At 55.1% G+C, this 68,258-nt stretch overlaps 2 protein-coding genes across 2 annotated transcripts; one reads left to right on the forward strand and one right to left on the reverse strand.

Annotated features, from left to right (window-relative positions):
• Positions 1–15,543: 15,543 nt before the first annotated feature.
• Positions 15,544–25,340, forward strand: CCND1 (cyclin D1). The gene is made up of 5 exons (XM_065937958.1): positions 15,544–15,961; positions 17,549–17,764; positions 18,298–18,457; positions 22,313–22,461; positions 24,778–25,340. Exons 1-5 carry the CDS (start codon positions 15,764–15,766, stop codon positions 24,940–24,942), a joined length of 888 nt encoding a protein of 295 aa, XP_065794030.1. The 5' UTR covers positions 15,544–15,763; the 3' UTR covers positions 24,943–25,340.
• Positions 25,341–36,499: 11,159 nt separating this feature from the next.
• Positions 36,500–44,022, reverse strand: LTO1 (LTO1 maturation factor of ABCE1). The gene is made up of 5 exons (XM_065937959.1): positions 43,838–44,022; positions 42,389–42,494; positions 41,245–41,315; positions 38,427–38,544; positions 36,500–38,169 (listed from the first exon to the last, which is right to left on the reverse strand). Exons 1-5 carry the CDS (start codon positions 43,885–43,887, stop codon positions 38,101–38,103), a joined length of 414 nt encoding a protein of 137 aa, XP_065794031.1. The 5' UTR covers positions 43,888–44,022; the 3' UTR covers positions 36,500–38,100.
• Between the last annotated feature and the right edge of the window lie 24,236 nt (positions 44,023–68,258).

Here is a 68,258-nt window from a genome sequence, read left to right on the forward strand (position 1 = left end):
TGATGAATGCAGCCCACGTGACCCTGCACGGACAGAGAGGCTGGGGACCCACAGCTGCGGACAGCATTCCCCCCACCCCAGCCCTCACCTCTTTCAACCACTTGTATCCCATGCCTCCCACAACGTTTCACACACACACACACACACACACACACACACAGAGATTGTCTGTTTCTAAGGAGCCTGATCTTAGTAACTCAGGAAGCAAGAGAAAGTACCAAAGTGGTCACTAGCCAGAGAGAACCCATGTGTTCCCAGCAACATTCAAGTGACCCTGGCCACCAGGAAGACCTCTTGGGGCAGACCCCGACCTGGGATGACCCCCAAAGGCCATCACTCTTAAAACCAAAGACAGACCTGTTCCCCTTCAGACCATTCACTCCTCATTCCTTGCCCCAACACATCAGTGCAGAGCCCCTCAATGTGCATGACCCCAGGACAGGGTGAGTTTTCTGTCTCCCCTCCTGCCTGTAAATATATATTGTCTAGGATATGGAGAATCTCAAAGACCCATGTCCAGCAAAAATGAAGCCGGCCAGCTGCGTGCATTTAGGACGAGAAGGCAAATGAGACTTGCATTTCCAGGTTTCCAAAAGCAGCCATTGAAAAGGCCGGTCTCCACGGCCTAGGAAGGCTCAGCCTTACCGGCCTGTCACAGCTGCAGGAGAAGGGGCTTTGATGGCTGCTCCTGGGGGCCGTACTCCTTGCCTGGTCACCAGCGGAGGTTTGCGAGTTTATCACATTAACTGTGTCTGATCCCCGAATCCAAATTACAGGCCAAAGCCACAAAATTGTCTCCCAATCAGAGGCCTCTTGCTCAAGGCCCCCACAAACACCAGTCCCCCTTAATCAGGACCCAGGGGACGGGCCAGGCACTCTGCAATGGGGAGCACACTCATTTTTTTCCCAATTTTGCAAAGCTCCTCTGCAGTCTCCCTCTAATTTTCCCACTCGGGCTCTTTTGAGGAGGTTTTGTGCCTTGTGAGCGGGAGTCCTACGGCAAGCAGAACAACGGCAGCAACAGCAAACGGCCAAGCCAGAGCCCTGGTGGGCCGCCAGGCCAGCCTCCACCCCTCCAGGTCTCCTGCGAGCTGGGCGTTCATGTGGTCCTGATGCTTTAGTCCGGGCATCTGATCACGAGACGCTCAAAAGCGATGAGCTCCGTGCGTCTGCGTGATTTCCAAAGAGCTACCTTTGCGGGCAGAACCCCACCTCCCTGCATCCCAGCCCTGCATCCAAATTCAGAGGGAGACAGCTTCCCTGGAGGACAACCTGGGTTTCTTTTTCCCTTGAGCTCCTGGCAAGGCCAGGATGGTGGTGGGAGGGGGTGAGTGGTCACAGATTCTAAAGGAAGCAACCTGGGCACAGCCACGTGGGCGGCCCCCGCAGGGTGAGCGGCAGACGGCAGGGCAGCCTTTGTGCACAGCCCCGGGGTCTCGCGTGAAGGCCAAGCGGTCATGCACTTGGGCCCGGAGGACCACTGCAAAGGGAGGCTGAACACCAAGGGCAGAAATAGAGGACACAGGGCCTCAGGTGTGGCTCGCAAGGAGAGTGGGGAAGAGGAACAGTTACACCCAGAGCAGTGGAACAGTCCTAACGTCAAGGCAGGCGATCATTACGGTAACGACGCACACCTTACTCTCAGTGGTGGCTCTACTTGTCGGCACAGCTTTACATTAAGTCCTAAGGTCAGTAGTATCAGTCCTCAGACTTGGTTATTTATACCATGCTGGCTTCTGCCTGTCCATATAAACTTTAGAATCGGTCTGTTGATATCCACAAAAGAACTTGCTGGAATTTTGATTAGATAGCCTTGACTCTCTAGACCAAGTTGGGAAGAACTGATATCTTGAGAAGTTTTTTTTTTCCTAAACATGGAATTTGTTTATTTTGTTCTCTGATTCTTTTCATCAGAGTGCTGTAGTTCTCCTCACATAGATCTCATACAAATTTTGTTAGATTTATTACCTGAGTATTTTATTGGGGAGGGGGTATGCGAATGTAAGGGCTTCCCATGTGGGAACTAGTGGTAAAGAACCCATCTACCAATGCAGCAGATGTAAGAGATGTGGGTTTGATTCCTGGGTCGGAAGATGCCCCTGGAGGAGGGCATAGCAACCCACTCTAGTAGTCTTGCCTGGAGAGTTCCATGGACAAAGGAACCTGGTGAGCTATGGTCCATAGGGTCACACAGAGTCAGGCATGACTGGCGTGACTTAGCACGCATGCTAATATAAACAATATTGTGTTTCCAGTCTCAAATTCTACTTGTTCGTTGCTGGTATTTGGTAATCAGGACTGATTTGTATGTTAACCTTATATACTGCAACGTTACTACACGCCTTTGCTTTTTAATGACTCAACCCAAAATTTTATCATCACTCTTACACATAATTTATTGGCTAGGACAAGTCACACGGCCATACCAGCAGCAAGGGTGACTGGGAAGTGTAGTCTTTCAGTGAATAACAGGGGCCGAGGAAAAATCTCATTTTCGTAGGGAATGAATATCAGAGGACGCAGTGATACCTGCCCCCTAGCCTCCTCCCCGGGCAGCCTCTCCTTGCATGATTCTGTCTACACAATGTCCTTGTTAGGATTCCAGCCCCCTTCAAGATGTCTTTATTTGTCCTAGTAGACATCAGGTAACCTCTGGGTCAGCACACACGTGCCTCCCAAGTTCAGTTCAGTTGCTCAGTTGTGTCCGACTCTTTGTGACCCCTTGGATTGCAGCTCTCCAGGCCTCCCTGTCCATCATCAATCCCTGGAGCTTGCTCAAACTCGTGTCCATTGAGTCGGTGATGCCATCACCAGCTCCCAAGGACCACTTGAATTCTTAGAGATAATGCGGCCCATGCCCACATCAAGGAGAGGACAGCCGCCCCTGCTTCTCATTCATACTCTCAGCAGCAGCCCGGCTGTCCTCAGAGGGAAGAGCATTTTACACGTTAGGCTCTATGTGCAGGTTCCTCTTTGCATCTCCTGCTGCCTTCAGCCAACACCCTGCATCTTAGGAGGCAGAGTCTGTACCTCCTTTGCTCTGAAGTAGTCACGACCCAGTGATGATCATACTGGCTATTTGTTTAGAGCGTCGTCTACCCTGGGACCCATCAAACTTTACCTAAGGCACCAGCTTCCCACCCCTTTGTCTGCTGGAGTGATGAATTCAGGCTCCTCCTGACCTGCTACCTGGGATGCTCCTTGGTGACAGAGAGAACCCCCTGAGGCCGCTTCCTGATGAACCACAGGGAGTCTGGCTCAGGTATCCCAAGGGCAGACAGAGGGCCCAAGGCTCTGCAAAATGCCTGGGTATCCTTTGGAGTTGTTTCAGCTTTGATTCTTTTTTCTGGTTTTACTATAAATATTTGTTCATAACAGGACAGAGTATATGGAAAAGACGTGATAGAACATAGAAGGAAGGGGGAAAAAATCAACCTCATCAACCCCTCAAGGCTCAGATCCTTCCATCCCGTATGATTGGACATGAGATCATTTCTAGGATGACTCTTGTAAGTTTCTTGTTTGTCAGTGAAGTCATAGGTCTTCGTGCAAGCTGCAAATATGCTCAATCATAGCGTCCTTCTCATCCAAGTGTTTGGTTGCAAGCAACTGAAACTAATGCTGATGGGTTTAAGCAAAAAAGGAAAACCAGATGGAGAAAACGGGCAGGGACAGGGGAGGTAAGGCAGTATGAATTCCAACCAGACCGTACCCCGATCCTCTCTCAGGAGGAGCCTGCACCGTCCCCAGCACTGGACCTGCCCCGGCCCAGACCCTGTCAACAGACCCTGTGACCTCAGCCATCGCTATGCCTGAGCCTGGATGCCCTCCAGCCCGACAGTAGGGATTTCCTGCCTCTTCTGATCCTGTCCATCACCAGTTCCCATTCAGCACAACCTCCGCTGGGGCTAAGGGGACAAAGCAGAGGGCCACTGCGTGTACACACCCCAAACCTCTCCCCACAAGAGGTGCGGTGGTAAGCCTCTGCTCTGAGATGAGTTCTGTGTCCTGAGGGCTCTGCAGGCTGACATCTACAAGCCGAAAGAGAGGATAATCTTGGACCTGCTTCCAGATTCTTCCCCTTCCTCCCTCCCAAGTCTGGGACTGTATTTAGGAAAGTCTGGAAGTGTGTTTAGGATTTTACTCTCCTTTTACAGGTTGAACCCTCTGGGTTACTCCTGGGATGCTAAAGGTGTGGGTTTATTTGGTAAGAGTCAGAGCTGATATACCCCAGATGACTGTCAGGGTCTCACCCTGACATGCCTGGGGAATGCCTCACCCTCACCCCCCGTCTTCACAGTGCATGGGCCTATGCATCGCTAATTAGGACAGGTGCCCATCCTATCAAGTTTCTTAATGTATCACACACACACACACACACACACACACAAAATCTCTGATGCATTCTTACTCATGGTTCTAGACCTTAGAACCTCCCTGAAGAGGGAAGAGAAAAGAGGAAAGAGAGAGGACAAGAGATAGAAGGGCCAGGCAGGAGGTTTGAAACCTCTGAGAAATCCTCTTTGGATGTGTCTAGATCTCTACTAAGGCCCAGAGAATAACACTCCACCCCACCAAAGACTGACCCCTCACTTGATTGTATAGAAAAGATGACCCCGAATACACAGAGAAATGAAAACATGAATGTTGAGACTAGCATTATGCTCACAGTCCAAACACAGAAGTAACCCAGATGAATACATAAAATGTGGTACATCCATACAGTGGAATATTACTCAGCTGTAAAAAGGAATTAAGTACTGAAATGTGCTACAAAACATTGGTGAACCTTGGAAACATTATGCTAAATGAAAGAAAGCACAAAGCCCCCTTATCAGAGGACTCCATTTATGGGAAACAGTCAAATTAGGTAAATCCATAGCAATAGAGAACAGATTACTGGTTTCCTGGGGCTTGATAGGGTGAGGGACAGAGGAAAAGGGTGTGTCTATTGATGGGTTCATGGCTTCTTTAGGAGTGATGAAAATGTTCTAAAATTAAATAGTGGCAATGGTTGCACAGTTCTGCAAATATACTGAAAATCACTGACTTATACACTTTAAATGGGTGAACTTTATGGTCTATAAATTATATATCGATAAAGCTGTTTTTAAAACGGTGAACACTGCAGTTTCTGCTACTGCTAAGTCACTGTTTCTAGGGACTTCATAATTTGCCGTTCCCTCCCCTGGGTTTTAGAGTCCGACAAAGCCAGAGGCACCCCAGCTTTGTCATATCTGATGACCCTGTGGGCCTCGACTTCCTAGTCTGTAAAATGGGGCTGAAGTGACTGTCCTCAGAGGCTGATGTGAAGATGAGTTAGCTGCTCTCTGTAAAGATGCTGTGTGGGTATAGAGGACTGTATGTGTGTGTGTGGAGGGAGGGGGTTCCTAACTTTCCTTCCTGCTCCCCCCTTCCTGATCTCTGGACTCCCCGCTCCTCCCCGCCACCTCCAGGCATCGCAGTCACACCTTCTTTGCCACCATCCTTATCTTTCCTCTCGTCTTTCCAAACAGCCTCTTTCTATGACTTTGAAACTTGCACGGGAACTTGCTGGTGGATGGACTCCAAGCTTGGACTCATCGGCCAGGAAGGGCAGGAAGAAGGGATGGGTGAGGCCTGGGAGGGGGCCGAGAAGAGCCTCCCAGGTCTCCCTCCAGGAAAGCCCAGATCCCCCTTCCCGGAGAGCTGCTCTGATGTCACCCCCGCGGCCCCCGACCCGGCCCTCCGCCCTCCGTGACCCTCAGTGGCTCCCTTCCCGCTGCTGTAATCCCAACCTGGGAAGCCACAAGGAATTCTGAGACCTATTGCTTCCAATCCATCCAAAAGCACAGAGCAAAGAGTGCGTTCAGCCAGGGGAAGGCAACAAAACCCAACTCCTGGCTATTTCCTCCATGTCTGGAGGCTACCGACTTGGCCTAACACTCTGCTGCGGCCCTGCGCAGAGCGGGGTACTCTCCCGCTGCGGTGCGTGGGCTTCTCATTGCGGTGGCTTCTATTGTTGCAGCGTGGGCTCCTGGTGCGCACGCTGACTGACGTTATTGGCAGTTACAGAAGCTTCCGATTGAAAAAATGGGGAGATGAGTTGGTTGTGACGTAATGAAGGGGCAGTTTTTCACACCTATAATTTTCAGATTTATTGTGAGTCTCAGGGCTTCCCTAAAGAATCTGTCTGCAATGCAGGAGACTCAGGTTCCATCCCTGGGTCAGGAAGATCCCCTGGAGAAGGGAAGGGCAACCCAGTCCAGTATTCTTGCCTGGAGAATGCCATGGACAGAGGAGCCTGGTGGGCTACAGTCCACGGGGTCGCAAAGAGTCAGACACGACGGAGCGACTGCACTTTCAGAGGTGATAACAGCTGCCTCCCCGTGCCATCTGGATTCACCCGCCCAAACTCATTTAGTCTCTGTGAGAACCCTGTGAGGTCAACACTGTCCTTATAGCGGACCCTCACATCCACGGGTTCCCCATCGTGGATTCAATCAACCATGGGTCAAAAAATATGCCAAAAAAATGAAAATTCCAGAAAGCTCCAAAAAGCAAAGCTTGAATTTGCCGCACAGTGGCAACTCTAACAAAGCATCGACAGCATTGTCGGTATTACCCGTGATCAAGCGACGACTTCAAGTGTATGGGAGAGGGGCTTCCCCGGTGGTCCAGCGGTTCAGAATCCGCCTTCCAGTGCAGGGGACTCAGGTTTGAGCCCTGGTTGGGGAACTAAGATCCCACTTCCAGTGGGGCAACTAAGCCCGAGTCTCCACTAGAAAGCCGCATTTGGCAACCAGAGAAAGCCTGCGTGCTACAGAGAAGACCTGGCACAACAACAACAACAAAAAGAAACAGAAAAAATTTAAAAATGAAGTATGGTGGGAAGCTGTGCGTGGGTTATATGCAGGCACCACACCTTTATAAATAAAGGTCACAAGTACTGGTGGCTAGAATCGGCCCTCTGTGGATAATGACAGCGATTTATCTCTGTTTCCCGCCCCCTCTCAATCTGCTTTAAAGCGTTCAGAGACTCTGATTTCAGCCAAGTGTGGGCTCTGCAACTTCTCCTTGCAGGGTTTCCTTTATGCTGTTCAAACATCTAGGACACTGTCTCCTCTCTCTTAGCCTTTCTCATTCTTAGATAAAGCCTTTCTCTCTCCTCCTCCCTACAACTCTAACTGTGGGACTTCCCTGGTGGTCCAGGGGTTAAGAAGATGCCTGCCTTCCAGGGCAGGCGACGTGGGTTCGATCTCCGGTCAAGGAACTAAGAGTCCACATGCTGCGGGGCAATGAAGCCCACTCACTTCGACTCAAGATCCTGGAGACCACAATCCAGGTCAAACCCAAGTCTCCCACACTGCAGGCAGATTCTTCACTGTCTGAGCCACAAGGGAAGCCCAACTAAGATCCTATGCAGCTAAAAATAAATAATATTTCTAAAAGAAAATTTTAATCACAACCATGCCACTCATGACTTTTCCCTGTCTACCTCTGCAAAGGAGTGAACAGGACACGGATAGTGGTTGCCTATAGAAGGCATCTGCCTATTTGGCCACAAACTCGCATTTAAAAATAATATTTCCATGTACCATTTCTCAGGCCCCCAGTGGAAAGCCCTGGAAGACACACACCATAACTCAGTTATGTTTGGGCCCTGTCCCCCTGTCCCTAAATATCTACCAAAGTCTGACACAAACCAAGACCTTATCAAGCACAAAGATTTGATGGCAGAGTTTAAGCTTTAAGACCTGTCCCATCTTTGCTCTTCTTCCCACCTATAGTGGACTGAACGTGGCCCCCAAGAGTCATGTTCACCTCTTGATCACCAGAGCCTGTGAATTGGACTGTATTTGGAAATAAGGTCTTTGCAGAAGTAATCAAGTTCAGGATCTTCTTGGATTATCCAGGTGGCCCCTAAATCCGATGACAGATGTCCTTATAAGAGACGGGAGAGGACAAGATGCACAGAAAAGAGAAGGTCCCGTGAAGACGGAGGCAGACACTGGGCTGATGTGGCCACAAGTCAAGGGACACGGGAGCCCCAGAAGCTGGAAGAAGCGAGCACTGTTCTCCCCAGGATTCTGCAGAGGGGGCAAAGCCCTGCCAACGTCCTGATTTGGGACTCTAGCCTTCAGAACTGTGAGAGAATCAGCTGCTGTTGTCCGAAGGCCCCCAGTTTCTGGTCCTCTGTTACCGCAGCCTGGGGAACCCATACACCGCCTGACCCACCAGGGCCAAAGTGGGGCTGAGGCTGACGTGGGAGGGAGGAGCATGACCAGCCGTCTCACCTCACAAGAGCTCAAGGAGCGTGTATTTGCCTGTTGGCCAAGCTGCTGGCACTAAGGTTGCATTCTGCTCAGAAACTTCCCAGCTGCTGTAGCCAGTTTCCTGTTTGGGTTAGCAAGGTGATTAAAACTTTCTAATCACCAAGAAAGAAAAGAAAGAAAGTGAAGTCGCTTAGCCGTGTCTGACTCTTTGCGACCCCATGCACTGTAACCTATCAGGCTCCTCTGACCGTGGGATTTTCCAGGCAAGAATACTGGAGTGGGTTGCCATTTCCTTCTCCAGGGGAATCTCCCCAACCCAGGGATTGAACCCAGGTCTCCTGAATTGCAGAAAGATGCTTTACCATCTGAGCCACCAGGGAAGCTCCATTCTAAAGGCTATGGCAAACTCAGACAGCAACATATTAAAAAGCAGAGACACTTTGCCAACAAAGGTCTTTATAGTCAAAGCTATGGTTTTTCCAAAAGGCATGTATGGATGTGAGAGTTGGACTATAAAGAAGGCTGAGCACTGAAGATCTGATGCTTTTGAACTGTGGTGCTGGAGAAAACTCTTGAGAGTCCCTTGGACTGCAAGGAGATCCAACCAGTCAACTCTAAAGGAAAAATCAACCCTGAATATTCATGGGAAGGACTGATACTGAAGCTGAAACTCCAGTTCTTTGGTCACCTGATGTGAAGGGCCAACTCATTGGAAAAGACCCTGATGCTGGGGAAGGGTGAAGGCAGGAGGAGAAGGGGGTGACAGAGAATGAGATGATTGGAGGCATCACTGACTCAATGGACATGAGTTTGCGCAAACTCAGGGAGATAATGAAGGACAGGGGAGCCTGGCGTGCTGCTGTTCGTGGGGTCACAGAGTCGGACACCACTGAGCGACTGAGCAACAACCACCGAAGGAGCAAAGGAGAAGGGCTGACCAGAGTCCTTCGGGCACCGGGATGCCCTCCGGACTGGCGGTCCAGGAGTCCTCTCCCCAGTAGGCCCAAGCAGCAGCTACGTGTGTAAACCAGCCTCCTCTCTCCTTCTCCCCTTCAGGGACCCTGTGGCAGCCTGCGCCCTGGCCGGGCTGATGCTGTCAGCAGCTTCCAGTTCGAGGGCTTCCTGACACTTCTGCCTCTGTGCTTCCGCCAGTGTCAGTGACCTGCACGTTTGGTCAGTTTCACTTCTGATCACCTCTCCCCCACCCCACCCTCTTTTTTTAATGACTCTGGGCCCCACCTATCCAAAGACCTGGGTAGGGTCTCAGACTGTCCACCGGCTTTGACCACTCAGAAATCCCGCTTTTGGTTTCTGACCCTCAGCCCTTGCCTTGACATTTTAACCCTTAACTAACGTGCTTCCTTTTTTAATCATTGGGGTTTCCCTGATGGGCTCAGTGGTAAAGAAACTGCCTGCAATGAAGGAGACAAAGGAGACGTGGGTTCAATCCCTTGGTCAGGAAGATCCCCTGGACAAGGAAATAGCAACCCACTCCAGTACTCTTCCTGGAGAATCCCATGGACAGAGGAGCCTGGTGGGATATAGTCTGTGGGGTCACAGAGAGTTGGACATGACTTAGTGACTGAATGACAATTTTTTTAAATTAACTTTTTTACTTCTTTTGCATGTTGAGAAGTAAGAAGGGAAGATTGTCGTGGTTAAACTTTTTTTTTTAATGCGTGCTCTAGGATTTAAATCTCATGTCCACAGATAGCTCAGGAGAAGTCAGCAAATAAAAGTGACTTTATAGACTATAAAGCCATTTTGTAATCCTCTTTCTGAATATAAACTGAAATGTTTAATTAATTCCACATACAGCATGCATCACATGGCCTTCATTCTGCACAAGAACAAATACATGAATGAATAAATCCAACAGGCCTTGACATATGCCAGGCCCCACGCTAACGCCCAACACGTGTTACCATAATGACTCGTCTCCACAGCCTTCCAGACACACAGTCATACTCCCTTTTACAGACGGAGAGAGATTTGCCTGATTGCACAGCTACTGGCTGATACAGGTTTGTGTGTGATACTCTTCTGCAACCTCACAGATATGCTTTCAAACTTCCTGGCATCCTGAAAAGGTGGTTTGGTTTTGCATGAATTTTTGAAAAGTAGATCATTATCCTGGTTCTCAGAAAAAGAACCCTCAGGATTTTTTTTTTTTTTTAAATAATATAGGGAGCAACCCACTCCAGCACTCTTGCCTGGAGAATCCCATGGACAGAGGAGCCTGGCGGGCTACAGTCCATGGGGTCCCACAGAGTCAGACACGCCTGAAATGACTGAGCACGCAGGCACTGACGGTGCAGCGGGTAAAGAATCAGCCTGCAATGCAGGAGATAAGGGAAATGAGGGTTTGACCCCTGGGTCGGGAAGATCCCCTAGAAGAGGAAATGGCAACCCATTCTAGCATTCTTGCCTGGAGAATCCCATGGACCCAGGAGCCTGACAGGCTACGGTCCATGGGGTCACAAAGAGTCTGACACTACTGAGCAGCTAAGTACAGGCAGCTTTATGGACGTTCTCTATGCGCTAAGGACGTCATAGGTTCGGTCTCCCAGCCTCACTGGGATATTGGGTTGAGCCACCAACTGAATTGAAATAGTCAGAAAAAGAAGAAAACCCTCCTCCGCCTGCTGCAAGTCCTCCACTAAGCTCTCACCGCTGTGAAAGCAGAATGGTCATCGGTCCGGTTCGGTGACGTTCCTGAGACGGAGAGTCATTCTCCTGACATACCAGTGGGACCTACCAACGGATGTGTCACAACTTCAGCTGTACGCTCCTTGTTATGTAAAAAGGAGCAACGTCTGGCTATTCACCCGGACAAACTGGGCAGGTCGGGATTCACCCTGGGAGGTCCGCAGGCGCGCCCAATCTGGGGGTGGTGTGCGCCTCTCTTCTGAACCTTACGGTAAGCACGGCGCGCGCCGCGACCACGTGGCGGCGGAGCCGAGGCCGGGCGGGAATGCGCGGAATGCGCGGCGCGGCCCTGGAGCTCCGGCCGGGGTTCCCGCGGCGCGCGCTCTTCCCCCCACTCTCTCTCTCTCACTCCCCGGCGGGGCCGCACCGCAGTCCCCAGCTTCGTTTTCCCGGACTCCCAGGGCAGGCAATTCTAGCGCAAGCAGGCAGGCGGGGCGTGGGGACAGGGCGCGGCCTTTCGAGCCCCCTAGAGCCCCGAACCCCAGAATTCCCCAAAGCCGTGTCCCGCCACTAGCCCCGACGGCGCGAGGCCAAGGGACCCTAGGAAATGTGTGCAGCGCGCTAAGTACGCAAACCCTCTCTCCGCACTTGGAACCCTGCCCCTGCCCCCACCCCCGAAGCAAGAGTTGGGAGCCCTGGAATGTCTAGACGACCCTTAACTAAGACCCCCCCCACCCCCCCACCCCCCAGCCCTTCCCCAGCGCCAATTCGAAGGATGGGAACGTTTGCAGAGCGTTTCCAAGGCACAAAGAAGCAGGCTGGAAGGCTCGAGTACAGGGGGTCCTCCACGCTGACACTCTTCGGAAAAGACGAGGACGGGGGCGCTCGTGACAAGTCCTGAAGGAGGCGGAAGGGGTGCCGCGGGAGCCCACGGGGGTCTTAGAGAGGCTCCTTCCAGCGGAGGTTTTCCGACGCCTCGTGGGTCTCTCTCTGGGCGGAGGTTGGGCGTCCAGGACGCGGGGCGGAGGGGGCGTGGGGTGGTGTCCTGATCAGCCGCGGGTAGGCTTGGCCGAGGGAGACGGGGCGAGGTATGGCCTCCTAGGTCGTTATCCCCACCTGCCGCCCAATTCCTTACCCTTGGCGGGAGGTGGTTACCTGTCTAAATCAGCCGGGGTGCCCGCCCCGCGGCCATTGGTTAGAGACCGGCCAGGGGGCCTGAGGCTAGAGGCCAGGCAATTCCTGGTGAATTTGGGGGGTTCGTATTGCTCAGGGCAGCAGGCGGTGCGTTTTGAGGGGCAGAGGTCAAGGAGTTCGAATCTCCTTTCATCTCCGAGCGTGCACCTTCTCCCTTGGGATCCCAGAGGCTTTGAGGGAACCGGGCCCCGCCCCCCAACCTGTTGAGGTTTGCTTTTAACTCCCTTAATAAGCCCTTAAGGGCTGAGGGCCGGTGGTCCCGTCCCCCGCTACCTGCCCGATAGCTTGGGGCGGTGGGAGGCGAGGCTGCCCCAGTTCCCAGCCTGTGATTGTCCCGGTGGGCCCTGGGGCAGGAGTTGGCTCCGGCTTGTTCCGCAGCTTTGGGGCGCAGGGGATCCGCACGGCGTATCCCTGGCGGAGCTGTCTCAGCACGTGGACCGCCGTACGCGCCCCCCAAAGGCGAGCACTTTGTGGGGGAAGTGAAGCCCCCGGAACCCCGCGGCCCGCACTCGGAAGCGTTTTCCAGAACGACTTAAGGGCTTAACAATGGAAAACTCGCAGACCTGGAGCCAAGTCCTTTCAAGTCGCCGCCAGGTATGCGGCTGCAGGTGACCCCACCTGCACGCGCCCGCCCTCCAACCAGTCCTCTCCGGGGAGGGCGGGGGCCGGAGTTCTACGGCCGGGGGAAGGTCTCCGCTGGGCCCTGCACCCCCTCCCCAGAGCCCCCCGGCCCGGCGGCGCGCAGCCGCGGTGCGTCCCGGAGTCGGCGCAGAGGCGCGCTGGCTCCTGAATGAACGCGCTCCCTTCCCCCGCCGTGAATGAAGGTTCCCACAGCCAGGGACGGTGGCAAAGGCGCCCGCCGCGGAATTGGCCCTCTCGGGGCCGGCGTCCCTCCCGGCTTGCGGTCATTTCGGCGAGAGGGCCAGGGGGCGAGGAAAGCGAGAAGGTGACCTGAGTGACTTTTGCATTTTCTTCCCAACCAACTTGGTTTCCCGTTGAGCCACTGGCCCTTTGTTTCAAAGGGTCCCCAAGAAATAGCACAGAGCACTCTCAATAAGCCCACTTGTAGTTCCTGCTTCGTGGTGGGTTTTATCAAGGCCGTGCAAAATTAAACCTTAAGCAGTGAAGTTTTTTAAAGTTGCTTTTCTCTCTCAAAGAAAAAAAATTAAAATAAAACGCGTCCCCTGCTCTTCTATAAGCAGAGCCTTTCTTAAAGGCCCGAAGCTGTTGCCACCACCACCACCACCCCCACCCCGGTTCTCCAGGGAACGCGGATCCAGGCTCCCCGGGGTGGGGGCTGGGCGGCGGGCTCTCCCCACCGGGCACCAAATTCCAGCGCCTCCCCCCGCGGGTTCCTGGACGGCTCTTCACGCTCGGCAGCCGGGCTTGCACTTTTGCGCCCGTCCCTGAGCGGGGAAATCAACGAAGTTCCTCGTCTAGATCTGCCCGGCCCGCCTAGTAACAGCGCCGCGCCCCCATTGGCTCATGCTAATTCCAGTTTCCTCCGTCTTTCTCCGGGGTTAGGGGGAAGCTCCCTCCTGGACCTGGAGTCCGTCCCGCCGGAGTGGGCGATTCTCTTTACGACCCGCTGCCCCTCGCCGTGGCCAGCCCGCCTCGGCCCGGGTCCGGGCACACGCGGGGCTCGGGCCCCTTCGCCTCCCGCCCTCCGGGACAGAAGCAACCCGGTGGTAGCGCGCAGCCCCATAAATCATCCTGGCGGCCGCCAGGTCGGGATTTTATGAATGAAAAGCAACCCCGCCGCCCTCGTGCTAGGGCTGATGCTCCGAGGCTCCCGCGTGCCGGGGGCCAACGCGAGCCTGGGTGCCCAGGGAGGGGGACACGGCGGTGGGCGCTCCCTTGCCGTGCCATCCGCTCCTCCCGAGGCGTGAGCCCAGGGTAATTACCCTCCTGGACCCGGAATATTAGTAACCCTGATTCTCGGCGGGGGAGGGGCGCGGGAAGAATCAGCTCTGAAAAGTGAGGGGGTCTTGTCCTGTTGTGTGCGCCCTTGCAAAGGGGAGGGGGGCTTTTTAATCCGTTTTCTTTGAGCCTTTAACGTTAGGGTATCAGATGGTTTGATGACACTAGACTATATTCAGAGGGAAGTTAATGAACAGTTTTCTTAATTTGGGGCAGGTAGTGTAAAAATTAAAAAAAATGTTAAGACTGGGTAAGATGTCCTTTTATTTTAAAAAATAAGCACCAAAGAGACTGACTCTTCATTTTTAAAAACTATATTCTTTTATATGTCTTATAAGTTTGCGATTAATATTGGGGACTCGCGTGTAGCCACGAACATATATAGGTTTTGTTTAAATCATCAGATCAATACACCTATTTCTTTAACTTGTAATTGTTCTGATTGTTGCCAGACCCCCGCCAACAGCCTCAGGCTCACGAATGCAGCCCGTGGGCAAATTCTAAAGGTGAAGAGCAGTCCACACCCCCAACAAAGCCAATTAGGAAGTTTCCGGTGGTCTTGTCCCAGGCGGGGAGGCGACTAATATTTCCAGCGATTTAGCTTAATTTTTAATTAAAAACATGAGACAGGACAGAGACCACTATTTTGCAGCCTTCCTTTCAGAGTGTTTTTCTAGCTGTTAAAATTGCCGGCACAGGGCGGGGGCGGGGGGGAAGGGTTGGGGGCCCCCCCGCAAGAATGGAGTAGCTAAGGTAGGAAGACAGCGCGCCGATCCCCCAGGCGAGGAGGACAGGGCAAAGGAAATGCTGGCCACCATCTTGGGCTGCTGCTGGAATTTTCGGGCATTTATTTTATTTTATTTTTTGAGCGAGCGCATGTTAGGCTGAAAGCCCTTTAACTTTTGGGGTTACCCCTCCGGCATTTGCACAGACCCCCCTCGGTGCGGGAATGAAACCTCCACCGGGGTTGTCGGCTCTTCCCTGAGTCCCTGAATGGTAAATGGTTCCTGAAATTTACACGTGTTAATGAAAATGAAAGAAGATGTAGACGCTAAGATTCCTTGGCTGCCTCCGCCCGTGGGTGCCCTCGTGGCGTTCTCGGAAATGCGCCCATTCTCCCGGCTCACAGTGTCACCGAACCCCAGCGTCCCCCCTCCACGCGGTCTCCCCCAGCTGCGTGTGGCCTGCCCGCCCTCCTAGCTGTCCCCCTCTGCAGAGCCACCTTCACCCAACCCCCCAAATCCTGCGGGACCCACTCGGAGCGGACAGACACCCCCCCAACCCCCGCTCCTGCACCCCTCTTCCCCGGAGGCGATAAAGGCAGCCTTAGGACGGTTTGCATTTCTATGAAAACCCGGCTTCGGGGGCAACACCGCGCGGTGCAGGCGCGGCGCCTCCGGGATGGCTTTTGGGCTCTGCCCCTCGCCGCTCCCCGGCGCTCGGCGCCCGCGCCCCCTCCCCCTGCGCCCGGCCCCCCTCCTTCCCGCTCCCATTCTCTGCCCGGCTTTGATCTCTGCTTAACAACAGTAACGTCACACGGGCTACAGGGGAGTTTTGTTGGAAGTTGCAAAGTCCTAGAGCCTCCAGAGGGCTGTCGGCGCAGGAGCAGAGAGCAGCAGCGTCCGCGCGCTCCGGCGAGGGGCAGACGAGCTCGAGGGAGCGCGGGGCAGCAGGAGCCCGAGCCGAGCGCCGACCCAGCCCCGGACCCACCGCCGCCCCCAGGCCACCTAGCCGAGCCCCCAGCCATGGCACACCAGCTCCTGTGCTGCGAGATGGAGACCATCCGCCGGGCGTACCCCGATGCCAACCTCCTCAACGACCGAGTGCTGCGGGCCATGCTCAAGGCGGAGGAGACCTGCGCGCCCTCGGTGTCCTACTTCAAGTGTGTGCAGAAGGAGATCCTGCCGTCCATGCGGAAGATCGTGGCCACCTGGATGCTAGAGGTGCGGGGCTCCGGGCGGCTCTCTTAGCACTTCCCTGCGACTTGTTGCGCAAACCCACTTTTCTTTGCCACTCATCTCCCTCCCTTCTCTCCCACCCGAACTTTGAAGTTTGCCAGAGTGTTGCTAGGAATCGCAGTTCCAAAATATATAGATATTCAGGGTATTTTTTTGAATAAGGAGGGGGTGGGGGTGGGGTCGTTAGATAATTCCTTTCGTGGCAGGGGGAGGGAGGCGGCGGCGGTCGAGGAGGGGTACCCTGGGGGAAAGCCACTGCCGGGGCACCCCAGGTGGCTTCAGGGTGCGGGCCCGCAGGCTGGGCGTCCTTTGTGGCCCCCGCCGGCACCGCCACCGCGCAGCCCCGCTGCGCCTCCTCTTGTGGCCGCGCGGCTGCTGAGCCGCCAGATCCAGGGGGAGGGGGCATAGATTTGATTTTTAAATTAATATCCATGGACACGTATGCAAGGGCCGCTCGTGCCAGTATTATGCGCCATCTTTGTTCTTTTATTGCAAAGCAAAAGTGTTTATTAATAATTGGGGGTAGAGTGGGGGCGGGGAGCGGCCGGCCAGGCGCTTGGGGCCGCCGCGAGGGGCCGCGCCGCCACCGCGAACCAGCGGGAGGGGCGCGGGGACAGAGCTCGGGTAGTTGTGGGGGGACCCCTCTCGGGAAAGGGGCCCCTTTGTTCAAGCAGTGGGTCCCGGGGCGTCCCGCAAGGCCAGCTTGGGCCGGAGAGCACGCCGGGCTGCAAGGTCGCGTGGCCCCCAAGACGCTGGGAATGGACCCTCATTTGCCGGGGTCTCAGCTTGGGGGACCTGTCTGGAGCGAGCTGGGGGCCAGGGGCACGTTTTCGGGCCTTCAGGGGGCTCCCCGGGTCACCGCAAGTATTTTAAAATAATTTTTGAAAGTGCGGCGTGGTGCCCTTGCGAGAGGGAAACGGCGCCCGCGCCCAGGGGGAAGGGGGGCCCCCGAGTTTGAATTCCTGGGGCTCCCCCCTGAGCCCGCAACGAGCTCCTGATTCCCGGCCTGGGTAAAGGACAGTCTGAGGGTCATTTTCAGGGGTTTTTTATGTACCCACTAAATTTTTTTATATTTTTAAATATTTTTTGAAAAGATGACGTCTGGGGAAATGCGGCGCGGCGGCCTGGGACGCCACCTTTGTGTCTCGCAGGCGCTGCGAGCGCGGCGCCCAGCCCCGCGGCCCTCCCCGCGGCCCTGCGCCCCATTTGGTGCCGACCCCAGGTCTGGCGGCTCCCGAAGCACCCACGAGGGCCGGGGTCCCCGGGACCCACAGCCCGCGAGCGGCACACGCCGCCCAGCCGTGCCCGCTCCCGCCCCCACTGTGCCAGCCTAGCTGGGACTTTCCCTTTCAGTTTCGGGGTGGGTGGGTATTGGGGACTCCCGGGGAAGGGGGGCGCGGCGGCGGGCAACTTCTGCCGCCCCCCCCCGCCCCGACCCTCCGCGCGCGCGCTCGGGGACCCCGCAGTCCGGCCGCCCAGGCGCGAGCCGGGCCGGGGGGCGCGAGGTCTCCGCAGAGGGGGCCGGGCGCTCCCTGCGGTGGCGGCGGTCACGGCCCCCGGTGCCCCCCGCAGGTCTGCGAGGAGCAGAAGTGCGAGGAGGAGGTCTTCCCGCTGGCCATGAACTACCTGGACCGCTTCCTGTCGCTGGAGCCCGTGAAAAAGAGCCGCCTGCAGCTGCTGGGGGCCACCTGCATGTTCGTGGCCTCGAAGATGAAGGAGACCATCCCCCTGACGGCCGAGAAGCTGTGCATCTACACTGACAACTCCATCCGGCCCGACGAGCTGCTGGTAACCCGGGGACCCCCGCCACGGGTCCCGGACGCCCCGTTAGCCGCGGGACCCCGGGGTGGGGGAGGCGTGCGGATCCCCGGCGGGCCGCTGAGAGACCCGCGGCCCCCGAGGAAGGCGGCCGCACGGGTGGGGCCCCGCTTGAAGAGCGGCGGGGACCCGCATCGCCCCGCAGCCGCGCCGCCGCCCCCCTCGCTTTCTCTCCGACTCCCACCGCCTCTGCGCCCCCAGCGCTGCGAAAAGTTGGGGGCGCGCGCCCTCCAGCGGCGGCGGCGGGGCGGCGCCCGCGCGGTTGACCCGGCCCCGCGTTCCAGGTGTGGGCGGGCTCCTGGTCTCCGCTGGCCCAGGGTGGGCTGCATTTAGGGTAGGACCCTTGGCGAGCAGCACCGTCCCTGCTCATAATGTGGGGGCGCGCGCTGTCCCCCTCACTTCCCGGACCCTCCAGCGACCCCCGTCCCCTCTCCTCGCCCCCTGCTCCACTGGGGTCCGCGCCTGCGCCTCTCTTGACGCACGTTTTCCCCACGGGTCCGCAGCACATGGAGCTGGTCCTGGTGAACAAACTCAAGTGGAATCTGGCAGCCATGACCCCGCACGATTTCATTGAACATTTTCTCTCCAAAATGCCGGTGGCCGAGGAGAACAAGCAGATCATCCGCAAACACGCACAGACCTTCGTTGCCCTCTGTGCCACAGGTAGGGTGCTGGCCCCCGCCGCTGGTGCCCAGGAGGAGCTGCGTGGCCCCCGCCTCAGTTTCCCCGTTGGAGGAGATGGTCCCCGGGCCCCTCCCGCTCTTGGAAGCACTCCTCTGCCCCCTGTTCTGGGGAGCAGAGAGGGCTGGGCTGCTTTTAAGGGCTCCAGGGAGGGGGGCGTCGCCTCCTGGGCGGGGAGCGCAGAGGCTGGTCCGTTACCACCCAGTGCTTGTGGCCGCGGGGGCGGGTGGCCACTCTGCCTGCGGCCAGCTGCTGTAGCTTCTGCTCCCCACTGCGGGCAGGGGTCACTCCATGCTGAAAGGGGTCTACCTTGGCTGTCCAGCCTGCCTCCGCCCCCCCACCGCGCCCCCCCCAACCCGTTCTTCCTATGTCCTCAAGGAGCCTGAGCTGCGGGGGCCCCCTCCTGGCCTCTCCCGAGCTGGGCCCCCTGCCAGGGGCGCCTCCAGGGGTGGGGAGCGCCGGCCGGCAGTGCCTGGACCACGTGCTCTGGGCACTGGCGCGGGGGCGGCCAGCAGAGGCGCTTGGCCGCCTGAGGCCCCGCCAGGGGCACCGCAGGCCGGCTCCGCTTCTTGCTCTCCCTGGGAGCGGCTTCAGAGCGCCTGGGCTCAGGCCGCTGCGGTTGGCAGCAGGAGCCCTCCCCCCGCCCCACTCCCCTGGCACAGCTCTGGACCGTCCCTGGGGGACCCTCCCTGGCAGGGCCCTCTTCCCAGCCCCCAGGCGGCCAGTCACTCAGAACCCAGGGAGACACACGTGCTGCCTCCTGCTTCTCCCAGCCCTGCTCCATGAGCCCTGTGACCCCTTCCTCCCTCCGATCCCATGATCTGGGCCCAGGACCCCTGGGAACCCTGGCCAGGCACCCATGCCCCATCCTGCCCAGTTCTTCTGTCGGCCGTCTCTCCCCCTCACCAGGCCTCAGCAGTCAGACCTGTTTGAGGCTCCCTCTGAGCAACCTGAGGACCACGCTGCACCAAAGAGGGGTTGACATCTTTCACCCCCTCCCCAGAAGGGGTGGGATCCCCCGCACACCATCTGATGTCACCCTCTCCATGTCTAGGGGCTGTAGTGGTGGCTGAGGTTTCCAGGTTAGGGGAGGTGGAGAGATTCTGCTGCCCCCTTCTTCTGCCTGCTCAAGGCGTGAACCCCTCTAAGAAGGACCCCTCAGAAGTCCTGCCAAGTGAGCCGTGGGGTGGGGGCAGATGAGAGGCGCAAAACATCTCAGCTAGGATGGATCTGAGGGGGGAGGGTGCCCCCTCCCCTGGCATTCCTGCCCCGCAGCACCCTCCCTTGGTCAGGGACAGGGTGGAAGGAGGGGCTCTCACGCGTGTCTCCCCGGCCTCCAGGGACCAGCCCAGCAGGCGGGCAGGGAGGCATTCTCTGGCTGGGACGCCTCCGAGAAGAGAAGCCTCCAGAGATTTGCAGACAGCCTTTTATGGAGCTGAAAGCGGTTCAGAGAAATGACCAACTTTCCCGCAGATAATGCAAGGAACGGTTCTTGCACGCGGTCCCCCAAGGATAGCTGGGACAGCCTGGAGCCCCTCCCCCCAACTCCTGGGACCCCAGGAAGCGGGGTGTGTGGCCTGGGTGGGATGCAGACAGCGCAGAAGCCGGGCACAGAGGTCGTGCCCGTGTGCGGTGCCCGCGCTCTGGCAGTTGTCTAAGAACCAGCTCAGCCAGCGCCCCTGGCCTGGAGTCACAGATACCTGGGCACACCTGGGGCGAAGGTGGGGGGACGGCCCGGGGTGACTCAGCATTTCATCTGCAGCAGCATCGGTGGAGGGGCCCGGGGGAGCAGCACCCCCCAACCGGGTCCTGAGCTGTTGAACTTCCGTGGCGCAGCTGTGTGCTTTAGTCACAAGGCCGGGGGGTTGGGGGGGGGCGTCTCTTAAGATGAGAAGGGCATGCTACAGCCTCAAACAGGTTTTGTGAAGTGGAGGCATGAGTATGCGTCCCAGGAGATGCTTTGCCCTCCACATGGCAGGGGTCCCTTTAAAAGGTGCTGTGGAGGGGGGCGGGCGTCTGGCAGACCTAGGTTCCTGACTAGGTGCCCAGGGGCGGGGGGCACGTCACCCACACGCCGGGTGGGGTTGGCTCTGCTGCTGATGTGTGTGTCCGTGTGTGCGCGCTGTGTGGTCAAGTTGCTCAGCCGTGTCCGGCTCTTTGCGACCCCATGGACCATAGCCCACCGGGCTGCTCAGTCTGTGGGCATCTCCAGGCGAGAATACTGGAGTGGGTTGCCGTTTCCTTCTCCAGGGGAATCTTCCCGACCCAGGGGTTGAACCTGGGTCTCTTGTATCACCTGCTCCAACAGGCAGGTTCTTTACCAGCAGGGCCGCCTGGCCCGTGTGGGTACGCAGTGGAGCGTGTCTTGCGAGGAGCGCTTCTTTGAGGCTGGCACGGCACCAGGCTGAGAGAACAGGCCCGAGCGGGGTCAGCTCCGACGCCCACCACCCCGGCTGTGGCCCGCTGGAGTCTCGGCCGCTCAGTCGTGTCTGACTTGGCGACCCCATGGGCTGGGCAGCAAATAGGAACAGCCGTTGGAGGCTCCGGGTTGAAATCTGTGCACCCTCCTCTAAGCAGATAAGGCCCCAGGGTGCCTGCAGACGTGCGCACACGCGTGCTTGTGCACACAGTCCAAGCGTGTCATCCCTTCCCTGCCGCACGGGGCTTTCCAGGCGCGGCCAGTCAGAAGCCGTGCTCTGGCCACAGCGATGTCCGAGATTCTGATGGGCCCTGATGAAACGCTCCCAGGCTGGGTGGACCTGCTCCTGTTTGGGGGGGCGTTCCTGTTTTAAGTGGTTCGAGCACCCAGCCGCAACTTCGTCTCCCCTTCAGGGCTGGCTGTCTTTTCCCCTCCCAGCCCTCCTGCGGGCTCCTGCTCCCTGGAAGGAGGCCTGGCTGTTTGCTCTTAGAATGAAGTCTCCAGCCAGGCCGCGGGGCGGGGGGCCCCCCGGGGGTCCCACTGCCTTTGTGCCCCGTCCCCTCCCACTCAGCTCAGTGGGGCAGGGTGAGGCGGCGGGGACTGACCTCCTAAGGGCCCAGATTCCAGGCCAAGAGGCCCCGCCTGGTTCAGATGCTGAAATCAGCGGCCTCCCACCAGTCATTCCTCGTTGAAAACGACAAAGGGGTAGCCTGCAGGCCCTGGGTCCCTTCCGTGGCCCTCGTGGCTTTTCCACCCCCCCATGACACTGTTCCCCCCGAAGGGAAGCCAGGGGTCAGCACAGCAGGGGGTGGCCGACAGGTGACCCTGGCCGGGGGCCACCGAGGGAGCCAGCCTCCCCCCCCCCACCACCGCACTGCCTGGGGTGGACACTTGCCCAGCAGCGTGCGGAGAGCTGCTGAGGACAGGCGGGTGCAGTCATGAAGTCACGCTGCGCCCCTCCCAGGTCCCTGGGGGCGGGTAAATGGAGTGAACATTGGGCAGGTCTCCCCGCGTGGAGGATGGCCGCCCCGGTGCGGGGTTAGCATGGCACAGAGACACCACCCTCCTCGTGGGTGTGCCCCACCTTCTTACGACTCTTCTTCTGTGTGCCTGTGTGAATAAACGATCCATTCATGGGCTTCCATGCCAAGAGGCCTCCGCCAGCGGTTTTCCTGGTCTGCTTTTCTGGTGTCTGTAAATGAGCATCGCGGGCCGTGCTCAGGGAGCCTGAGCTGACTTGCTCTCTCTGCCGCCCAGGGTGGTGATCAAGGCTGGAGCGTGGGGCGCCTCGCCTACTTCCTGACCATCCCTTTGAAATCTGCAGGACAGGCTGGGGCGGGGGGGGGGGGGGGCGGCCCTGATCACAGGGTCCTGGGGCGTCCCCACTCAACCCCTTTGGCTCTGTCTCCCCCTGCCAGACGTGAAGTTCATTTCCAACCCGCCCTCCATGGTGGCTGCCGGGAGCGTGGTGGCCGCGGTGCAAGGCCTGCACCTGGGAAGCGCCAGCGGCTTCCTCTCCTATCACCGCCTGACACGGTTCCTCTCCAAGGTGATCAGATGCGACCCGGTGAGTGACGCGCTCCCGCGTGGGCAGGGGGCCTGCCCGGCTCTGGGTACTAGAGGTCGTCAAGGGCCTGGGAAGCAGGGGCCTCGTGGAGCATGGACGGACCGGCAGCTGTCTGCGTCAGGCTTGGAGCCAGGCTGCGGCCGTGGCAGAGTGCCTGGGGGCATGCCACGCCCTTTCCTGGGGTTGCGGGGGGGGGGGGGGGGGGGGGGGGGCTCCTTTGGGGAGAAAAGACTCCGGAACTTGTCAGTGGGTAGGAGGGTGGTCCCTGGGGGCCCCTGGAGCCTAAACCCCTCCCGGGTGGGGGAGCCATCCAAGAAGAAGGGCCTCAAGGCAGGCGGGGTCAACGGTCCGTGCCCTAATGTCGTGTGGGGTGGGGACCGTTCGAGCTTTGTCCGGGCGACAATGCGGATGCCCGATAAATGGACGCTTTACAAGGGCTCCTGTGAGGTCTCCCTCCATGGCGAGCCTGCTCCAGACAACTTGTTTTTATGGCCCCTTTTGAGAGGCTGCTTCTGTGAATGCCGGAGTCCATTGTCTCTTTCTCCTTAAAGGTGCCATTGTCTTATCCCCCATTCTTTTCCTAAACAATTAAAGTGACAGTTACAAGGGTCAGGGGCATTTACCAAATTAGACCAGCAAGGTTTGGTGCGGGGGGAGTCACACCGGACCTGCAGGGTGCCGTGGGGGAGCCAGTGACTGCCTTGACCCTAGTCCAGGTCCGGCTCGGGCTGCTGGTGGTCCCCTCTCGAGCAGGCGGGAGGCAGAGGAAAGCGGGGTGTGGGGTGGACGCCCGCCTGACCTCTGCCAGCAGTACTTGGCTGCGGCCTGCGTGACCCCCAGAGGAGGAAGCTTTCCTGTCTGGAGGCATGGGCATCTCGGAGAGGGCACCCCATGGAGAGGGAGCGGGCATCTTGGCCTCACTGCCAGGGGTCAGCCTCGGCTAGAAACGCCACGGACAGTGCTGTCCCCAGACAGTTGTAGGAAACGGCTGCATGACCCCTGATTTGAATAGAGACTGTTGTAATTAGACCTGAGACAAAGGCTTCCCGGCTGAAGGCCGGGGCGGTGGGGGAGTCGTTAGTCTGGTGACCAGGTGACAAACGGCACTGAGCTTCAGACAGAAAGTTCTCGGTGGTGGAGGCGTGGCCCCATCTGCCTTCCACGGGATGAGGCTGTGAGGCTGAGGGGGCCCCTTCCTGTACCCCTCTGCTCTAGCTCCACTGCATGGCCCCCCGAATTTCAGGGGCAAGCGAGCCATCTCCGGGAGGGGAGAGGGGGGCTTCCTGCCATGGTGGGGAAGTGGGAGGGCTCTCCGGAGGCAGAGGTGGGTGTTTGGATGGGAGTCTGAGGGGGGTGTCAGCAGTCTTGGGTCCCCTGCCCAGCTTCCGCCTCTGTAAAATGGGGCCATGTGCACATACATGCCTTTTTCCTTTGCGGTGATGAATATTGAGAAGGTGTCTCGGAAAGCCTCCCCAGCCCGTAAAGCCTGTATCTGCGGGAGACCCCCGGGGGTCCACTCAAGCCCCCCTGGTCCAGCTTCTCTGCTCTGGAGCAGTGTTCACCGTTTCCAGCCCCACCTAGGTGGATGCTGGGGGTGCCTGCCCACGCCGAGCCTCACTTTTGTGGGAAAGGCTTGGGTCTGGGTTCCAGGCTGCCCTGAAGCCTTCTCCTGGTTCTAGGAGAGAAACCCCGTGTGGCCTCTCTGTTCAGCCCGGGAGCCGTGGCCACCGGACTGCCAGTGGCGCCTTCGAGCTGCTGGGAGATCTGCCCCCGAGCGGGACCGGCAGAGGCCCACGGCCTCTGTGGCGGGCAGGAGCCGTGCTTGGCCGGAGCATCTCCAGGGATGCAGGTCCAAGCGGGAGAGGATGGCGGTAAAGGACCCAAGTCCCCCGGGGCCGCTCGGCGTTCATCCTGGGTCATGCACGGCCTAACACTTTTGACGGCCGTTCTTCACGCGTGGCTGGGTTCACCACCAGGGCTGACACAACAGAGGTTAAGTCCAAGAAGCGGGGGCTCAGCGGGCCTCCGGTCCGGGCTCAGATGATGGTGCCGAATGCTGAGGGGGCCGCAGTGGGGCCAGTGGGAACCTGGGGGCTCCGGGCAGGTGGGCAGGGTCGCCTGTGTCCACCGGAGCCCCTGGGTCCTGAGCAGGCTCGCAACTGCCTGGGTGATCTCTGGGCTCCTCGGGCCAGGGCAGGGGGCAGCTGGTGGCCAGAGAGGGTCGGCACTGTGGATCCCGGGGTCGGGGAAGTGTCCTCAGCGTATGAGGTTAGTGGAGACCCTTCTGAGAGCCCCGTGCCCACCCACCTCTCCCAGGACTGCCTCCGCGCCTGCCAGGAGCAGATCGAAGCCCTCCTGGAGTCCAGCCTGCGCCAGGCCCAGCAGCAGAACTTGGACCCCAAGGCCGCGGAGGAGGAGGAGGAGGAGGAGGAGGTGGACCTGGCCTGCACACCCACCGACGTGCGCGACGTGAACATCTGAGCGCGCCCGGCGAGGGAGGGGCCGCCCCGGGGCTCCGGGGACAGAGGCGCCCGGCCTGGCCCCCTCCTCACCGTCCTGGTGTTTTCCTTCGCTCTTTCTCCCTTCCGTCTCTGACTTAAGCAAAAGGAAAAAAAGTACCCGAAAAGTTCTCTTTAAAAAAAAAAAACAAAAAAGGAGAGGAAAAAAAAATAGTATTTACATAACCCTGAGCTGGAGAGAGGGGAGAGGGTTGTGCTACAAAAATAGAGGATTTTATGCCCCGTAATCAACTAGTTTTGATATTCATGTGTTTGTGTCTCCGTGTTGTAAGAATAGACATTAACACAAGGAGCGAGTCTGCGGGAGAGGATTAGATTTGATTCTTCATGTGTTTAAAACAAACAAAAAAAGCTTAAAAATGTTTCTTAAAAAAAAAATAATAGAAAAAAGTCCACATCCCATTTTTAAAGTAGAAGAGGATTTTAGGTAGGGGAGCATACGCGTGTGCTTTTCTTAAGGACACGGCTTTAAAGCAGTTCTAGGCATCTTGTATCTCGCTTACGCATGTAGTCACTTTATAAGTCATGTGTTTATTTTATTTTGTAGGTAGGCGTGTAACCTTCACCTTGTCAATGGTTGATGTAATGTAACCTCTCAGCTAGGGTAGCATTAGAGCTCGGCATCTTGGAAAGGCTAATCCTCTTTCTCCCTGTGGACTGACCACCAGAGGGGTTTGTCAGGCGCCGGCTTGCATCACGGTGATGGAAGGCTGCCGCCAACTCCTCGCGTCCACTACCAGAAAGAGAAACTGCAATAGTGACCTAATATATTCTATTTTTATAATCTTCATATTTTTGTAGTTAACCTGTTTATGAGATGCTGGTTTTTTTTTTTTTTTTTCTCACTCAACAGACCTGCAGCCTGCTTATATCCAGGTGAAATCTACAGCTGTTCTGTTCTGTTTTGTTGGTTTTTTTTCCTTCTCGATATTCCAAAACCATTCCATTTCAAAGCACTTTCAGTCTCTAGGTGACATCTCTGCTTCTGTGGTGTGTGGAGGGCGGGGAACAGTTTCCTAATGGAATGGTTTGGGGATATTCCAGTACTAGGGTGCAGGCAGGACGCAAGGCAGGTGCTTGACACTGTGGTGTTAGCGGGAGGGGGTGGTGATAATTTGGAGGGCTAGGTTCTGGTCGAGGAGAAGAAAGTGTGCATTCATTCTTCACGTTGCCAGGATGGTGTATTCCTTTCCTTTTCTGTAGAGAAGCTGAAGTTTAGGAATCCTTCAGTGCCAACTGGTGTTTGAAAGTAGAGGCCTTAAAGGTTTACCTAGAGAACCAGCAGTTTCAGAGTTAACTTTAGATGTTTTGCAACGGAAGGTTTTTAAACACTAAAATATATAATTTATAGTTAAGGCTAAAAAAGAATATTTATTGCAGAGGGTGTTCGTAAGGCCAGTATGATTTATAAAGTAATGCAATCTCCCCTTGATTTACACACACATACACACACACACATACACACTTTTCTGCCTTAGATGTTGCAAGTGTAGGACAGTTTATTAAAGTTAGATCCTTTTATAGGAAAGGGGGGAAAAAAATCCCGAGAGAAAAACACAAAGATGTGAATTTAGCTGATCTGGCCTGTTTGATCACTCCAGAGTGATCCAATTGGAGAGGCATCAGTTTCAAGGACAAGTAGGATGCTTAGAAACAAGTTCAGTTCTAATACAATCTCCGACCCCTCCTTTCATAAAAGAAACTTAGCAACCGATAGGTAATTTGCACATCTTGGCTATGTACCTTTTTGTAATTATTCTGTAGGGAGTGTTTGAAGGGAGCGAGGAGGTGAGGGTGGACGTGTGCGGAGGGGAGGTGGGCGGGGACCACTCGAGGGACAGGCTGCGGCTCCGTTTTCTTTATTCGCTGCTACCGATGACTTCCCAGAACAGTTTGGAAACATTCACATTGCTTCTCTTTATCTTTCACATTGTTTTGCTGCTATTGGAGTATCAGACTTTTTTTTTTGTTTGTTTTACAATGTCATATACTAGCCATGTTCTAGTTTGAATTTTCTCATAGAAAAAAAAAATGTATTACGGATGCCTTTTTTTTGTAGGTTTTTTTTTTTTTATGTGATCAATTTTGACTTAATGTGATTACTGCTCTATTCCAAAAAGGTTCCTGTTTCACAATACCTCAAGCTTCACTTAGCCATTTGCAGACCAGGCGGTCAGGCTCTGTCTGACCCACGGCCTCCTGCTTCGGCAGACAGACACGTGGACGAGAACCCAAAAAAAGGGGCCCGGTGGGGATCCCCGACCCCCGGGCACGTTCACGAGGACCCCTGGGCGTCTCTGGAGACAGGCCGCGTCCGTTTCCTCTGCCCTGCGCCTGTAATGCTGGACTCTGCGCCTGAGATTGACCATCCAGTAGGTTTTTTACGGCTGTATCGTTCTTTGCGTATAGCTATGAAAACTGCATTACTGTTGTTGTTCTTGTAACCAGTGTGTCTTCATGTTCCACGTGGTGCTGTGCTGTAGGACTTGGTCATTTGGCATGATTGCAATCGCCCCCAGACTATGTTTCGGTTTGGGGTGTGCTGTATGTGTTATATTAGTGTTCTGTTTGTGGTTCTGGTCATTATAGCAAAAAAAAAAAATAATAATAATTGCTCATTTAAAGAGACTTCAGATCTCAATGATAAGCCAGCTAACGGGGCTGTATGCCCGAGAGCCGCCAAGCACGCTGCCGAACCAAAAGGACTTGCACCGTCCGCCGCGGCCCCAGGCGGGACAGCCGCAACCCCCAGGCCCCTGGCTGGTGCAGGCCCCCCACCCCCGCCCACCCTGCGGCCGACCCGCTTGCGCTTACCTCAACCCTCCTGGCTGCGGCACCTCTGTCTGCACCAAACGGGGGTCCGAGCAGGACGGTCTGCGGTGGAGGGGGGTGGGGGAACGTGTGTGCTCTGAGGCCAAAGGCGGGGCAGGTCTGGCGGCACAGGCAGCCTGCCCCGGGGGCTGGCGAGCGGGCGGGGGTCCGGCGGGCGGGCGCTTGGGGGTCTGTGTGTGTTCACGGCCGCACACCACGGTGTTTCCCAGCACAGACATGTAACCGGCACGTTTCCAGCAGGAAACAAGACAAACGTGAAAAGTCTAGAAATAAAATCGGTAAAACCCCAGCGCGGCGCCTTCTTGTCTGTTTCCTGGGGCGGGGTGGCAGGTGGGTCACTGCGGACACCGGGCCGGGTCCTCTTGTGGCGGGGGCCGCCCCGGGCGCCGTGGGGTGTCACGGGGTGTCTGCCCACCTCCCTGGCCTCCATCCACTAGGTGACAGGACGTCCAGTCGTGAGAGCCAAGAACGCCTCGACGTATCAGCGGTCGCCTGGCGAGAAGCAGGAGGGAATCCAAACCAGAGGTCGGTGGGGGGGGTGGTGCCACGTGGGTCCCCGGAGATGGGGGATGTGCCTACAAGCGGCCCTGACCGCTTCAGACAGCAGCTGGGGGCCCAATCATGCCACCGTACTGTCCCCCCATGGATCAGCCCACGTCTGGCCAGTTCGCCCCCTCCAGTTATTTGCAGATAGTCAAGTAAAGTTGGCATTCCTTAACTCTTCTGGCACAAAATGCTGTTTGCTCTAGGTGAATCGTGGCCCCAAGGGGCCCTGAGCCCGCGGGAGTGATGTGAGTGTCCAGTCCGCAGTCCAGTGGCCTCTGCCCGGACCTGGCCACCTGCGAGGCTGCCCCTGGGCTTCAGAGGCCTGCGAACTGCCCACATTCCCACCGCCAGATGGAAATACTATGTGAACCCTGGTTCCAGCCCTGCGGGAGCCGGGGCCTCTTCTCAAAGCCTGGGGGTCCCTGAGGTACCCTCCGTCTGCCCCCCCACACAAGCGTTCACTGAGCCAGGAGTAGGCCTGGGTCACGTGGCCAGTCTACCTCTACACACCAGGTCAGCTCTCTGCAGCCCTTAGGAAGCGCCTGCTCTGTACCAGGCTGCAGGGGTGGGGTGGGGGCCCCATGAGTCCACGGAGCCTGTAGCTTCCGGGAGGGGGTGGGATGGAGGGGCTTGATGGCTGCTTTGCCGGTTGGATTGAGGGAGAGAGGCAAGGTCCCTGCCCTGGGAGCCCGCAGGGTGCTCTGAAATGGAGTCCCCAGTCCCCGTACACCAGGGGCGGAGGGATGGAGCTGCAGCGGGGGGCGCCTGAAGGCCGGGCCAGTCTGCTCCTCTGCGGTGGCTCACCCCAGGACGTGCCCCGGGGCCCAGAGACATCGATGGTCTGTCCCCCCAGACCGCAGGCCTAGAGGGGCCCAAGCGAGGCTCTGACACCATCAGGGCCTGGGGTATCTTGGGGGGCAGTTTCAGTGGGGAGCAGGGGCTTCCCTGTTAGCTCTGTGGGTAAAGAACCTGCCTGCAATGCAGGAGACACAGGAGACAACAGGTTCGATCCCTGGGTCGGGAAGATCCCCTGGAGAAGGAAATGGTGACCCACTCCAGTCTTCCTGCCTGGAGAATCCCGTGGACAGAGGAGCCTGGCGGGCTGCAGTCCATGGGGTCACAGAGAGTCGGACGTGACTGAGTACACACCTTCCTAGAGGCAAGACTGATTGCATTAAGTTCCAGTGAGAATCAACAGAGGAAGCAGTGGGGGGAGGTGGACGCCGGGGCGGCCGGGGCTGCGGGCTGTTGTATGGAGTCTAGGGTTTCAGGTGGAAGATGTGTTTGTGGGCTGACAGGTCGGACAGTGGAAGGAAGATGGTGTGACGGGGAGGCGGCCCTTGTGTGCGGAGCAGGGGAGGTGGGGAGGCAAAGGGGGGGGCCCCCAGCACACACAGGGTCTGGGCTGAGGGTCCTCCAGGGCCCATCTTTCCAGCGGCGAAGCCCCCGGGAGGAGCGGGGTGGGCTGCTCTCAGTTATGCTGCAGGCCCAGAAGGGTCCCCTCCTGGGACGGCAGTGAAGGCCCCATGCCCTGGCGGTCTGGCTGCCCCGTGCCTGTCATGAAAACAAATGCGGGCCTTTGAGGGGCTTCTGAGACAAAGCTGTTCAATGTTGGGCCCACAACCACTCACCTGGGGCCTCCCTGCCTCCCAGCCAGTCTCCCTGCCTCGGGCGGCCCCTCCACCCTCTGCCAGACTTCACTGGGGCTTCTAGCTCCTTCTGGCTCCTTCCGTGCTCCTGGGACCTGGGCCCAACTCCGGGGCCTCGCCCCCATCTCCCCCAGCGTCACCCCCGTCTAGCCCCGAAGTTCCTGCCCTCAGGACTGCAGGACTACACCGCCTCCAGTTTTGTGCCTGGAGTCCCCGCCCCCAGGCTGACCTAAGACCCTCTGCAAGCATTCCCCACCCGGCCCCGACGGGCGACTCTGGGTGGTCCAGGAACCATCACACGTGGTTCTTCCTCGCTCTGGACTGTGAGCCCTGAAAGACAGCCGTCTGGCTGGTGGGGTGCGCCCCGGCCTGCATACAGTGGGGCGCGTGGAGCTGCAGAGGCCCTTCGGGACCCGGGTGTGGTGGGCAGGCCCCATGTGTTTCGAGGCATCCAGGGCTGGGGGCTCCCTTGGAGCTGGGCAGCTCCTGATCCTGCCGAGTAGGCTCAGTAAGCCCCGGGACACGGCCTGTGTGCTAAGGCCGGGGGCGGGGGGTGGTCCCTGGGCAGGCATGTTTGCAGAGGAGGTCACAGTCAGGGCCCTGGGTGACCACAGCTGGGGGCCAGGCTCCCACCTCCCCCCCACCCCGAACCTGTGCCCCTGGAAGCCAGGCAGCCGTATCTCTGGGCCCTGCAGGTGGCAGGGGTTGGCTGTCCCACTGTGAACCCAGTCCCAGCTCCGGGGAGCAGTGGTGGGGGGCGCCTGTGTGGGGCGTGTGTCCCGCACGCTGGGCCGGCCTCCCAGCGCACAGGGCTCTGTCATCCCAGGAATGCCTTTGATCAGGAGTTGGTGCAGGGGGGACGCAAGCCGGCCCCTGGCCTCTAATCCGTTCCCACAGTCCCCCTGCCCGCCGGCCCCTGCCCTGAGCCACACCGGGGCCCAGGAGACAATAGCCGCGGCCGGTGGGCGGGCAGCTCAGCAACAGGGGCTGGAGGCCCACATCCGGGGGCATTGTCGCCGCCAGCCCAGGGCGCACGGGGCATGGGGGAGCTCTCACCGAAGGGCTGCCGCCGGCTGGGGCAGCTCAGCTCGTCCTTACGAGCTGCAGCTAACGGCAGCCGAGATGGCCTCCCCAGGGCAGTCCTCCAGAACAAGACCCGTCTAGCTGGAAGGTCAGCCCACATCCTGGAGCTCGCCAGGCGGTGGTCCTCCCGGTCCCGTCGTGGGAGGACAGTAGCTCAAGTTCACCAGTCACGCTCTGGGGACCAGATATCGTGCTATGGGTCAAGCACATCACCTCTCCCTAAATCTTGAAACAGCCCCCAGGGGTTGCTGACCGGCAGGGGCCATGCTGGGGATGGGCCCCGCGGAGCCCACGTTCGCTCTGGGAGGGACAGTTACCCCATCTTCCAGGTCAAGGGTTGGCGGGCTTTCCACAAAGGGCCAGGCCAGGCAGCGGGCGTTTGGGGCTCCACAGGCTGTGTTCTCCAACCAGCCCCTCGAACCTGCTACACGGGGCCCTGGGCACAGCCGGCCTGGGTCTGGGTGAGGGCGGGACTGAGCTGCCCTCTGCTGCGGGTGTGGAAACTGGCCCAGAAAGGTGAAGGTCCTGAGCCGGGGGGCCAGGCCAGTGGCTGGGTTTGCGTCTCCGAGGCCTGCACCGCACCCCCCTCCCCCATCAGTCAGCCTGGCTGCCCTAATGAGGACACAAGGTCTTCAAAGATGCACTTGAAGAAAATTCACGAGGCCTTCGTTTGCGTATTTTCACCCAAGGCCAGTCCTAAAGGAAATCAACCCTGAATATTCACGGGAAGAACTGTTACTGAGCCTGAAGCTCCAATACTCTGGCCACCTGATGGGAAGAGCCGACTCATTGGAAAAGACCCTGATGCTGGGGAAGATTGAAGGCAGGAGGAGAAGGGGACGACAGAGGATGAGATGGATGGATGGCATCACCGACTCGAGGAGTTTGGGCAAACTCCGGGAGGTGGTGAAGAACAGGGAAGGCTGGCGCTGCAGTCCGTGGGGTCGCAGAGTCGGACACGACTGAGCGACTGAACAACCACCCTCCTACGCTTAATGCATCCACTGGGGCCCTGATGTGCCCGGAGGCCCAGGGGTCGGGGTCAGGTCCACCCACATCCAAGGCTTCTAGTCAGCGCTCCCTGTGGTCAGCGTAGGATCTTGGTCAGTGGGCCTGGAGAATGGAGGCCAGGCGTGCCAGCAGTGGCATCTGATGTGGTCAGTGGTTGTTTGAAAGACACACCCTCTGCCACATGAGCCCATTCAGAGGGAAAGATCCAGGAGGTGGATGTCAGCTCTGCAGCTTCCAGGCTGTGCGGCTTCTCCTTCTGGGCCTGGATTTCTTACCCAGAAGATGGGGATTGTCATGGGACTTCCCTGGTAGTACAGTGGTTAAGAATCTTCCTTCCAATGCAGGACACATGAGTTCGGCCCTGATCGGGGAACTAAGAGCCCACATGCCTTGTAGCAACTAAACCTGCGTGCTGCAACTGCTGCACCCTCGACACACAGCTATTAATAGAAGCCCATACATGGCAACCAAGATTCAGCAAAGCCTAAATTTAAAAAAAAACAGAAAGAAAGCTGGCAACAGTCCTGTCTATAGGCATGGAGGCTTCAGGAACGCATGCTAACGTCTGTGACACGCCCAGCAGGGAAGCCAGCGGGGCTGTCTTCAGTGTCCGCCTCCTGGGGTGACGGGGGGACGAGGTCCACGCGGCCCTGAGCACACGCCTGCTGCATGGCCGTCACTCAGTAAATGTCCCCGCCCCGCCAGGGCCACCGCCGTCACCCCACACAGTGTCCAGCTGAGCAAGGAGGCCCCCTGGTCCCCAAGGGTGGTCAAGGCCATGCTTATTACCCTCCCCCGGCAGGTCCTGGTCTTCATGCCTCTCCTGCTATTGCCAGACCCCAGATTTCGCTCAGTGGGAAGCACCATTCTCAACTCCGTGGCTTTGGGGGGACTGACCCCCTCCCCAGCTCCAGGATAGGTGCTGAGGGGCTCAGAGCCTACGGCACCTCTGCCCCCTGGGAAGAGTGGCAGGTTCAAGGATAGATGTGAAATTTAACAGCCAGCGAGACTCGGGAAAGATTTTTCTTGAGTTTCTGGAAAAGAGAGCCCTCCACCCTGATCCTTACGACTCCGGGGGTTGGCATGGCCCTTCCACTGCCTCGTGGGGGGCGCCCCGGGGAGCTTCAGCCACAGAGTGGAGCCTGAGCGCAAGCTTGGTCAGGCAGGAGAGCAGGAGGGGGACCAGGCCTCCAGGAAAGCTGCTGGATCGAGCCAGCCCCTTTGTTCCGGGAGCCCAGGACTGTCCCTTACCGTTGGAGGTCGTCTGATGTGGCCTTCCAGGCATTTTCAGAGCTTAACTGCTCCACGCTCTGCATGTTTTCGACCTATTTCCAAAGAAGGTCCCATTCCCAGGTGCCAGGGGCTGGAATGTTCTCGGGTCTTTTAAGGGACACAGCTCAACCCAACAGGTGTGTTTGAGCTCTTAGAGCTAGGGAGCACATTCGTGGAGCACCCCATGATCTCAGGGGTTCATGTCCATGGAGTAAAATGGAAGTTCAGTAAATCCTGGCTGAAAGGGCGGAGACATCCACCAGCAAGTCTTCAGTTCCGTGGTTGTTTACCGGAGCAAGGAATTCCCCTCTCCATCCCACTCTTTAGTCGGCAGAGGCAGGATCACGTTCAGGTGTCACTACAGCCCCGGTGACCCACAGCCCAGCTGATCTGATCACGGGGACCCCCAGGGACAGAGCAGCCAGGGCCTGGACGTCAGGTGAGGAGTGCAGCCACCATCGGGGCTGCAGGCAAGAAGCAACTGTCCTTCTTGCAACAGTGAAGCCCCCACGGAGCCCCTTAGTCCTGCTGGCGTGGACAGGACCGTCGGCCCTGGGGTCCTGGCCCGGCATCTGCACGCCGCTCACGTCCTGGGGAACTGAACACAGCGCTCGCTTTTCTCTGCTTGATCAGACTCACTTGGGGACTTGTTTCCTGGGCTGCAGACCAGTTCCTCACTTCACTCACTAAGGACTGGAATAACTGTGGAGTTGGGACCACCGTGCCTGTTAACTTGCAGGCTTTGATCTCTCCAAACTACACGGTGCCCCCAGGTAGGGTGGAAGAGACACTCTCCGGGGTGCTGAGCTCAAGCGAAAGCTCCCAAAGTGAGCCGTGCCAAGGCCACCTCCTCCAGGAAGCCTTCCTGCCCTCCTTCCCACTCCCTTATTCCCCAGGCAGAGCTGAACACAGCACCCCCCCACACACACTTCCAGGCTCCCCGCCCATACTTCCGTGAGCCCTGCTTACAGGGCTGGGCGCAGGTGCTGGTCCGTTCCGTTCCCACCGCTACGGCCACAGCCAGCGCGGGTCCCGTTCCAGAAATCCGTCCGCCTCCACCCCAATCAGCTAGATGCAAGACTGCTCACACAGACAGGCTGTGAGTTATCAGGGAAATGAGGCCCTGCTCTGGCTAAGAGTAATTCGTGCAGACCGCCCGATCCCCGCTGTGCTCAGTGAGGCCTGAGGTCAGCCACTTACCGCAGCCGTCGGGTTCGTCACTCAGCTCAACCAGGTGCCCCGCGCCTCCATCTGTGGGGGGGCGGGGGGCCGGGGGGGACAGTGGCCCCACCTTGCAGGCTTTGTGGACCCTTCAGGGACCTGAGGAAGGTCAACGCGGCCCCGGGCAGCCACACTGCTAAGTTGAGACTTCTTATCTGTCCCCCAGATCCCTCCATTCTCTCCTCACCACTGGGTGGAGAAACACAACGGGCTGAAGGTGAAATAACTAAGTGTGGCGGGCTGCAATCCCGCCTCGGGTGGGTGTAAAACCCTTCGGCCATCACGGTGCCTGAGAGCGGAGCCCCAAAGGGTAAGTTCAGCTGGAAGGTAGATTAGTCTGCTTATTCCCAATTATAATGTTCAATAAAACCAAATGGAGTAACTTCAACTTTTAAGTGGAATGGCGTTCTCTTCCAAGTTAAGTCTGTCCAGGCAGCCAGACAGGGTGGATCTTATGGGCTGAATGATGCCCCGACGAACATTCTTAGTGGAGAATGGATCCCCAGGACCTCAGCATGTGACTGCATCTGGAGATGGGAACTTTGAAGATGTCATCAAGGTAGACCTGGACCCAGCAGGGCTGCAGTCCTTAAGAACACAGGACGCCCACGTGAGCACATGAGGAGGAGACGGCCGTCTGCACGCCCCAGAGAGGCCTCAGGACGGGCCAGCCCTGCCAACACCTGGGTCTTGGATTCCAGCCTCGACTGGGAGACAGCAGATACCTGTTGTTTAAGGCTCCCGGTGTGGGGCATCTGCTGTGGCAGTCCTGGCTGACTGATAATGTGGCACAGAACATGCTGGGGGATTTCTGATGGGGGAAGGGTGAGCAGGCCTTGGGAAACCTGAGCCCGCCAGAGAGGGGGCGAACCCTTGGTGAAATCCAAGGGTCAGGTGGACAGGAAGAGATGGGATGTGGCAGAAGGTGAGCAAGGCATGGAAACCCGACTGCAGAAGCATGGAACTTCCCAGGCAAGAAAGACAGGGGCGGGGCGCCATTTCCTACTCCAGGGGAAATTTCCTGACCCGGGGATCAAACCCACGTCTCTTGCGTCTCCTGTGTCGCCAGGCAGATTCTTTATACCATCGGCGCCACCCAGGAAGCCGGGAGCCAGGGCATGCATGAGGCTCCTGTAACTCGAAGTCGGCCAGTGGGCGCCTCAGGGGCTGGTTGGCAGGGCGCCTCGGGGGCTGGTTGGCACAGCTCCTCGTGACGACATCAGGGGGTCCTCCTGGCTCGGCCCTGCCAGGCACAGGGGTGGCTCTATCAGGACCTGCCTGTCAAAATTCTGGTATCACATCCCCACGGGACAACTTCCAAAAGAGAGCCCATCTCCTCAAGAGTGAAGTGACCTTCCCCCGAAGCCCGCCAGCGTCCTCCACCATCTCATCACCCAGAAGAGCAAGCTTTCTGGACCCCGTGGCTGGAGGCGGCATTGTGGGGTCAGAGTGCGAGCAATGGGGCGGGGACTGTTTGTACGATCCAGGACGTCTCTCCGGTGACCGAGGGTTCCGGGCCACGGGGTATCAGCTCTCGAGGAAAGAGCTGGGCAGCCACAGGGCAAGCTCAGGGTCCAGGGGCCCTGAAGACAGCAACAAGGCAGCTGCACCCCTCGGGATGGGGGAGAGGAACGGCTGCTGCGGGTCTGCCTGACACGGGGCCACGGAGAGGCCGAGACGGGGCGGGAGGGCAAGGGGGCAGCGGGGACGCGTGCGAGGGGCTGGGGGCTGGCGGCAGCAAGACGCCCTCCCACGGAAGCCGCCTCCACATGATTAACTAAAGCCAGACACAAACGCAAGAGGGGGCTGCCCCATGCGACCCTGGTTCCTCCCCCCCAAATACCACGGAAGAAGAAACGAATTCACTAGAAGTCACATCAGAAAGGTCCCAGCCAGCCTTTGGCTTTAAAATATGCTGTTTACTTTTTTTTCTCTAATTATAAAAATAATACATTATCCAAGGAAACACAAAATTCCGCCCAAGAACATAATAGCGCCCTCCAACCCGCTGGACGGAGATGAGCTGGCGGTCTCTGTGACGACGGCGGGCTGAGGCCCAACCCACCCAGAGCTAAGAAGAGGCTGCAGGCCAGGAACGCACGGCGAGACTCGAGGACAGCGAGCTGGGCGGAGCTGCAGTGCGTCCACCAGCCTCGAGAAGCCGTGCCTCTCTCCTCGGCGCCCAGCCAGCCGAACGTCCAGGCCCCGCTGGGACCCTCAGCAGCTGCCAGAGGAGCAGAGCGCACCCAAATGCTCTGGGAGGATTGTAAAAGCTGGAGCGAACTCGCAGCGACCCCAAGGTGTCTGCAGGCGGATTGGCGGCCTTCACATCTCCCCCAGGGACTGTTCTTAACAGCAGGGTACCTCCCCGCACCCGGGGACGTGGAAGGGCACGTCCCTGCTTCTGGAGACAGGGCCGGCCTCTCCTCCTCTCAGCCGGATGCCCACATCCACGGATGTGTCCCGGCTCCCCGGGGACAGGGCCGGCCTCTCCTCCTCTCCGCCAGATGCCTGTGTCCACGGATGTATCCCGGCTAGCCAGGGACAGGGCCGGCCTCTTCTCTCAGCCAGATGCCCACATCCACAGAGGTGTCCTGGCTCCCCAGGGACAGGGCCAGCCTCTCCTCCTCTCAGCTGGATGCCCGCGTCCACGGAGGTGTCCCGGCTCCCCGGGGACAGGGCCAGCCTCTCCTCCTCTCAGCTGGATGCCCGCGTCCACGGAGGTGTCCCGGCTCCCCAGGGACAGGGCCGGCCTCTCCTCCTCTCAGCCGGATGCCCGCATCCAGAGCACAGGAGGTGATGAGCACAGCGCGGACTGCGGGCGGGGACCCGGGCCTGTGGGTGGGGGCGTGTGTCCCGGGCCGGGCACCAGGAGACGCGGTGAGCGCCAGGGCCGGAGTCCCAGCCCGTGGACGGGGCGGTCTCTCAGGCCTCGGGTTCCTCTATAAACCAGTCGTAACGCTTGCCTCGTGGGCTCCCAAAGGGATGAAATAAAACACCAGGAGCAGGCACAAAGTGCTGGCACATCTCGAGGCTCAGGACACGCCACAGTACCCGTCACTCCTGCCGGGCCAACCCTGTCTCTTCATTTTTAAAAAACGACCCCTCTGAGCACTGACCAAGGCCCGGGGAGTAACGGGGGGGTCTCTTCCATCCAGAGCCAGGTCTGCATCCAGCCAGGCCTGCCAGGTGGCGGGGACCCATGAGCTGGCGGCCGGGACCCTGAAGCGGAGACGAGCAGCCCTCGAGGGCTCTGCCAGGGCCGCGCCCAGCCTGCAAGGCAGACAGGATCCGACCAGGGACGGGCTTGTGCGGAGGGGCCCCTGGAGGGTGGGCGACGGAGGCCACACGGGGGGACCTCGCGGAACGGGGCCGTTTCACCGGCCAGACTGGAAGCGACCCTGCAGAACGATGACTCCTCCTCATAATGCCTTTAATCACATTTTTCAACACTCAACACACGAACATCTGCTCCTTGATGTCCTGTCTTTGTTCATCTGTCGTCCTCAGAATGAAAGTCCAGAACCTTCCGTGCTGATTTTAAAGTCGGGCTGAACGTTCAGTAATGAACAAAACTGGAAACACAAGAGGAAAAAGTGGCTTTTTAGATGAGTGCAGACTTCTATCTCTAGGCCAGCACCCTCCACGGGGTCCTTGCACCTGCTCCCCAGATGGACCTGGTTTCCTCACATCGAGGTACATGAGGACTTGCTTTATGGACCAACGACACGGCATGGGTGGCCCCAAAACCGTTAGCAAAGGGGGACCCCAGGGCACCTAGCCACGTCGAAGACAGGCACCCCGATCGACAAGAAACACATGGGACACAAACCTGCTTAAACTTCCCTCTAATTCTGTCTAAGTCTTCGTGAAGTCTATCGTAAGTAGGGTCATCGTAAGGGAACTTCTGAATCATCCCAATCAATGCCTCTAAGACCTTCATCTTTTTGCTGTAAGACACAGGAAGAAAGACCTTCAGTCCCGGCACGGCAGGCTCGGCCCACGCAGCCAGGCGCCAGGCGCGCTCCCCAAGGCAGTGGCGCTGAGCACGCCCGGGTTCAGGAGCTGGCGGCTAACTCAGTCGTCACTAAACAACCTTCCCTCGCCTGGCAACGGGCGCCCGCCCACCCCTGCGCCCGACGTCAAGGGAGAACCGCCCTCGCCAGGCCGGCTGCGGCCTGGACCAGTGGCAGGGGCGACACGAGGAGCACCCAGACCACCGGTCCCCAGGCCTGACCCCGGAGCACAGGACCAGAAGCGAAGAGCGCGGGGCATGGCCACGCCTGTTCCCATCTGGGGGGTTTCTCGGATCTGGAACCCTCACACTCAGGGCCTCGGGGAGGTTAACAGCAGGTGAACACCAAGCCTGCTCCGTCCACAGTGTCTGCTATCTGAGTTCAGCCCCCTTCCCCAGAAAGACGAGAGGCTCAGCCTTAAGCAGGATCGCCCTAAGGAACTCAGGGACTTCACGGCTCTGGGCCTCGGCATCCTCATCTGTAAAATGGGGCCCTGACGGCCACCTCCCAGGCTCAGGAGGATCAATAATCCAGAGAAAGCCCAGGACCTGTCGCGTAACAGTGCTGAGTAACCGTCAGTCTCCACCACACCCTGGAGGCCAGGGCTCCCACTGGGGAGGGCAGGCGCCCTTCTGGGTGACGGGCAAGTGACCCTGCCCACCTCCGATCACCGGGCGTCGGGAACATACTAGTATGTGTTCCCAGGGAATCTCGAAGGACTCATCCTTGGGATGAAGCGACAGCCCTTCAAAGCAACCAGGACCGCTCACGTTTGCTGCCCTTAAACCAGTTTACAGAATTACGACAGCTGCCTCTCGGGGAAAACACAAACGCGCAGCATCACAGCGAGCGAAGGAAAGTGCTGAGGCACTCGGTCTCCCGCAGATGGAAGGCAGGTGCCCACACGCGGGGACCACCGCCCACTCTCAAGTCCCCGAGCAGCCCCGCCCGACGGCCGGTCACCGCAGCTGCGCCAGACGCACTCAGCCCGGGGCACGGTCAAGGTCGGTGCACGCCCTGGGGGTGTGGCCTACTCACGGCTCCAGTAAGGAAGACGGGGCTCCACCGGCCTGCGGGAGGGCAGGGGCATCTTGGGGAGGGTCAGAGAGCCAGGGTCACCCGCTGGACACCCCATCCTGCAGGCTGAGACAGGCTCCCACCACCTTCTCCGGGGTGAAGGGTCCCCGGCTTCACCGAGTGAGGACACCCAGGGCAGGCGTTTCTCTTTTAACATCATTACTTGGAACATAAAGCAGCGAAGGACCTCTGCCCGCCTTCTATCGTTTTTTTTTTTAAACTGTAGAGACTCAGAAAATCCAAAAATCACTCCTCTAAGATAAAGGGGTGTAGGCTCTGCTGGTGGGGCGGGGGCAGTGGGGCTCCCACCAGCCCTGACACGACCCTCTGCCTGATGGAGCCTGGGGGCACGGCTCTAGGACAGGGGTACCCCTGCCCTGGGTGTGAGCTGGCAACCCCCAGGTACAGGAACCTTCACACCCTCCGTGAGCCGCAGACACCAGCGCAGGGAGTGGGGGGGCTACCGGGGAATTCCATTTCAGGCGCGTCCCGCCCACCTTCGGGACCGGGAGTGCAGAGGCACCTTCAGCCCTGACCGCCCCCAGGGCCGCCACGTGCTGCCACCCACCGTCCCAACCAGATCACCGGCTACCCCGCCGCCCCGCTGGGTCTTTAGAGGAAAACCCCCTCGAGGGGGCCCTGCATGACGGACGAGTCTGGTCAGCTCCCACTTGCCCAGTGATGGGACAGCTCAGACAGCAGCGACCCCAGGATCACCCAGACTCTATCTCGAGTATCCGTGCTCCGACACGTCAATATGGCGGTGGCACAAATTCTAGAAGTTCAAAACATTCCAAATGACAAGTCACATGGACGGGGGAATGCCAGATTCTGCGCTCTGTCACTCACGCTCCTGGAGTCTCTCCCCGGCCAGGCAAAGCCACCAGGCAACCGAATGATGCAGAGCAGCCACCGAAGCCCCGCGTCCACTCCCCTGAGCAGCGGGACAGCCTTGCACGCAAGCGTGAAGAGTGAAGACCGCAGGTGGGGACCCAGTCCCGGGGGTTCGGGAAGCGGCACCCCGTAAGAACAGGTTCAGCAGGCTAAAACGCTACAGAGGACAGCTAATGGCTCCTTAGTGCTTCCAGGCTGACACAGCGAAACACATGGACCGGGTCATCTCGTTAGACCTTCTGGCTACATTAAAAGTCCCGGTGACGACGGAGTCACCATTTCTGAGCCTGGATCACACCCAGACTACTGTGCTCTATCAGAAGCTCAGGGGAAACGAGAAGATGAAATCGTTTCCAACCCGCCTTGACTGGCAGGGCCACTGAAAGTCACCGAGCGCTTGAAGGCCTCCAGGGAAAAGGCGGGGGAGATCAGAGGACTCTTGGGAAAACAGTAGGTGTTCATCCAACACCCAAAACAGGCCCAGCACCTTCTAGGTACTATTTCCTGTAAACCTCGTAACAATTTCGTGAGGTTACTTCAGCCCGATTATCTTCTCCGTGTTACAGACGAGGAGACGAGGACTCTAACCACCCGCGATCAGGGTGCACCACGGAGCCGCAACTCCGGCTGCGATGCCGAAGAAGGAAGGAGGCTCAGCTCTACCTGTCTCTCTCAGTGGCGCAACCATGCAGGAGGCCTCTCCAAGCCAACGCGAAGCCTCGGTAGCACCCGATCTGTGAATTAACGAGACATTTAAGAGTGTGATGAGTAACCGAGCGCTGTATTTGATCAATTATCAGGTTCTCAAAACTAAGGAGGCGGAGGGCAGGAGGGGGCGCAGGGGTGCTTCTTCTCGTACTATCCTGGAGCAGGAAATGGAAGTCGGAGGTCAAGTCATCAGCGGAACAGCCGGCCTCCACGTTGGCCTGCTGGGCCCCACCTCCCCGCTCCGCTGGTACTCGTGCCTGCGTGGTCTCCCGACTATGTCGGGTGGCTGTGATGAGCAGAACACAGAAGAGGAGGCGGTATGTGACCTCTGTATTTAGGTGTTAACAGGCAATGTCAGCTCTGCCCTGCCCACCTGGGCCATCCACACAGGGTCAGGAGGACACTCAGGTGGCCCTATGGAGACAGCCACGTGCTGAAGACAGCCGAAGGAGTGGGCCATCTGAGAAGCACCTCTTCTGGCCCCAGGCAAGCCTTCAAGTGGCTGGCAGCCCTGGCTGACTCTTAGCTCCAGCATCAAGGGGCCCTGAGCCAGAACCAGCTGGCTCGGTTGCTCCTGGACCACGGACCCCCAGGACCTCTGTCGGATGAGTAACACTGGTTGTCTTAAGGCCACGTGCCTTGTGCTGATTTGTTTTGAAGCCACAGATGCCTAATACAGTTCCGATGGCCTCAGACTTCACTGTTTACGGCCAGTTACCTGTAAGTGAGGGTCTATCCAGGTCAAAAGGCAGGAGAAAAGGAAAATCAGGGATTTTACGGAATTCCAATGTAAATACAAATGGCACACTGTCACACGACACAGGGAGCTCACTCTCTGCAGGACTGACATCCACTGAGGTGACGAGGGACTTGTTTTTTCGCCAGCCTACCCAACTGCATCATTGCCACACAGCGACATGCTCTGCAGGCTCTGTCCTAGGAATATGAATCCATCAACATTCTATCTAGCCTACTGCCATTTTAAGAGGCCTGAAACTGTGGCATGATCATACCGACCATCAAGGTAAACTGTCAACAGTAAAAGAACAGGACTCCTTTCTAAGTGGCGGGGGGGTGGGGGGTGGGGGGTCCCACTCACTTCAGATCCGACTTTAGCTCCATGGAGCGTGCCGTGCTGTCTCCCTTCGATCATACCCAGGCTGCTTCCTTCTTCATAGCCTTCCCGGTACCCTTCCCCGTGAAACCTGCAACAGAGAAGCAGCAAGGCTGAGTAAACAAACAGGATAAAGAGGATTCTTCCTGGAAAAACTCTTCTCCTCCACACGACCCAGATCTAGACCCAGACCGCAAGACGAGACCTAGTATCACAGGAAAACAAGAGAACTTGAGCCATAAAACTTAGGTCCAATGTCAGCTCCACCCCTCCTGAAGCCTCTGCTTTTGAAGTTGCTGTACTTCTTGAAGCCAAATTCAGCTCTTCTACAATGAGGAAGCCAGGCTGAATTAGGGATTCCCAAACTGGGCAGAATACTGGAAACACACAGGAAAATTCCAAAGATACAAATTCAGGAGCCTCGCCCCTCATATTCAGTAAAGCTCAGGAATCTGCCTTTTGAAATCTCCCCAGTGACTTAGTCAGCAACCCCAGTTCTTCGAGTCTGTAAGCTAGACTGTTTGGGCAAGTGCTTCAAAACAGACAAAGGAAACTGCTGTCTGCACCAGGCTTTCCATCACACCTCAGGAGCCAAGCAGGGAGACGTGCCATCAGGTCACTGCAAAGCGTATCATGACTGCAGAGACTGCGGGAGAATAAAGGCTCTGACTTACAGGGGCCGGCAGTGGGACTGTCACCAGCACAACCCACGGGCCACCAAAGTGAAAGGGGCGGGCTGGAGCCCCCAGTGAGGCCAAGTGTGTCACTCCCACTTATCCTGGCTCCCGCCCTGGGAGTGACCTTGCCTCCCCATCTCAAAGACGGGATCTAGTTCACAAGTAGGGATAAAACAGATAACGGGGGGTACAAGGTTTAGTTCAGCATGCAGCTCACAGCAAGTTCCAAATGAACTGTCAGCGACTGATCGCTTACTGCTCCCTCTTTCTCACGATCGGCTATCGATGTCTCAAGCAGGCCGGGCACTGGAAGACGGCCATCAAAGCAGCCAAGAGCCCCCCTCCTTGTAACAGCCCGTAGGCGCTGCCCAGGGGCTCAGGAGGGAAAAGGATGACGTCTGACACCTTGATGAGCCTGTCCGTGAATGCAGCCGTCTGTCCCACCATTGAGGAACAAGAAAGAGGTGGGCAGCGCCTAGATGGCTGAGGCCCGCCCCACCCGAGGACGGGGCGTCCCTGGAGGGAGGCAATCACCAGGCCGAGCAGATGCATGGGGACAGCCCCGGAGGAGGGAGGCGGGTCCGGAGGAGCAGCTGGGTGCCTAGCGCTCGCCCGAAAAGCCGACGAGTAAAGGGGAAGTAACAGCATCCTGGGCCCTCCCACGCCGGCCGCCTCTGCGGCCCCAATGCGCTCCCCCAGGGCCGCACCCCAAGGCTGAGAGCCGACACGCCAGGGCGGGGGGCCCCGACCCACCCACCTCTCATCTGCCATCACGACAGCGTCGAACATGTCCTGTTCCCCGGCCATGGCGGCCGCCGACCAGCCCCCCGCCCGTCGGGGTCTGCCGCCCCACGATGGAGCCGCGGACACGCGAGGCCACAGCGTGCGGAAACCCCGGCCACTCGCGACGCCGAGCTCACTTCCGGGGGCGGCCGCGCGGGGCAGGCCGGGTAACGATGGCACGCCGGAGGGCCCAGCACGCGCCGGCACGGGCCCAGGGCGCGTGCGCGGCGGCAGCGGCGGCGGCGGCGGCGGCGGCGGCGGCGCTGGGCGGAGCTAGGCGGGGACGCGGCCCCGCCCCGAGGCCCCTTGCCCCGCCTCCCGGCTCGGTCGGCGAACTGCTCGGTCGGTCCCTGCCTGGAGCATCCACCTGGCCACGCGGGGCTGACCCATGATCTCACTTTCCCAAAACCAGGCAAAAGCCACCGAACTGCCAACAGCGGCTCAGAAAGGATCAGGGAAAGAAACGGAAAATTTATCAAAGAACCAAACGGCTCCCGGAGCTCTGGCTAAGAGGCTCTGGGCCTGTGAGGTTTGGGGGGGAAAAGTTCCAGGAAAGGCAATTCGCGGAATGGAGACAGTACCCAGAGAAGAGTGGCCCGGTCCCCTGCCGACCCCGATCCACAGCCAAGGGCCGCCCTCCAGGCTCAAGTCAGACTTGAGACCCCTGCCTAAAAGGTCACTGAATCCAGGATAACGGTATTCCAGGGCCTTTGGGCTTTTGTTCGAGAAACAGCGCAGGGCTGACCAGACCCCCCGGGAGTCTGAAACAGCAGCAGGTGAAAGGAAGAGCCTGGGTGCTCTGAACACTCAATGAATAACTGTTGGCCTCCATTCTTAAAACTTTAGAGTTCTTTGAAAACTAGAAATAAAAGTGTTTGTGTTTTTATTCTTGCGGTTGTTTTTAAAGCAAAAGCAGAAAGAAAGTGAAAGTGTTGGTCGCTCAGTCGTGTTTGATTCTTCGCCACCCCATGGACCGTAGACTGCCAGGTTCCTCTGTCCATGGAATTCTCCAGGCAAGAATATTGGAGTAGGTTGGTATTCCCTTCTCCAGGGAAATCTTCCCAATCCAGAGATCGAACCTGGGTCTCCTGCATTGCAGGCAGTTTCTTGACCATCTGAGCCACCAGGGGAGCCCCAGTAAAAGTAATGAGTGAAAGTGACTCAATCATGTCCAACTCTTTGCAACCCCATGGACTATGAGTTCTCCAGACCAGAATACTGGATTGGGTAGCTGTTCCTTCTTCAGGGGATCTTCCCAACCCAGGAATCAAACCCAGGTCTCCCACATCACAAGCGGATTCTTTACCAGCTGAGCTACAAGTAAAAGTAGAGCTATTCACAATTCAGGCAGAGAATCAAGAATCAGCACAAAATGATTTGTGATTAACAACCCCCAGAGCCCTCTCTCCAGCTGAAGGCACCCCCCACCCCCCTTTAAAAAAAAATAGCTTCTAGTGTTAGTCCTCCCATTTGTCATTTCCATGGCAGGTACTTCCTGGACACAATTTTTTGAAGGTATGTCAAACTATCAGCCACAGTGGAACATAGATATAAATTACCAAAAGCTTTACCATTAAAATCAGGAGTAAAACAAGAATGCTTTGAACATATCCGGTAGACCTAATCAGTGCAATAAAATGGAGCAAGAAGTCTTAACTATCTTTGGGGAAAAAAAGACAACAAAGTGTCATTATATGTAGGTGTGGTGGTCCATCTAGAAATTCCAAAATAAGCATGTAAGACCCTCTCAGAATTCATAATTCAGTTCAGTAAGTAGCTATGCAGTTGAATCGCCAAAAAAAAAAAAAAAATCACTTGCTTTTTGTTATTCTAACAATAATTAGTTGTGGTCTGAACAGGGATACTCAGGAAATCCACTTTACCATGGTCACAATAAGTTTCTTAGAAATAAGATCTGAGCAGAACCTATGCAAGGATAACTACCCCGCCACCCAAGACAGGAAGAAATGCAACCCCAGTTTCCACATGATCTGGGGGAAGTGTGTCAAACTCTAAATTCTATCTGGGAACTTCCTTGGTTGTCCAGTGGTTAAGAATCCACCTTCCAATGCAGAGGATGCAGGTTCAATCCCTGGTCAGGGAACTAAGATCCCATATGCCATGGAACAACTAAACCCTTGAGCCACAACAAAGACCCAGTGCAGGCAAAGCAATAAAAAATTAAAATAATAAATAAATTTCATCTGGATGAATAAGTTGATAAGAATAACTAAGATGCTTTCGAAAGAGAGAATGATATGGGGGACTTGCTATACCCGATGTGAAAAAAGAAAGCCTCCATAAAAATATGGCTTCCCACGCGGCTCAGTGGTAAAGAACCCGCCTGCCAATGCAGGAGACACGGGCTGTGTCCCTGAGCCAGGAGGATCCCCTGGAGAAGGAAACGGCAACCCACTCCAGGATCCTTGCCTGGGAAATCAGTGTCCTGGACAGAGGGGCCTGGAGGGCTGCAGTCCATAGGGTTGCACAGAGTCAGGCACAGCTTAGTGACTCAACAACAGTATCCATAAAAATATTGTAGCATGTTTGTTCAAGAATAGACAGATGAATGGAATAGGGATGGAATGGCCTGGAAGGGGACTCAGAAAACGCAAAACCTTCCCACAGGATGAAAAGCACCATGAATTAATGGGGAAAAGGGATATTCATCAATCACTAAAATGGGAAAACTTGTTGTCTGGGAAAAGTCAAGTTCCATTTATATCTCATGTACTCAATCACTCAGCCCTGTCTGACTCTTTGTGACTCCATAGACTGTAGCCCGCTAGGCTCCTCTGTCCATTAATTTCCCAAGCAAAGCTATTGGAATGGGTTGCCATTTCCTTCTCCAGAGAATCTTCTCAACCCAGGGATCAAACTGGTTTCTCTTGTGCCTCCTGCGTCTTCTGTGTTGGCAGGTGGATTCTTTACCACTATGCCATCTGGAAAGCCTTTATATCTCATACCATTCATCAAAATAGTTCTACATGAATTAAAGACTTTTTTTTAAAGAAAAAAGCAAGACATTTAAAAATTTAGGTGGAACATTCAAGTAAGTATGGAGACTCGTTTTTAACACATGAAAAGCCACACGGGGGAAATCACAAAGGGAAAATCAATGCAAATTTATGCAAGTCCAAGTGTGGTAATAGGACTTCCCAGGTGGCTCAGGGGTAAAGAATCTACCTGCCCATGCAGAAGGCTCAGGAGACATGGGTTTGATCACTGGGTGGGGAAGATCCCCTGGAGAAGGGCATGGCAACCCCTCTAGTATTCTTGCCTGGAGAATCCCAGGGACAGAGGAGCCCGGTGGGCTAGAGTCCACGGGGCCGTAAAGAATTGGACACGACTGAAGCGGCTGAACGCACACGCACGTGAGAACGTGGTAATGAACAAAATTAAAAACCAAAGATAATCTGGGAATATATTGGTCATAAATATTATAACTAAAGGAATAGTGTTTCTGGTTTATGAAGAATCTCTTAAAATGGATAAGAAATTAATGCACCTTAACAGGGAAAAGCATGGCCCAAGGACTTGAATATACAATTCACAGAAAAGAAAAACACAGGTTGCTGGCAGACAAATTTGCAAAGACAGACTTACTAGTAGTTAAAAAAAAAATGTGGATCGAAAGAACAAGCCTCATTTTTTTACCTTTTTAAAGTGGAAAAAAAAAATCACCATTTTTAGAAGGAAAATACTGTCAATGCCCACAGATGCCTAAGTTAAAGCTACCTTTTGATCTAGCAGTTCAAAAAGATAAGAAGGACATTTTAAATGTTTTTTACCCTTCTACCTAGGAATTTCCTTTCTAGGACTTCAGCTCAAGGAAATAAACAGAGAAAAGTGAAAATTTTCTGTACAATGATGTCCAATGAAGTATTATAGCATGAGCTACAAAAGCCAGAAATGATGACAAAGTGAGGATGATGGTACATATCTGGTAGGATATTCGCAGTGAAGACTTTTAAGCGCCCACCAAAAATAATATATATGAAATAAGAGTAATGTCACAGAGAAGGCTCCTGATGTTTAAAGAAAAAGAGAAAAAAAATCCAGTACACCTAAAATGTGATATGGCAAATCAATGATACTTAAATAAAAAATACAAATTAAAAAAAATAGAAACAAAGGGTAAAAAATAAAGAAAAAACTCTACATATACTCTGATTCCAATGACACTGAATAATTATGCTTTTAAAAAACTAAAGTAAGTACACCCAAATGTTAACAGTGATTATATCGAGATTTTGGAATTACAGTTATTTTAAATTTCCTCTTTTATATTTTTTTCTGAATATTCCATGTTCATACAGTGAACATGAGTTACTTAAATAAAAAGCCCAACAAAAATATATTTGTGAAGATGAAGTGAAGTAGACTTTGTATTATTTTGTTATCTTCTCTTTGTTAGCTTTTTTTGTCCATTTTTCATAAACAAATGAAATCACAAAACATTTGGGATATAAGAAAAAGGGCAAAACACGCAAGCAAACAAATCCACTCTGGTCACCAATTCATTTTTGCTAATTTTGTCACATTTTCCCCTTTGAATTTCCACAGAAAAATAATCTTCATATATGTACAACTTTACATCCATCCCCTCCCCCAAACACTTCACATTGTATTGCAAACATGTCCCAAGTAAAGGAACTGTTCTCTTATTATTACATACATAAAATACACGTCATGAGCATAAACCGTTATCTGCTGAAAGAAAGTAAAAGCTCTGTCTTTTGGCAGAGGGAAACTGATATGTGATGAGGAAAAAAAAGAGACCAATTGTACTGTATTGGGAAGATCCCCTGGAGGAGGAAATGGCAACCCACTCCAGCATGCTTGCCTGGAAACTTCCATGGACCAAGGAGCCTGGTGGGCTACAGTCCACGGAGCCACAAAGAGTCGGACACAACTGAGCACTCACACAGCCGTACGGTAAAACTCATGGATATAAAGACTTACACAGAGGAGCATGAGTTAATTTCAAGCTTTAAGGACGTGTGCAAAAGCTTTGAAAGATTGTATGTTTTACAAAAGTCAACATTACTGACTCAAACTATTAGTCTGAAAATTTAAGCTTTACAGGGCTTCCCCCCAACCACTGCATTTATTTCTCTGATTGTGTTCCTAAAATATTGTTTTGAACACAGATTGTCTTAACGTTGAAGGCCAAGAGTTTGATTACATTATTTTGGCTTTTTAATATTATTTTCACAAATTGCCTCCTTTAAAGACCAGACTTTAAAGTTAAGGCCTTGAAGGTAGAAGAAGCTAAGTTTTAAGTCCAAATATAATTTATTGCAAAAATTTTAGCTAAATTTCAAATTTGGTGTCTGAGTTAGCAACTGAACCCATAAAAAGCAAGCAAGAAAAATCGGAATTGATCTCTCTCCTTGTTAAGTTAGTTTCTGACAAAACGCTGTGATGATTGCTTGTGTTTATCTCAGGAACTGAAATTTCTCCATCTAATTGAATGGAATAAAAAATGGTTTGGGGAATTCCCTGGTGGTCCAGTGGTTAATGCAGGGGACGTGGGTTCAATCCCTGGTTGAGGAACTAAGACCCCACATGCCACGGGGCAACTAAGCCCAAGCGCCACGACGCTGAGCCTGTGCTCCAGAGCCCGTGGTCTGCAACAGGAGAAGCCACCGGCGAGAAGCCCGTGCACCCCGACTAGAGAAAGCCTGTGTGCAGCAGCGAAGACCCAACACGGCCAAAAATAGCTAATTTAATTTTAAAAACAAGGAATGGTTTAAATGGGCACAATGAAAACTATCTAAAAAGGTTTTCAAGGGAATAGAAATTTCTAACTTTACATTCTTAGTTTCCTCTGAAAACTGCCTTAGCTGCACTTATTCCAATGATTTCAAAACATTAATATTAAATAATTCATAACAAAAATACAAAGGAGCTGGTATAATCAACTTCCAGTGAAATGAAAGTCGCTCAGTTGTGTCCAGCTCTTTGTGATCCCATGCACTATACAGTCCAAGGAATTCTCCAGGCCAAAATACTGGAGTGGGTAGTCTTTCCTTTCTCCAGGGGATCTTCCCAACCTAGGGATCGAACCCAGGTCTCCCACATTGCAGGCGGATTCTTTCCCAGCTGAGCCACAAGAGAAGCCAGGCATCTACTGTATTAACAAATAAAACACAGTCTTAAAAATAGAAATGTTTTGCATTTTCTTCTCTCAAAGAGAACCAAGTGGATATAACTGAAATTAAAAACTTCATCAAAGTTGATTGAAAAGTGTTGTCTTATTGGAAATGATTTTTTTTTAATTTTTATATTCACAGTGAAATAGTAGGCAACCTCCAAAATGAACCAAACCAAACCTGATCTGAGCTCTATAGTGGCTGAACTGGAAACATGACCATTTTATTAGAATGAAAACAAAACAAACCAAGTTAATAACAAAATGTGTCATTTGCTCCCGTGGTGGTTGGAGAAGGAACCTGCAAGTATACTGACTGTTTTTAATATATGTTCAAAACTAATTTGCAGAGTTGGGGTCCCTTTCCTAGTGTAGATTAATCCTATCCAAGTCCTTGAGTTACAGAACTTCCTCTCTGGGGGATAGGATTGATGAGATCGTGAATAATACTTATTTTCTATGTTTTTATGAGTTTGATCTTTTTTTTAATCACAAAGTAGCATAGCCTTTCATAATCAGGGGAAAAAAAATGGATTTCAATGTCTTAAACAGAAGTCATGAGATGACAACTCTCTTCCAGGAAGCAGATCTCCGTCTTGTACTACACGCATCATGAAGTGAAAGTGTCAGTCGCTCAGCTGTCTGACTCTTTGCGACTCCACAGACTGTGTCCTCCGTCCACGGAATTCTCCAGGCAAGAAAACTGGAGTGGGTAGCATTCTTCTTCTCCAGGGGCTCTTTCCAACCCAGGGATCGAACCTGGGTCTCCTGCATTGCAGGCAGTTTCTTTACCAGCAGAGCCACCCATAAGGGACAGCACAGCTGGAAAAGGAGGTGTTCTCCAGGCTTTCATCAAGTGCGACCGGCTGGGGCAGGCGGCCGAGCATCCAAGGGCTGAGTCCCTTCCAGCCTTTCTGGCGGAGTCTCTTCTGCTCCTTGTCTGCCAGAGGCGCTCTGGAGCCCGCCTGCAAGGGCCATTTTCCACCCGCCTCCACAGGAATCCCCCGCAGCCACAAAGCAGGAGACCTGGGGTGCGGTGGGAGCCTGGGTTGTGAGCAGTGACCACCACTAGGGGTCCCCTGAGCGCCTTAAATCATGGGTCCCCAGCCTGCGACCTGTAAGGAAGGGGGTGTACAGCAGGAGGTGAGCGGCGGCAAGGGAGCCATCGGAGCTTCACCTGCAGCTCCCCACTGGTCCCCATCGCGAGCATTACCTCCCGAACCCCCGCCCCCCCCAAGCCGGTGGAAAAATCGTCTTCCAAGTACCCGGTCCCTGGTGCCAAAAAGATTGGGGATCGCTGCTCTAGAGAAGGGCCCTGGCCAGCAGGGGTCAGTCTCTGCCCCCGAGGCAGCAGAGACCCCTGCGTGGTCGAACCGCCCAGGCCAGCGCGTGCAGGACGAGCTCTGAGATGCGGCCCAGACTGTGCGCGCCCAGCCCCCCAGCTCCTGGGCGTTCATCTCTCTGCCTCTACTCTGGGATCCACAGAGGCAGAGCCTTCGATTCCAAGCGCTGGAAGGAGAAGCAGGGTTGACCGCCACTTCCTTTCCTGAAAGGAGAGTCCCAGCAGGCAGGGCCGGACTCCTTGCTTCCTCAAACCCAGGCGGGTCCCCGAGGGTCTCGCGCTGATCGAGGAGCAGAGAGGTCTTGGGGAGAGTGGCACAAAGCCGTGGCAACAAGCCCTCCACTGTGAGGAGGGCTCACCTCGTGTTAGGCTGAGCGAGGCTGGGCTGCAGGGACAGAGAAACACTGCTGCCTCAGGGGCTTAATCGGGGAAGGGCTATTTCCCACTGTCGCAGAATCCATTACGGGCCGGGCGGTGGTTACTCCAAGCCCAGGGGTTTCCCAGATGGTGCAGTGGTAAAGAACCCGCCGGTCAGTGCAGGAGATATGAGATGCGAGTTCAATCCCTGGGTCAGAAGACCCTGCCTGGAGCAGGAAATGGCAACCCACCCCAGTATTCTTGCCTGGGAAATCCCACGGACAGAGGAGCCTGGCAGGCTGCAGTCCATGGGGTCGCAGAGTCAGGCGCGAATGAGCCCAGCAGAGCACGAAGGTGGCAAAGACGGGATGAACACTCTTGAGTGTTAGTATTAATAGATACCAAAACCGCAGAGCTCGTTTCGTGCAGGACCTAGCACCAGGTAGATGCCCGGTAGACGGTTGTTGAATGAGTAAGCAAGAGGCTGTTGAACCAATAAGTGAGGGGCCCCGGGCGGCTGAGAAGCAAACCCTCAGCCCCTGGGAAGGAGAGGGGGCCAGAGGCCACCATGGCTGTGTTTGCCCCCAGAGCCTTCCCGAAAGAGAAGGTGATCAGAGAAAGGGTTAGAGCTCAGAGATCTTCCACCAGGAGGGGAGGCAGCCCTCTAGGAATGGACTGCACCTGGAGAGGCAGAACCTCGGACCAGGCGATGACCGGTGCAGCCAGGCATGGTTTTCCAGAGAGGGAAGGGGCCTGCTGAGGTCAGATGATGGGCGAAGGCACACTCCACCCGTCCGGCAGGGCACACGTGACTCATGACCCCAGAGTGGGGGCCTCCAGCATCTCCACGTGGCTGACACCCCTTCCTTTCCTCAGAGGGGCCTCAACTGGGCCTCTAGTGTCTGCCTCCCAGCTCTGTGGCCCCTCTGGCCTGGGACCCCTCTATGGGTTTTCCCAGGGCCACAGTCCTTCCGCCTCCAGGCAGCCCCCGCCCCTTCCCCGTTCTTCCCCATCTGGAGGGTGGCATCCGGAAGGCCCCCAGTCAGGCCCAGAGTGGAGTCTCTGGCAATTATGGTGGGGTTGGGGGGGGACGGTCCTCAACAGCCTGCCCTCCCCTCCTCTGCTCTTCAGCAGGAAACCAGCTTTGGCGGCGTCTGAAATCGAGTCTCACCCACTGGGTGTTAGTAGAATTCCCCTGCCCATGCCTCAGCGTGCCCATCTGTAAAATGGGAGGGATATCGACACCCACCTCGGAGGGCTGATAAAAGGGTGAGTACCTGGCAGGTGGGAAATAGGATGAATTCATAAATATTATAAATACACTTTTAATGTCAGGCTGCAGAAGGGATGAAGCTTTCCTCTCCTTTCACACTCTTCCGGAGTCCATGATTGGAGACTCTCCCACCTCCCTGGGTTGTCTGCGGAAGAGTATGGGTGGGCTGCCGCTGATCAACCCGAAGATGAGATCTGAGCTGGAGGCTGGAGAGGATGGTGCGGGAGCTGGCAACGCGAGCCTCGGGATCCGGAGTTGCCACCTGGGGGCACCATTGTGCTTCGGATGGGCTCCCGCCTCACCCGAGCTGCCGCAGCCCTGGGCCAAGGCTCCCGTACCCCCCAGTTGTTGCCAGCCTGTGGGTGCTGGAACATTCTACTCCCCAGCTTCCACTTCTCCAGCCCGGAACCATAAGCACGATAAGGATCCAGTGTGTGTCAGACCCTCTTCTCAGGTTATCACTGTCATCTTGAAAGCAGACATGGAGACGGAGTTATCAGCATTACTCACAGAGGCTCCGGACAGCTGCCGGGCTTTGAAGAGGCAAGTGTCCAAGCCGGGGGTGGGGCGGGGGGCAGCCACCTCTGTTGCAACTCGACTCAGCCCCATGACTACCCGGCCCCCACTTGGGACTGATCACGGAGCCCTGTCCACTGCCCCTGTTGGCTCAGGGCCCTCAGATCACACATGGGAACAAGAAAACGTGGGCCGGGGAACAGGTCACCCGGGTCTGATGGGAGAAGCCAGGTTACGGAGCCCCGCCTTCCAAATCCCCCAGGGTGTCCTGGAGCGTGGCCCACCCAGGTAGCTTGAGTCTGAGTCCCACTTCAATCCAACGTCTCAGACTCGTCATTGCAGGCTGGCGTTGGGGTCCAGGCTTCAGCCTCAGTTACTCCATCTGGGGCTCTGGGCCCAGGATGGAAGAGCTGAGAATGAAGGAGGTGACCCCCATGCTCGCCAGCCTGCCGCAGGCCCCGCCAGTCCTTGCCGATGGGGACGGCAGGGCCCCAGCCCGGGCTGGCGTGGGCGGTGGGTGAAGCTCTGGATGAGGCACCATCGCTACCTGTCCTCAGTCTCCCCAAAGTAAATGAGGTCGGGGCTTCTGAGAAGTCTGCCTCTGAGCCCAAGCGCATGTGAACATCACCCCTGGATACACTCAGGATGCAGTCGGACAGCCTCTGGCAGTGTTTTAAATGTGCATGCACTTTCCAACACAGGGGGTCCCCTGGAGGCTCAGATGGTAAAGCTTCTGTCTGCAATGCAGGAGCCCTGGGTTCGATCCCTGAGTCAGGAAGATCCCCTGGAGAAGGGAAAGGCTACCCACTCCATCCAGTAATCTTACCTGAAGAATACCATGGATGGAGGAGCCTGGCTGGCTACAGTCCATGGGTCCCAAAGAGTCAGACACAACTGAGTGACTAACAGTTTCCAACACAGCAATTTTACGAGTGTCTGTCCATCAGTCGTGGGTTGGATGGCCCCCTAAAGATATGATTAAGTCCTAACCTCAGAACCTGTGAATGTGACCTTAGTTGGAAAAGTGTCTTTGCAAGCATAAGGCTCTGACGGCGAGAGCACCCTGGTTACCCAGAAGGCCCTGAATCCAGGGTCCAGTGTTATATTGTCACACAGAGAGCAGACACGCGGGGGAGAAAATGAGGCCACGGGAGGACGGAAGCAGAGGCTAGAGGGACACGCCCACAAGCCCAGGGACTCCTGGAGCCCCCGGAAGCTGGAGCAGAGCTCTGCCCACACCTCCATCTCAGACCGCTGGCCTCCAGAGCTTGGTGTTCAGTCGCTCAGTCGTGTCCGTCTCTGTGACCCCATGGACCGCAGCACGCCAGGCTTCCCTGTCCTTCGCCATCTCCCAGAGCTTGCTCAGATTCATGTCCATTGAGTTGGTGATGCCATCCAACCATCTCATCCTCTGTCGTGCCCTTCTCCTCCCGCCTTCAGCCTTTCCCAGCATCAGGGTCTTTTCCAATGAGTCAGCTCTTCACATCAGGTGGCCAAAGGATTGGAGCTTCAGCTTCAGCATCAGAACTGGCCCCCAGAACTGGGAAGGACAGAGCCATGCTGTTGCGGTCTGGTGTGCGGGCCTTTGTTACGGCAGCTCTAGGAAATGACCCCAGCACCCTGGAGAAGTGTTTGCTGCTGAGTGTGGAGATGTGTTCCAGGACGTCTCTGCTGATGAGGGCGAAGCATCGCAGCATCCATGGGCTTCCACGGAGCCGTCCGTGCATGGGATGGAATCCGGTGTAGACAAAAGGCGGACTGGGTTAGTCAGTGTGGTCTGGAAGGTCTGCATTGAAGTGTGGGGGCGAGATGACTCCAGGCAGAGTCTAAGGGTGAGGGGTCAGGAGGGAGAAGCTGTGGGGAGGCCAGAGAGGCTGGCGGAGAGGTGGGCGGTGGGGAGGGGGAGGGGGGCAGGGAGAGGAGAGGAATGAGCCAGGAGTGACATGGACTTGGGACCACAGTGGTACCAACCACGTATGTACCCACTCACCCAGCGGTCCAGAGTGGTGAGAGGGTGGGCAGCAGTGGGTGACATGGGGACAGACTTATTCTCTGCCCATAGAATTTGCTCTTTCACAAAAATAACTCATGCATCATTGTTCGTGTAATTAAATACACACCTTTCTAAAAGGAAAATCACGGTGAATCTAAAGACCCAGGTTCGAGCCCCCATTTTACAGGTGGGAAGGTGGAGGCCCAGAAAGAACCAAACTCTGCAGCTGATGTCAGAGTTGTGACTGGTACGGGCCCTTCACCAGGCTCCTCACTCGCCCGGTTGCCCATCAGCCTCCCACCAGAAGAGAAGCTGCACCCTGCAGGCCTGGAGCGGGTACAGGTTCCGTGGGCTCACACACTGGGAGCCTGCAGGTGTCGAGGGGCTGGGGGGAGGTACAATAGGGACTGAACATTAACACCTGCCTCGAGGAGCTTACGTGCCAGGAAAGGTGTGCTGCGTGCAGGTTAAATTCTCTCCTCTGGACTGCATTCTCAGCAAAAGTGAGTGGGCATATTTATTAATTTGCTAAGTGTGTCTAATGGGCTTCCCTGGTGGCTCAGTGGTAAAGAATCCACCTCTGAGGCAGGAGACGTGGGTTCTATCCCTGGGTCGGGAAGATCCCCTAGAGAAGGAAATGGCAACCCACTCCAGTATTCTTGCCTGGGAAAGCCCACGGACAGAGGAGTCTGGTGGGCTACAGTCCATGGGGTCGCAGAGAGTCAGACATGACTTAGCAACTAAAATAGCAACAAGTGTGTGCCATAAGAAAATTACCCTGGAGTCCCACTCCTGGGCATATATCTGGAGAAGACTCAAATTCAAAAAGACACAGGTACCCCGGTGTTCACCGCAGCACTATTTACAAGACCTGGGAGCAGCCTAAATGTCCACTGACAGAGGAATAGATCCAGAAGACATGGCATATATGTATATAACGGAATAGCATCACATTCAGCCGTAAAAATGAAATAATGCCATTTGCAGCAACATGAATGGACCAGAGATTTTCACGCTAAGCGAGTTAGAAAGAGAAAGATAAATATCATAGGATATCACTTATATGTGGAATCTAAAATATCATACAAATGACCTTTACAAACCAGAAATAGTCTCCCATAGAAAATGAACTTACGGTTACCAAAGGGAAGAGGGGAGAGAAATTAATTAGGAGTTTGGGATTAAAATATACACATCACTATATCTAAAATAGATAAACAACAAGAACTTCCTGTATAGCACTGGAAACCATCTTCAATATCTTATAATAGCCACTAATAGGAAAGAATCCATTAAAACGTATATGTACACAGATATCTGTATATATGTGTGTGTGTGTGTAGAACTGAATCGCCTTGCTGTATGCCTGAAACTCATACAACGTTGTAAAACAACTATTTCAATAAAACCACAGACTAGGGCCTGAAACAGCAGAATCGTCTTGTCTCTGTTCCTGAGGCTGTAGGGAGGAGGTTTCGTTCCTCCTGAGGCCTCTCTCCGCGGCTGGCAGCCCGTCTGGCCCTGTGTCCTCTTGTGGTTTTTCTCTGTATGCGTGTTTGGTGTCTCTTCTTCTCCTTATAGGGACACCAGTCATGTTGGATGAGCAGCCCACCCTAATGACCTCTTCTTAGCCTCTTTAAGACCTTATCCCCTCATGCAGTCCCACCCAGGAATACACTGGGGGTTACAGTGTCAATATGAATTTGGGGAAATGCAATTCAATCCATAATACGGATACACGTGCAGACTCTATCCTCCAGTTCCATGCTGTCTGTATTTCCTTCCGGAGAGGTCCCCTGCACACAGAAGCCTCTAGGAAGGACGGCAGTTGGTGACATTTGCCTTAAATCCTAGATGGGAAGAAGAGAAAGTAAGCAGGAAGCTTAAAGTTATCAAGGAAGCTAAGAGGGATGATGGGAGGAAGGAGGGAAGGAAGCTTATATAGATACTATGGGTGGATGGATGGATGGATGGATGGAGGGGTGATTTAGATGGATGGATGGATGGATGGGAAATGGATGGTTGGTTTAGATGGATGGATAGATGGGTGGAGGATAGATGGTTGGTTGTACAGATGGATGATGGAAGAACAGATGGATGGATAGCTGGATGGCTGGAAGGAGGATGGATGGGAGAGGAAGAAGGAAGAGGTTGAGTTCTATCTTGGTCCAGCAAGGCTGCCCCAATAACAGAATTCCAAAGACCAGGTGGCTCCAAATGGAAGGAGGACAGACATTCTCAGATGAATGAAAACGAGAATGATTTGTTGCCAGTGACCCTACAAGGAAAGAATGGCTAGAGGAGATTCTCTGAAGATTCAAAGAAATTAGAAGAAGGTTTGGAACTTCAGAGAGGAAAGAAGAGGATCGAACTGACCAGATATTTGTCGCACCAGGGGGTAAATATTAAGACATGAGACTATCCTCCTCAGGTGTTTCTTAAAATCCTGTTTGATAGGTGAATAAAAAATGGTAACATCTGATGCCGGACTCAACATTTGCAGAGAAAATACTTAAGGCAACTGTATATAGAAGGTGAGTTGGGGAGCAAAAGATCTAAATAAAAAGACACTTCCTCCCCTCCACTCACATCATGAAACGCCTGGAATCTCCTTTCCCCCAGCAGGGACCCCCACATTGAGGGGGGTTGTATGTGTGTCTTGTGACACCCAGAGTGTCTCTCTCTGTCTTTCCCTCTCATTGCAAAACACACACCTCCTCTCCACATTCCTGTAGTCGAGCCTCCTTTCTGGTGCCCCGATAATGCGGGAGGGGAGTCTCAAAGTGGGGCTGGGAGGTTGTCCTGCCCTCTGTGACTGGGTGAGCAGTTTCTGCATCCTGGCGAGGGGTGGGGAGGGGGATGCCACATTCACCCACCCTTTAAATCTCCCGGTCTTCTGGTTCCTTTCTAGATGGCATGTCCTGACCCCGAAGAGTGACGCCCAGCCAATCGAGCACTAAGGGGAGTGTGTGTTAGTTGTTGAATCGTGTCAGACTCGTTACGACCCCATGGACTATAGCCTGCCAGGCTCCTCTGTCCATGGAAACATCCAGACAAGAATACTGGAGTGGGTGCCCATTCCCTTCTCCAGGGGATCTTCCAGACCCAGGGGTGGAACCCGGGTCTCCAGCATTGCAGGCAGATTCTTACCATCTGCCCCTCCAGGGAAGCCTCAGCCCTACATGGTGGATGTAGGCATTTAGAGGGAATCTCTGCCCCCTGGGTTTTCCTCTAGGCAGCCAACCCCCCCTCCATCCCAGAGCTTCATGGGGACGACTCCTCCGGGGGCTGGAGGAAGTGACACAGCGCTGGCCAGCCAGAGCATCTTGGCCCCTGGCGGTAGAGATCTGGTGAGGAAAGAAGATGGAACATGATAAGGGTCCTCCAGACCTGATTCTGGGACTCCTGCAGGAGCCGTTGATAGGAGAGACTTGTGCGCCACCCCTGCTGACGCGGCAGGAGGATGGAAGGGAAGCCGGCACCGCTGGGGATGGCCTCGTCATCACGGAGGAAGGAGATGCCTGGGAGCAGGGACGAGACCCTGAGCCCGGATGCTGTCTGGGCCCAGACCCAGCATGCGCAGGCCTTGCCGGGGTGTCAAGACTCTCACTTTACAGACAGGAGCTGGCCCGAACAAAGAATGGAATTCTACGAAGGGCGCCCTGCCCGTGGGGTCATCTGGATCTGCTTCTGGGCTCTGATCCCTGGACAGGCTTGTCCAGATGAGCCACTTTCTGCCCCTGGTCCTCCCGCATCATTTGACCCCATGTCAGTGGTGAGGAGCTAAAGCTCGGATGGCCAGATGAAACCCTGGACATCAGTTTTACGTGAATTTCAGATGAACAATCAATAATTTGTTATTGTTGTTCGGTCGCTAAATTGTGTCCGACTCTGTGATCCCGTGGACTGCAGCATGCCAGGCTTCCCTGTCCTTCACCATCTAGAGTTCACTCAGTGGACATGAGTTGTCCACCGAGTCGGTGATGCCATCCAACCATCTCATCGTCTGTCATCCCCTTCTCCTCCGGCTCTCAATCTTCCCCAGCCTCAAGGTCTTTTCTAGTGAGTTGGCTCTTCACATCAGGTGGCCAAAGTATTGGAACTTCAGCTTCAGCATCAGTCGTTCCAATGAATATTCAGGGTTGATTTCCTTTAGGATGGACTGGTTTGATCGCCTTGCTGTCCAAGGGACTCTCAAGAGTCTTCAGCACCACCATCCCAAAGCTTAAATACTTCAGTGCTCAGCCTTCTAAAATAAATTTTTAGTATGTCTCAAATATTGCATGGGACATACTTATACTAAAAAAAAAAGAGAGAGAGACAAAGCTTTGCTTATCTGAGATTCAAATTTAACTAGGCATGCTGAAATTTCTTTGCTAAATTTGACAACACGATCTAAGCAGGGAGGGGAAAGACAGCAAGAGAGTAATCCACCTTTCTAGGAGGAGGCAGGGCAGCGGGGTGGGTGGTGAGTGAAAATCAAAAGTGAAAGCCACTCAGTGTGTCTGACTCTTTGGGACCCCATGGACTGTAGCCTGCCAGGCTCCTCTGTCCGTGGAATTCTCCAGGCCAGACTACTAGAATGGGTAGCCGTTCCCTTGGATAAACAACAAGGTTCCACTGTATAGCACAAGGAGCTATGGTCCACATCCTATGATAAACCGTAAAGGGAAAGAACATTAAAAAGCAATGGACACATATCTAAGTACATGTGTGTGTGCATGACTGAATTACCGCTGGGGCCCTTCCCAGCCCAGGGATTGAGCCTAGGTTTCCCAACCCAGGGATTGAGCCTAGGTCTCCCGCATTGCAGGGCAGGGGGTTGGGGGCTGAGAGGCACTTTCAAAAAAGTAACCTTCCCCGTTTCCTGCCAGAGTACCCATATCATCCATAGAGACAGCCATCATGACTCTTTGGCCTCTGGGTCAAGTGAAAATGTGACCTGGAGAGAAAGCACATCAACCATCAACACTTTAGTATAAATTAGTTAACAAAGCTGTGCATTTACTCATTGTTAGCTATGCTGTAGGGATAGAGGCTCCAGGGAGGGAGGCACTTCATTTTTCTCCTAGAGTGTCTGTCTCTAGAACACAAAGGATGGGCTGTAAGATGTTTCCCTGGTTCTCAACCTAGGCTGCAGAGGAGAACCAAGGGGGAGATTTAAAAAGTCCTTCTCGCCTTGAAAGGAGCTTTGTGGTTGCTAAGGGGGAGGGGTTTGGGAGAGGAGTGCAGTGGGAGGTTGGGGTTAGCAAATGTAAGCTATTATATGCAGGACGAGTAAACAACAAGGGCCTACTGTAGAGCACAGGGAAGTATGTCTCGTGTCCTATTATAAACCATGATGGGAAAGAGCATTAAAGAGCAGCGTACATATATGTAAATAAATATGTGTGTGTACCTGACTGAATTACCGCTATCCAGCAGAAATTAACACAACGCTGCAAGCCAACCATACTTCAATTTTTAAAAAAATCCCTGTGTCCAGACCACACTTATTCCAATTAAACCAGCATCTCCAAGGATGGGGTTCGTCATCCCACCCCAGGGGATTCCAGTGGGCAACCTGTCAACTGGAAAGATACACCATCCAGAAGTTGAGAATTATGTTCTACTCCATGGGCTTTTGAGGACTTGAGCCTCTCAGACAACTCTGAGGGATTGCTTTAAGAAGACCCAAAAGACAAACAAAACCAGGTACTCACATCAAAACCTTAGACATCAAAAGATTACCATTACAGAAAAACCAGACATCTCAAGTTAATGAATTTAGCAGCTTTCTCTGTATGGACAGGTGCAGGAGTCTGGGCTAATTGAAATCACTTCTTTGATTGAATCTCAGCTCTCTGGGGCCAGCATCCTGCTTTTCTCCATCCTGAAACCCCTTGGGGTGCACAGTCTGGTGTGGTGGCTGTGACTGAGGGCTTGATGACTGCAACACCCTTTGTTGACTGATGTGACAGGTGACATTTTTTATCCATAGTCAAATCTGAGAACCTGTAGAAGTAATGGTTCAGGGTAGAGAGCTCTAGCCTCGGTGAGGGCTGCTGTCACTGGCAGCCTTCTCTGTATCAGGATCTTTCACACATAATACTACTCAACTGCAGGGGCTTCCCTGGTGTCTCAGAGGTAAAGAATCTACCTGCCAATGCAGGGTTTGGTCCCTGGGTCGGGAAGATCCGCTGGAGGAGGAAATGGCAACCTCTCCAGTATTCTTGCCTGGGAAATCCTATGGACAGAGGAGCCTGGTGGGCTACTGTCGATGGGGTCGCAAAGAGTCAGACATGACTCAGTGACTAAACAACTAGGTTTAAAAAAAAATACTCAAAGTCTTCCAATAGTCCTGCAAGGCAGACACTGTTAATCTCACCCTTCTCACAAGGGGCAGACTCAGGAAGGTGACAGCACCGACTCAAAGTCACCCAGCGGGTTAGTGGCCTGAGGACTCCTTGCCGGGCTGGCTTGACCCCGCAGCCCTTCCATCACCCCACCTCTGGGCTGTGCACCTTGGGGTGTGTGCCTTCCCCTCGCTGGTTCTGCACCCCCTCATCTGTAAAACAGGGCTAGAGGGTGATGAATCAGCAAGCGTTGTTCTGCAGTTCTGTCTGCCTAGGATGACGGGGCATTAAGGAGGGAAAGGCCGTTTTGATGTGCAAATGAAAGTGAAAGTCGCTCAGGTGTGTCGGACTCTTTGCAACTGCATGAACTACACAGTCCGTGGAATTCTCCAAGCCAGAATACTGGAGTGGGTAGTGGGTAACGGTTCCCTTCTCCAGGGGAGCTTCCCAACCCAGGGATCGAATCCAAGTCTCCCACATTGCAGGCGGATTCTTTACCAGCTGAGCCACCAGGGAAGCCCTGATGTGCAAATGGCAGGGGTCGATTCTCAACGCCTTGGGCATGTCATCAGTGTGAAAGATGGTTTAGAAGGTGGGGACCCCTTGCTGCTGCACTGAGAAGGGCCCAATGAAATAGCTTCATAGACTTTAACAAGGCTTCCCTGCTGGCTCAGACGGTAAAGAATCTGCCTACAATGCGGGAGACCTGGGTTCAATCCCTGGGTCGGGAAGATCCCCTGGAGGAAATGGCAACCCACTCCAGTACTCTTGCCTGGAAAATTCCATGGATGGAGGAGCCTGGTAGGCTATACAGTCCATGGGGTCGCAAAGAGTCAGACACGACTGAGCAACTTCACTGACTGACTGGCAATGCAGGAGACCCGGGTTCAATCCTTGGGTCGGGAAGGTACCCTGGAGAAGGGAATAGCCCAGTTCAGTTCAGTTCAGTCGCTCAGTTGTGTCCAACTCTTTGCAACCCCATGGACTGCAGCACACCAGGCCTCCCTGTCCATCACCAACTCCTGGAGCTTGCTCAAACTCATGTCTATCGAGTCAGTGATGCCATCCAACCATCTCATCCTCTGTTGTCCCCTTCTTCTCCTGCCTTCAATCTTTCCCAGCATCAGGGTCTTTTCCAATGAGTCGGTTCTTTGCATCACGTGGCTACCCACTCCAGTATTCTTGCCTGGATTATTCCATAGACAAAGCAGGCTGGCAGGCTACAGTCCATAGTGTTGCAAAGAGTCAGACACAACTGAGCAACTAACACTTAAAACATCATAAGAGGCCCACCTAAGCACCCAGTCCCCCTGCTGCTGGGTGAGCGAAACCGACATTTGTTCACACCAGGCACTATGCTGTGGCTCCATTCTCCGCCCATTTTACAGATGAGGAAGTCGAGGCTCAGCTAAGGATGAACAGCCAGTAGGTGGAGGAGGATCTGCTGAGCCTCCCGCAGTCCATTTTCCAGGCTTCACTCTTAGCCTCACTGCATTTGTGACATGGACGGTTTGAGAAGCAAACACTTGAGCTTTTTATGATGTCAGAGAACAGGTTCGCTTTGTTTGGGGGTTTGGGGGGGCCTTATTTTTTATTTAGATTCTAGAATAATTCTAGACTCACAGTAAGTGGTAAAGTTGGGTATAAAGAGGTCCTCTATCCCCTTTGCCCAGCTTCCCCCAGTGTTTACATCTTAAGTAATCCTGGGGCCACAGCAAAACCAGGGAATCAAGGTCAGTCAAGGCGCCTTCAATTCTGGCGCTTTATCACACGTGTGGAGGTGATGCCGCCACCTCCAGGGAGATGCAAAACTGTCCCAGCCCCACCTTTACAGTTCACCCCACCCCCATCCCTGGCAGCCTGGTACCCAGGACTTTCACATTTTGCAGCTGAATCCAGGCACCTGTACTTGCGTTTAGGAGGTAGGTCCTGAATTGGTCCCTCCATGGACACCGACCTCCACCTCCTTTCTCACTAGCAGACACCCTGCGCCCATCCCCTTGGATCAGAACAGCACAGCGCCCCACCTGACACCTGCTTTCCCAGCCAGCCCTGCAGTGGTGGAGGGGTGGGCCCTGTGACCCGGCTCACTGGATTCAAGTGGCATCTGCTGGAAGGTTCTAGGAGAGCTTCGGCTCTGCAGATGAGAGGCCAAGGCAGCGATGAGTCCATGTCCCTGGCTTCAGAAGACACGTTTCCACTGAAGGCGCACGACCGAGAAGCCGCAGGTCACAGAACAGCCTGCGCATCACGGGGCCCGTGACCCGGCGTCGCCACCTGCCTTGTTACTGGGCACAAGAAACCCTCTACACTTAGGCCAAAGCGTCTCAATCGAATGAGAGTGTGCTTTTGTCCCCCAGAGAAACGTAGCGACTTCTGGACATTTTGATTCTCATGACTGGGGTGAGGGGGTATTACTGGTGCATCATCAGTAGCGGCTGGGGACACTGTTCATCATCCTAGAACATTCAGGAACACGTGCCCCCAACAGAGAATCACGTGGCCCCAGTGATCAGAGTCTCAGACACAGCGGACACAGGCTGCTCCCCTCCCCTCTCCTCCTGCACAAATATTCCAGATAATTTTTGATACAAATTGCGCTTTAATGTAGAAAAAAAAAAAAAAAAAAACTCGTGTACATACATAAATACCATTTGGGGGTATAAATAAAGTAAGAAAATAAAGAGATGTACATATCAAACACAATAAATTACTCATAAATATCACAGTGGAAACCAAGTGCTGGAAAATGGACTCGATCTCCATGCGGCTTTTCCAAGTTACCGGTGAGATTCGGGGCTTTCAGATCTTGCTTTTCCTGGCTTTGGAATGAAAGGATGAGAACCCCGGGCGGAGGACTGGCTCTGACCTTTTCAGGTCAACATCCCAGCGGGTATAAAAGGGTGGGGGGGTCAGACCCCAGAGTGAGGTGAGTGAACTGGGGGAGGAAGCCTGTAAGGTTCCTTCTCTAAGGGCCCTCAAGTGAAAGCCACACAACCGAGATCGATTCCCCGGAAATCCCGGCCACCAAGGCAAGGAAGATGCTGCCGGGACTGGCCATGCCTTTAAAGCAGGTGGCAGTGTGGCCATTCACCTTAGGGGACCAGCCTGACCCCGGGTAAGTGTTGGCCACGTGCAGAGCGCTGGTGGAGAAGGCGGGGAAGAGGAGGGATGGGTAGACCACCTTATCTGCCCAGGGTGGGTTGCCAAGGGGTCCCGTGAGGCTGTCCACCCCAGAGCCAGCCATAGCAGGGAGTCCTCAAGATTGACCCCGGCTGGAGGGGCCTCTGGGCTCCCCCTACTCTTGGAGCTTGGTGGGCAGGGCCTGTTACCCAGTTACTTCCATGCTGGAGGAGCTTGGGGAGGCCCAACGGTCCTTCTCAGAGTTGAGATCTGGAAAAATTTTCCCAGGCAGTAGTCAGATTTACCTGAGGTTTCACAAAGTTGATTACCTGCCCATGAGTTTAAAAAAATGACTGCTTTTCCTATGGCCGCTCATGCTGCAAAGGATGGGAGGAGAGAACTGCTGAGAAGGTCAGCGTGGTGTAAGAACCTTGCCAGAGGCAGTGAGCTCCCCACCAGTGGAGGTACTCAAGCAGAACCAGGGCAGCACAGACTCGCCCAGCAGGGCTGAGGGGCTGGGGCAGGTAGCAGCTGGGTGGGTAGGGTGGAAGGCTTACCATTTTATGATCGTACAAGTCTATCCGCTAGAAACCGGCACAGCCCAAGTAAAACTTTGTCTATGTACAAGATCTAAATGTTTCCTCCTAAAGCTACATAGAACCTGGACTCAGGATCATACTTGTAGAAAACCCATCCACAAGCACCTCAGGCCTGGGGTCCTGGTCTCCAAGGCCGGGGTGGAGGGGAGAGGACAGAGCCTCCGTTAATTATAGAAGCTGGGACTCTTCACAGATCCCAGTTTGGTGGCAAGCCCAAAAGGGTCCATGCTATCTGTTTTCAGGGGCAGAAAGAAATCAGGCTTCAGAGGTTCCTGGAGGTCGTCGGGTTCGGCCGGGACGGTGGACAGCATGGGCAGGAAGTGGGACAGCGGCAGGAAGCCCCTGCTTTTGAATAGCTGCCTCTGCCTGGAGCTGCTCAGGGAGACGGGGAGATGGTGCTTCCTGGACCAGTACACGTTGTAGCCGTCAGGGCGGATCTCCTCCTCGAAAGCGCAGTCCTCGGCTGAGTACTGAGTCTGCGAAGCAAAGAGACAGCCCGTGAGCCTCAGTGGGGGCCCACCAGGCTGGGTGACCAGCAGAGGCAGCGGGGGGATCAGGCGCAGACGAGCAGGCGTCCATGCCATTGGCTGACGGCCCACGCCATCAGCCAAGGATGTGTGCAAGTTTATAAAGCACGAAGGCATATAAAGTACATATATAAACACATATATTTTTAGTATGTTATATATACACATACATAAAATGCGAAGCACGTGTTATATTAATATACTCATTAGATATTACATCATATTAACATATAAATGTTACAAATTATATGTTATAAATATAACACAAATTATATAACATTAAATATGTGTTAGACATTAAACATATATACTAAACACATACGTTAGCGTTGCAGGCGGATTCTTTACTGGCTGAGCCACAAGGGAAGTCCCAAAATATATAAAGGTACTTATATATTTAGTATGAAAGCTTTTTGTTATATAACCCACTCCAGTACTCTTGCCTGGAAAATCCCATGGATGCAGGAGCCTGGTAGGCTGCAGTCCATGGGGTCGCAGAGAGTCAGACACAACTGAGCGACTTCATTTTCACTTTTCACTTTCACGCATTGGAGAATGGCAACCGCTCCAGTGTTCTTGCCTGGAGAATCCCAAGGACGGGGGAGCCTGGTGGGCTGCCGTCTATGGGGTCGCACAGAGTCGGACACGACTGAAGCGACTTAGCAGCAATATACTCTTTAAATACACATCACATTGAATTCACATGTAAATAGTAATATGTCACAGAAAATACATGTGTAACATTAAACATATACACTCAACATATTAGACATAAGTATATATACGTACTTTGTATACCTCTCTACTTTATAGCCTTCAACTATACACACATACTTCTGGTATATTTCATGTGTTCTATGTATATTCTCAGTATCTATACATAGCTCGCATAGATCCTTTATATTTTTTCACTAAGTCACATCACTTCTTAAACTTGGTCTTGTTCTGAGCAACATCTACAAAGTCACAGCCTTAACAGGCATGCATGCCTCCCTCCCCGACATTAAATATATAATTACTGCCATGAAACAGCCTCTTGTAGTCCACAGGCGGTTTGGGAAACACTGCTAACTAGGTTATCCTTTTAGGATCAGTCTTTTAATTAAGAATCACGAGTAATCCAATCTGGAGCCCAGATGAAAGCATCTATTTCCCATTTAGACCCAAATGACTGCGGTCCTGAGCCTTTTAGTCTGGAGCTCTGGTAAGAGAAACCTCAGTCCCTCTGGCTCCTTTATTCAGTAGCTGCCCGCCAGGCAGCCTGCCAGGATCGTGGAGATAAAGGCAGCCCCCTCCCCCCAGGCCAGGAGGAAGCCTGCACCCCGTGGGTGGCCAGAAAGTCGGTAGGCAGAGCCTAGAGAGTGAGCCGGTCGGGTCCCAAATGCAGAGGGTCAGTTTGTCTTCAGGACAGCACAGCCCAAGGCGGGGAGCTAGGAGGGCTGGGCCATAAACGGCACTGGGAGGCACCCAGGCGCATTTCTGCCCAGGCCTACAAAGGTCGCTCCACTGCAGGTGGGTGAGCGCTGCGCTTAGATAAGGCCCTGATAAGGCTTGCATCCAGTGAAGCAATATGCCCAGCTCCGGTGCGGGGAATAAGGCCACCAGACGGAGGGGAGAAATGCAAACTCATAAACAAGGGAATTAAAAGCAAATAGAGTCACTACTTCACCCTGCTGTTTCTTTGGGAGAAACTGACATCTCATCTGCCAAAGAGAGAGTGAAACGATTTCGAGTTTCTGGGAGGATGTGGAATTGTTTGTTTTTTTTAATCTTCAAGTTTTGCTAAACTGTGACCGCAAGGATTTTAGTTGAAGGGAACCTCAGTCTGGATTAGAATGACGGTGGGTTAGACCCAGCTGCCCCTGCGGGGGGGCTCTGCCCCTGGAGCCCCCACCACCCCTAAGTAAACGTCACAGAAGTTGCGACTGCGGGGGCGGAGTGGCTTTGGGTATCAGCGTTCTTGCCTCCTTTCTTGTCCCTTCACGTGGGATGCCATAAAACCTGAGGCAGTCAGGTTTATTTATCTCTGGATAAACAGAATAAAGGGGCATCAGAGCCACAAAACAACAGTGAGATACCAAAGAGATCTAAGCTGCGGAAAGGAGGGCATCCCTGGAGGGCCATGCCCTCCCCTCCCCCAGCTGCCCCCCGGCCGGCCCTCCATCGGAGCCCC

The sequence above is a fragment of the Muntiacus reevesi genome, chromosome 5 (assembly GCF_963930625.1).
Source record: "Muntiacus reevesi chromosome 5, mMunRee1.1, whole genome shotgun sequence".
Taxonomy (NCBI): Eukaryota; Metazoa; Chordata; class Mammalia; order Artiodactyla; family Cervidae; genus Muntiacus; species Muntiacus reevesi.

What these genes read in the sequence shown, in the direction of transcription:
- CCND1 (XM_065937958.1), top strand. Translation starts at nt 15,764, where the DNA reads ATGGCACACCAGCTCCTGTGCTGCGAGATGGAGACCATCCGCCGGGCG. An exon ending in TGGCCACCTGGATGCTAGAG is followed by an intron (nt 15,962 to 17,548) that starts GTGCGGGGCTCC and finishes TGCCCCCCGCAG; the next exon opens with GTCTGCGAGGAGCAGAAGTG. An exon ending in TCCGGCCCGACGAGCTGCTG is followed by an intron (nt 17,765 to 18,297) that starts GTAACCCGGGGA and finishes ACGGGTCCGCAG; the next exon opens with CACATGGAGCTGGTCCTGGT.
- LTO1 (XM_065937959.1), bottom strand. Translation starts at nt 43,887, where the DNA reads ATGGCCGGGGAACAGGACATGTTCGACGCTGTCGTGATGGCAGATGAG. An exon ending in TGCGCCACTGAGAGAGACAG is followed by an intron (nt 38,545 to 41,244) that starts GTAGAGCTGAGC and finishes TGTGTCTTACAG; the next exon opens with CAAAAAGATGAAGGTCTTAG. An exon ending in TTAGAGGGAAGTTTAAGCAG is followed by an intron (nt 38,170 to 38,426) that starts GTTTGTGTCCCA and finishes TTGTGTTTCCAG; the next exon opens with TTTTGTTCATTACTGAACGT.